Below are 72,089 nucleotides of genomic sequence, written 5' to 3'. Positions count from 1 at the left end.
ATAGCCTTCTCCAGCTTTGTGAGCGTCAACTATTTTCAGTTTCAGATTTCTAGACAACTGCTTAGAAGAACCCATGGTGCTGATTGTTGGGGCAAGGTCAGATGAGTCTGGGCATTTATAACCTTTGAGATGACATCACGTGGTCTTCCCAGATGATGATTGAGAACAATCCATGACACTGGCAGGTCTCAGCTTTGCAAAGGGGGCAGTGCATGCTATAAATTCTGCAGGGTGCCCAAACTTTTGCAGACACCATTTATTTGTTTTCTGTTATTTTGAAAGTGTAAATGATGGAAATAAAATCTAACTTTTGTTGACATATTATAAGAATGTCTAATCTGTATGTGATCTGAATGTGATGCCTTTTGGAGATTTTTCCATCTTTCCTTGGCTTCTTTATGCACATTAATACAAATTTTTACCTGGGGTGCCCAAACTTTTGATCCCAACTGTACATTCAAGACCGCCTCCAGGGAGACTCTTTGAACCTCTGGTGTCAAGTACCTAATTCACTAATACCTTAGCTGACAGAACAGAAGTATCTATAGCAACAGTTATTAGTGCCCTCGGCTTATTCAATTCCCCAGAGGCCCAACCCAACATGCATTCCTTGGAACAGGTAACAAGTACACACACTCACACGTCAACACATATACCCGGGCAACAGATAAACACTTTTTGTGACAGGTCCAGTAAGTAGACCTCGAGCAAAAACTATACCCGTCTTTTTGTGGCCTGTGAGGCAATCAGCTAAATCATAAGGCTACCAAGCGGGGGAGACAGCGTACTGGCTAGGTTACAAGAAAATTTTGTCCTACCGTACTGAGAAGGTGATAAATCTCTCATCTGCATCCGTACACGGTTGGTTGGTCCAATGCCTCGTATAGTGCGATTGCCTTCCAGAGTCAGAACTCGAGGTCCCTGTTCGGGCACCAACTGACGTAGAATGACTTCTTCAGGTATACAGTGCTTATCTATTCCCGGCCAAATTGAATATATGATGCATGCATCGTAGGAGAAATGAGACAGCTGACCCGCGGTTCAGATGACCAAATCTCTTCTGTTTATTAAAGCATTTTATAAGGGTTTATAAGGCCTCAAGATTAACATAAATAAACACCCATATTATCGATCATCATTCAATGACGTGTATGTGGTTTTGTCATGCGCTAAGCTTATAGTCCTGTTTTTCTCTGTAAGCGCTGAGTAATCATAATTTGTTCCTCTTTCCCCCAGAAGGTCAGCCTGACACCGACATTTTATTGATCGGTCATTATTAGACAAATATCATGCATTTGTTCAGGACATCCTATATATATATATTCTGGTACAGCATCACTATCTATTTGATCGAACAAAGTTTAATCTTGATAGTCAGACCACGCTGGAAGGAATCTGCCATCTGTTACATATAAGCTAATGTTTGCACAAGCTAAAAGCAGAGATGTGAAAGATATATTACTGAATTAAAGTGACATATAGTGTAATGAATTATTATATATGATTATGTTTAAATATATTTTCATTCTACCACACCGGCAAACTGTAATCCACTTTTATCACCGGAATGAACTTCATTCATGTGTTGTATAAATCTGGTGGCTCCTATACCGGTCCTGAGGGATCGAACATGTTCACGAATCCCAGGAAAGAGAGGACGTTTGGTTTTCCCAAAATAAAAGAAATTACATTTACAAATTAATGAATACTCCAAATGCAAGGATCTGCATGCAATAAATTGTCTCACGTTAATCTCTCTCCCTGCTAATCTTAGGTTTTTATCTTTCGTATTCAAAGGGCAAAAAGAACAAGAGCCGCAGGTGAAATTAACCTTAGGTCACTGTTCAGACAGCCAATTTGAATTACTTCGATTTTTTCTTTTCAAATAATCTCCAATTGTTTTACTCTTTCTATAAGTAATTATTGTTTTTTCAATAGTCGCTTCTGCGAAGTCTGCATCTTCTTGCAAGATATGTCAGTTATTAACAATTGCTATCTTGACAATATTAATTGGAGTATTTGAAAAAGAAAAAACAAAACTTTTTTTTATTTTTTATTCTCAGTTCTCAGTTCAGTGTTTCTCTCGGTATTCTATCAATTTTATTTCTTGCATTTAAAAATTTTTCGCGGATACCCTCTCTGTTCTAATCTTGCCTGTAATTCATCAGCTTGTTTCTGCAATGATTCTTTGTTACTATTAATTATGCTTTAACCTAACTAGCTGACTATATGGTATACTATCTTTTACTTGAGGAGGGTAGGAAGATTGAAAGTGCAATATGGAATTTTTAGCAATGGACTTCCCAAAACCTGACGTTTTGATTTCATCATTAACAATGTCACCTGTACATCCAGAAATTCTAGGTCTTGATCACCATATACATAGGTAAAAAACATGTTCACTCCGTTAAATTGATTTAAATACTCAACAGAGACAGAAAATTCTTCTTTTGACCCGTCCCAGATGACAAAAAGGTCATCCACGTACCTAAGAAAAAGTTTCATCTTTCCAATAAAGCGGCTTTGGGAGGTGAATACCCAATTGTCCTCCAGCATGGAGAGGAAAATATTTGCATAGACGCATGAGGTAGGAGACCCCATGGCCATGCCATGGGTCTGTTTATACCATTCCTTGCCATACTGGAAGACATTGTCGCTCAAAATTAATGTGAGGGCTTCAGTGACAAAATTCACAAAATCAATCAATCTCCTCAGGTAAAACATAGTATACCATATAGTCAGCTAGTTAGGTTAAAGCTTATTAATAGTAACCAAGAATCATTCCAGAAACAAGGTGATGAATTGAAGGCAAGATTAGAACAGAGAGGGTATCCGCAAAAAATGTATTTTAAATGCAAGAAACAAAATTGATAGAATACAGAGAGAAACACTGCTGAGAACTAAGAATAAAAAAAACAACAAACGTTTTGTTTTTTCTTTTTCAAATACTCCAATTAATAATATTGTCAAGAGAGCAATTGTTAATAACTGGTATATCTTGCAAGAAGATGCAGACTTCGCAGAAGCGACTATTGAAAAACCGATAATTACTTATAGAAAGAGTAAAACAATTAGAGATTATTTAAAAAGAAAAAAACTGAAGTAATTCAAATTGTCTGTCTGAACAGTGACCTAAGGTTAATTTCACCTGCGGCTCTTGTTCTTTTTGCCCTTTGAATATGAAAGATAAAAACCTAAGATTAGCAGGGAGAGAGATTAACGTGAGACAATTTATTACATGCAGATCCTTGCATTTGGAGTATTCATTAATTTGTAAATGTAATTTCTTTTATATTGGGAAGACCAAACGTCCTCTCTTTCCTGGGATTCGTGAACATGTTCGATCCCTCAGGACCGGTATAGGAGCCACCAGATTTATACAACACATGAATGAAGTTCATTCCGGTGATAAAAGTGGATTCCAGTTTGCCGGTCTTGAAAGGGTCGAACATGGCTATGATGGTAGAAGTAAAGACGAGATTCTTTTAAGGAAAAAACAGATGGATTCTTCGTTTAGAAGCAATGGGACCTCTGGGTCTAAATGAACTGAACTCAGTGCTTTGTTATAATATATATTTTGCATCGTATTGTTGGTTCTAACATATTTTAATTGCACTTACCTTTGTTTGGATGGTTTCCATGTCAATGGAGGGGAGGGATATTTAAATGTGTGTCCAACGTGATGACGTCGTGGGCCAGTTCAAGCATACACTGTGAAACGGCGCCGTAGCTCCGAACAACATCCCCCCAAGTCTATAGTCCACCCTGTGTCCTGCACTGTTTGTACCCTTCATGTTGTCTTGAATAAAGAAATGGCCAAGAATACGCAGTTGGTGAGTTGCCCTGGTTATTTTCTATTTTGCTGGATTTTGTACATTGGACTGTGTACTACACAGAGAGCACCACCAGGCAAGGGTCAGCTAACAGAGGTATACATTTGCTTATGCTTGATGAGAGGCAGCAGTGTCGAGTCTTTGCTATTCTCTTTGAGAGGACTTTTTTTTTGTTGCAGATTGATCTCTCTCCCACCGAACGATCGCTCCACCCATTGAAGCAGACAGGCTCCCTCTCATCAGCTGACTAGTGAGTCAGGTCTCGGTTGCATTGCAAGCTGGGAAAAATCTGTGGCAACAGTCATTTTATATGCTGATAAAAATAAAAATTGGAGTTAAAATCACAGAAGAATTGTGAGAAAACCGTTACACACAGGTACTGACAGTATATTATGAATTACACTAACTTTACAGCCCCTTTAGCATAGACAAATAAAAAAAATCCTGGAATACACCTTTAAGAAGTGGCGGGCTCACCTGAAGGTACACACGGCCATCTCTAAGATGTGGAAGCTTTCCCTGTTCCACGCTGGATAGGTCTGATTTAATAAGTATGTTCCATTGTATTGTACCCTATATAGAAGTTGTAAATGCCACAAGAAACTTGATAAGGTCTGCTTGCCCTGGTCTAGTTTAAATTAGCCCTGTTTTTTTTATCCATCATAAATATCCTAAGACCAGGGGATTTAATGGAGATGCTGGACTTGAATGCTGTCTACCTGCATATCCCTATATTTGAGGATTGTGATCCACCTCCAAAGGGTCTTACTTCATCTTCAATTCGCCTTCTTTGATACAGTATCTCTACAAAAGTGAGTAAAAGCCTTGCATTTCTATAAATATTTTATATTTTCATGGGACAACACTAAAGAAATTACGTTTTGCTACAATGTAAAGTATAGAGTGCGCGGCCTGTGTAACACGGTTTGATGTTGTCCCCTCAAAATAACTTGCCATTTATGTCTAAACCTTGGCAAGTGGAAATGCCTAAATTAGGCCCAAAGTGGGAGATTATCAAAACCTATGCAGAGCAAAAGTTGATCATAGCAACCAATCATATTGCTTCTTTAATTCTGCACAAGCGTTTTTAAAATTGAAAGAAGCGATCTGATTGGTTGCTATGGGAAACTGGGAAACTTTTATTCTGCACAGGTTTTGATAAATCTCCCCCAAAGTGTCTATAATAATTTGTGTAGCCACCATTTTTTTCCAGCACTGCCTTAAAGGGGTACTCCACTGCTCAGCATTTGGAGGGTGCATGACACCCTTCATGCCCCCTCCCATAGACTTGCATTGAGGGTTCAGGGTGTGGCATCATGAGGGGGCAGGGCTATGACGTCACGAGCTGCCGGCTCCAGCGTTTGGAACAGTTTCTTCCAAACACTGAGCAGCGGAGTACCCCCCCTTTAAGCTTCTTGGGCATGGAGCTCACCAGATCTTCATAGGTTCCACTGGAGTCCTGTTCCTCTCCTCCATGATGACATTACAGAAATGGTAGATGTTAGAAACCTTGTGCTCTCCCACCTACTGTTTTGAGGATGCTCCACAGATGCTCAATAGCGTTTAGGTTTGGAAATGTGCTTGGCCAGTCCATCACCTTTACCCTCCGCTTTTTTACATGTCAGTGGTGGTCTTGAAGGTGTTGTAGTTATCGTGTGAATATTGCCCTACGGCCCAGTCTCTGAATGGAGGGGATCCTGCTCTGCTTCAGTATGTAACAGAACATGTCGGCATTCATGGTTCCCTCAATGAAATGTAACTCCCCAGTAGCACTAATGCAGCCTCAGACCATGACACCTTCACCACCATTCTTACTGTAGTCAGGACAGTCTTTGTACTCCTCAACTTCTTGTCCCCGAACATACTTGTCTTTGTACTTCTCACCTGGTTGCTGCCATGCACGTTTGACACCATTTGAAGCAAATAAGTTTATCTTTGTATCATTGTTCCAGTAATCCATGTCCTTAGTCTTCTTGTCTTCAGCAAACTGCAGGCTTTTATTATGCATCATCTTTAGAAGAGGCTTCCTTCTGGGACAACAGCCATACTTACCAGTTTAATGCAGCGTATGGTCTGAGAACTGACAGGCTGACACATGACATTGTCACATGACAGGGAGGGGAAATTGGTTATTGGGCCCAATTTGGGCATTTCCACTTAGGATGTACTCCCTTTTGTTGCCAAGGTTTCGATATTAATCACTGTGTTGGGTTATTTTGAGGGGAAACAACATTAAACACTGTGATACAGGCCATGCACTCTATACTTTACATTGTAGCTCAGGGTCATTTCATCAGTATCGGTTTCTAGGATTCACTCTGGAATCTGTTCAAATGACTCTTCATCTCTCCCTGAAAAGAAGGGACCAAGTGATAGAAGTGGAAATATCACTCTGTTCTACGTCAACTTTCCTTTCAGACCTTGATGAAGAAGTTGGGTTTGATGTCAACAACAGCAGATTCAATTCCTTGGGCACTCTGCTACCTTCTTCCTCTTTAACCCCTTAAGGACTCAGGGTTTTTCAGTTTTTGCACTTTGGTTTTTTCCTCCTTACCTTTTAAAAATCATAACCCTTTCAATTTTCCACCTAAAATTCCATATTATGGCTTATTTTTTGCGTCGCCAATTCTACTTTGCAGTGACATTAGTAATTTTACCCAAAAATGCACGGCGAAACTGCAGTCGGCGCTTGACTGCTCCTGCCTGGATCTCAGGCACGGAGCAGTCATTCACCGATCGGACACCGGGGAGGCAGGTAAGGGCCCTCCCGGTGTCCTGTCAGCTGTTCGGGACGCCGCGATTTCACCGCGGCGGTCCCGAACAGCCCGACTGAGCAGCCGGGTCACTTTCACTTTAGAAGCGGCGGTCAGCTTTGACCGCCGCTTCTAAAGGGTTAATACCGCACATCGCCGCGATCGGCGATGTGTGGTATTAGCCGCGGGTCCCGGCCGTTGACGAGCGCCGGGACCGACGCGATATGATGCGGGATCGCGGCGCGATCCCGCTTTATATCGCGGGAGCCGGCGCAGGACGTAAATATACGTCCTGCGTCGTTAAGGGGTTAAGCAAGTCCTAGGCACAGGGCCGCCATCAGGGGGGTACAACCAGTACCCTAGTAAGGGGCCCGGACCCCCAGAGGGGCCCGCTGGCGGCAGGACTTGCCACTTGCCACTGGCTGTCACTGCAAACATACAGTTACTGACTGTTCTCTGTACAGTCAGTCATGCACAATACACCTCCCCAGGTTTACACTCCTTTGGGGCCATCGGGCGCTGCCACTATAACCTCTTAAGGACCAAGGACGTCCGGGGACGTCCTGGCACCCTGTGCCTTAAGGACCAAAGTCGTCCGCGGACGTCCGGGTGTTTCTCCGGTCTCTGCCGCCCGCCGGGCAGAGATCGGAATGGCATTCCTGCTGAAATCCTTCAGCAGGCATGCCGTGCAAATGCTCAGGGGGTCATCTGACCCCCCCATGTCGGCGATCGGCGCAAATCGCGAGTGAATTTACACTTTCGATTTGCGCCGATTTCGGGTCATACGGGTCTATGGTGACCCGGAATAGAAGGGGGATCACGGTTGTCCATGACACCCAGGATCCCCCAGTAGAGATAGGAGTGAGGTGGCAGGGGTGCCACCCCTCCTATCCCTGCTATTGGTGGTCTAGACGCGACCACCAATAGCAGATCGGGGGCGGGGGGCTTTACTTTCGGTTTCCCCGTTCTGCCCACCCACAATAGGTGGGGCAGGACGGGGAAACCGACAGGCACCGGGCGCCGAAGTCCACTCACCGTTCGGCAACGGCAGCGGGCGACGATCGGCAGCGGGCGACGATCGGTGAAAGAAGAGGACGGCGACGCAGCTCCCTGGATCCTAAGGAAGCCGGTGAGTTACTTAGCAACATCTGGAGGGCTACAGTCTGAGACCACTATAGTAACCGTAACTGTAATAACTGTAACCCTCCAAATGTTGCAAAACTACAACCCCAGCATACCCATAGAGCTTTTAAGGCATGCTGGGATTTGCAGTTTTGCAACAGCTGGGGGTCTACAGTTTGAGACCACTGCACAGTGATCTCTATATTGTGCACCTCCAGATCTTGCAAAACTACAACTGATAGCATGCCCACACAGCAGTTTGCTGTCCAGGCATGCTGGAATTTGTAGTTTTGCAACATCTGGAGGTCCACAGTTTTGAGACCACTGTACAGTGGTCTCTAAACTATAGCTCTCCAGATGTTGCAAAACTGCAAATCCCAGCATGCCCAAACAGCAAACAGCTGTCTCTGCATGCTGGGAGTTGTAGTTGCGTACCTTCAGCTGTTGCATAACTACATCTCCCAGCATGCCTTTCGGCGATCAGTACATGCTGTGAGTTGAAGTTATGCAACAGCTGGAGGCACACTGGTTGGAAAATACTGAGTTAGGTAACTGAAGGTTTTCCAACCAGTGTGCCTCCAGCTGTTGCAAAAGTACAACTCCCAGCATGCACGGTCTGTCAGTACATGCTGGGAGTTGTAGTTTTGAAACAGCTGGAGGTCCCCCCCCCCCCCCCCCCTTCATGTGAATGTACAGGGTACATTCACACAGGCAGTTTTGCAGTTTTCTGCTTCAAGTTTGGGCTGCGGCAAATTTGCCGCCGCAGCACAATCTCCTAGCGGTAAACTCACTGTAAACGCCCGCCAGTGTGAATGTACCCTAAAAACACTACACTACACTACACTACACTAACACATAATAAAGGGTAAAACACTACATATACACTACACTACACTAACACATAATAAAGGGTAAAACACTACATATACACTACACTACACTAACACATAATAAAGGGTAAAACACTACATATACACTACACTACACTAACACATAATAAAGGGTAAAACACTACATATACACTACACTACACTAACACATAATAATGGGTAAAACACTACATATACACTACACTACACTAACACATAATAAAGGGTAAAACACTACATATACACTACACTAACACATAATAAAGGGTAAAACACTACATATACACTACACTACACTAACACATAATAAAGGGTAAAACACTACATATACACTACACTACACTAACACATAATAAAGGGTAAAACACTACATATACACTACACTACACTAACACATAATAAAGGGTTAAACACTACATATACACTACACTACACTAACACATAATAAAGGATAAAACACTACATATACACTACACTACACTAACACATAATAAAGGGTAAAACACTACATATACACTACACTACACTAACACATAATAAAGGGTAAAACACTACATATACACTACACTACACTAACACATAATAAAGGGTAAAACACTACATATACACTACACTACACTAACACATAATAAAGGGTAAAACACTACATATACACTACACTACACTAACACATAATAAAGGGTAAAACACTACATCTACACTACACTAACACATAATAAAGGGTAAAACACTACATATACACTACACTACACTAACATATAATAAAGAGTAAAACACTACATATACACTACACTACACTAACACATAATAAAGGGTAAAACACTACATATACACTACACTACACTAACACATAATAAAGGGTAAAACACTACATATACACTACACTACACTAACACATAATAAAGGGTAAAACACTACATATACACTACACTACACTAACACATAATAAAGGGTAAAACACTACATATACACTACACTACACTAACATATAATAAAGAGTAAAACACTACATATACACTACACTACACTAACACATAATAAAGGATAAAACACTACATATACACTACACTACACTAACACATAATAAAGGATAAAACACTACATATACACTACACTACACTAACACATAATAAAGGGTAAAACACTACATATACACTACACTACACTAACACATAATAAAGGGTAAAACACTACATATACACTACACTAACACATAATAAAGGGTAAAACACTACATATACACTACACTACACTAACACATAATAAAGGGTAAAACATTACATATACACTACACTACACTAACACATAATAAAGGGTAAAACATTACATATACACTACACTACACTAACACATAATAAAGGGTAAAACACTACATATACACTACACTACACTAACACATAATAAAGGGTAAAACACTACATATACACCTACACTACACTAACACATAATAAAGGGTAAAACACTACATATACACTACACTACACTAACACATAATAAAGAGTAAAACTCTACATATACACTACACTACACTAACACATAATAAAGGATAAAACACTACATATACACTACACTACACTAACACATAATAAAGGGTAAAACACTACATATACACTACACTACACTAACACATAATAAAGGATAAAACACTACATATACACTACACTACACTAACACATAATAAAGGGTAAAACACTACATATACACTACACTACACTAACACATAATAAAGGGTAAAACACTACATATACACTACACTAACACATAATAAAGGGTAAAACACTACATATACACCTACACTACACTAACACATAATAAAGGATAAAACACTACATATACACTACACTACACTAACACATAATAAAGGGTAAAACACTACATATACACTACACTACACTAACACATAATAAAGGGTAAAACACTACATATACACTACACTACACTAACACATAATAAAGGATAAAACACTACATATACACTACACTACACTAACACATAATAAAGGGTAAAATACTACATATACACTACACTACACTAACACATAATAAAGGGTAAACCACTACATATACATTACACTACACTAACACATAATAAAGGGTAAAACACTACATATACATTACACTACACTAACACATAATAAAGGGTAAAACACTACATATACACTACACTACACTAACACATAATAAAGGGTAAAACACTACATATACACTACACTTCACTAACACATAATAAAGGGTAAAACACTACATATACACTACACTAACACATAATAAAGGGTAAAACACTACATATACACTACACTACACTAACACATAATAAAGGGTAAACACTACATATACACTACACTACACTAACACATAATAAAGGATAAAACACTACATATACACTACACTACACTAACACATAATAAAGGGTAAACACTACATATACACTACACTACACTAACACATAATAAAGGGTAAAACACTACATATACACTACACTACACTAACACATAATAAAGGGTAAAACACTACATATACACTACACTAACACATAATAAAGGGTAAACACTACATATACACTACACTACACTAACACATAATAAAGGGTAAACACTACATATACACTACACTACACTAACACATAATAAAGGGTAAAACACTACATATACACTACACTACACTAACACATAATAAAGGGTAAACACTACATATACACTACACTACACTAACACATAATAAAGGGTAAAACACTACATATACACTACACTAACACATAATAAAGGGTAAAACACTACATATACACTACACTACACTAACACATAATAAAGGGTAAAACACTACATATACACTACACTACACTAACACATAATAAAGGGTAAAACACTACATATACACTACACTACACTAACACATAATAAAGGGTAAAACACTACATATACACTACACTACACTAACACATAATAAAGGGTAAAACACTACATATACACTACACTAACACATAATAAAGGATAAAACACTACATATACACTACACTACACTAACACATAATAAAGGGTAAAACACTACATATACACTACACTACACTAACACATAATAAAGGGTAAAACACTACATATACACTACACTACACTAACACATAATAAAGGGTAAAACACTACATATACACTACACTACACTAACACATAATAAAGGGTAAACACTACATATACACTACACTACACTAACACATAATAAAGGGTAAAACACTACATATACACTACACTACACTAACACATAATAAAGGGTAAAACACTACATATACACTACACTACACTAACACATAATAAAGGGTAAAACACTACATATACACTACACTACACTAACACATAATAAAGGGTAAAACACTACATATACACTACACTACACTAACACATAATAAAGGGTAAAACACTACATATACACTACACTACACTAACACATAATAAAGAGTAAAACACTACATATACACTACACTACACTAACACATAATAAAGGGTAAAACACTACATATACACTACACTACACTAACACATAATAAAGGGTAAAACACTACATATACACTACACTACACTAACACATAATAAAGGGTAAAACACTACATATACACCTACACTACACTAACACATAATAAAGGGTAAAACACTACATATACACTACACTACACTAACACATAATAAAGGGTAAAACACTACATATACACTACACTACACTAACACATAATAAAGGGTAAAACACTACATATACACTACACTACACTAACACATAATAAAGGGTAAAACACTACATATACACTACACTACACTAACACATAATAAAGGGTAAAACACTACATATACATCTACACTACACTAACACATAATAAAGGGTAAAACACTACATATACGCCCCCTTACACTGTCCCCCCCAATAAAAATGAAAAACGTATCGTACGGCAGTGTTTCCAAAATGGTGCCTCCAGCTGTTGCAAAACAACAACTCCCAGCATTTCCGGACAGCCACTGACTGTCCAGGCATGCTGGGAGTTTAGCAACAGCTGGAGGAACCCTGTTTGTGAATCACTGGCGTAAAATCCCCCTATGTCCAACCCTATGCAATCACTATTCTAGTCCTCAAATGCGCATGGCGCTCTCTCATTTTGGAGCCCTGTCGTATTTCAAGGAAACAGTTTAGGGCCACATATGGGGTATTTCCGTACTCGGGAGAAATTGCACTACAAATTTGGGGGGCTTTTTATCCTTTTACCCTGTTATGAAAAGGAAAAGTTGGGGTCTATACCAGCCTGTTGGTATAATTTTTTTAACATTTTTTACTCTAACATGCTGGTGCTGCCCCATACTTTTTATTTTCACAAGCGGTAAAAGCAAAAAAAGACCCCCAAATTTGTAACGCAATTTCTCCTGAGTACAGAAATACCCCAGATGTGGGCGTAAAATGCTCTGCGGGCGCACAACAAGGCTCAGGAGTGAGAGCGCACTATGTACTGTGGTTTTTGAGGTCTAAATTGGTGATTTGCACAGGGGTGGATGATTTTACAGCGATTCTGACATAAACGCAAAAAAAACATACCTACATGGGACCCCATTGTGGAAACTACACCCCTCACGGAATGTAACAAGGGGTATAGTGAGCCTTAAAGGGGTACTCCGCCCCTAGACATCTTATCCCCTATACAAGGCGAACTTATGGGGTACCTCCATACTCAGAAGAGATGGGGTTACAAATTTTGGTGGGTATTTTCTGCTATTAACCCTTGCAAAAATGTGAAATTTGGGGGAAAACACACATTTTAGTTAAAAAAATTATTTTGTTTTACATATGCAAAAGTCGTGAAACACCTGTGGGGTATTAAGGCTCACTTAATTCCTTGTTACGTTCCTCAAGGGGTCTAGTTTCCAAAATGGTATGCCATGTGGGATTGCTGTTCTGGTACCATAGGGGCTTCCTAAATGCAACATGCCCCCCAAAAACTCTCCAAAATCCCCTTGTCGCTCCTTTGCTTCTGAGTCCTTTACTGCGCCCGCCGAACAATTTACATAGACATATGAGATATGTTCTTACTCGAGAGAAATTGGGCTACAAATATAAGTATAAATTTTCTCCTTTTACCCCTTGTAAAAATTCAAAAATTGGGTCTACAAGAACATGCGAGTGTAAAAAATGAAGATTGTGAATTTTCTCCTTCACTTTGCTGCTATTCCTGGGAAACACCTAAAGGGTTAAAATGCTGACTGAATTTTTAATACTTTGGGGGGTGCAGTTTTTATAATGGGGTCATTTGTGGGGTATTTCTAATATGAAGACCCTTCAAATCCACTTCAAACCTGAACTGGTCCCTGAAAAATAGTGAGTTTGAAAATTTTGTGAAAAATTGTAAAATTGCTGCTGAACTTTGAAGCCTCTGATGTCTCCAAAAGTAAAAACATCTCAATTTTATTATTCAAAGATAAAGTAGACATATTGTATATGTGAATAAAAAAATTTTTTTTTTGGGGGGGGGGGGGGGGGGGAATATCCATTTTCCTTACAAGCAGAGAGCTTCAAAGTTAGAAAAATGCAAAATTTTCAAATTTTTCATCAAATTTTGGGATTTTTCACCAAGAAAGGATGCAAGTTACCACAAAATGTTACCACTATGTTAAAGTAGAATATGTCACGAAAAAACAATCTCGGAATCAGAATGATAACTAAAAGCATCAGAGTTATTAATGTTTAAAGTGACAGTGGTCAGATGTGCTCTGGTCCTAAGGTATAAAATGGCCTGGTCCTTAAGGGGTTAAAACAGCAACAGCTGCATGGAGGTAATGTAAGAAATGTGCCGTGTGTGAAGGGCAAATCCACTGCACTATGGCCCTGACATCACTCACCTCATAGCAGAGAAGAGGAGAGCGGTGCTGGCTGGATGAACTTTCATTGCCTGGGAATATGCGGCGGGCTGCCAGTGCCTGGCCCCAGGTACTTAACACTTAATAATCTATGACTGGGGTCAGGGTCGAAGCACTATCATTTATAATTATACCTTCGGGAGTGTCCCACATTTTGCGGTGTGCCCTCTGACCCAGGAGTTCTGCCTCGGGCCTCACTTTGCTGCTCACACTGCTCCTCAGTTGAGGGGCTCTTCCCCTGCCTATGGCCTGCTCCGCACTAGGTGTCCGCCCCTGCTGTGCTCTAGATTACATAGCTCCGTACTCTGCTGCCTCAGATGATGGGTGAGAGGAGCAGCAGATCGCACGGGAGTCGTCATGTGTCGGAGCATAGATAGAGGGGTGAGCAGACACTGAAGAAGGGGAAACATCACCCTGTCTGTAGTCTGGGAGAAGCAGCAGACAGTGGATCTCCTGGATTCTCCTCAGATATGTGACTCCTGGATCTGGTAATAGTTTAGTGAAGTGCAGGAGAGCATCAGTAAAGGAAGAAATCGTCCTAGTTTTCTGTGTTTTTGGGCATACTGCCATCACAATTTCACCCTATAATACATGTATATGTCAGCAGACAGTCACAGTCGGGCAGATTTATCAAAACCCGTGCAGAGAAAGAATGGTGCAGTTGCCCATAGCAACCAATCAGATCCATTTTGTTTTAAAGTCCCTGATTGGTTGCTATGGGCAACTGCACCACTTTTCCTCTGCACGAGTTTTGATAAATCTCCTCCAATGTGATCATGGGGTATACATACTCGTACATGCGTATTGGCTTTCATTGCCCAAACATAATCAACTAGTCAGTACATTTGGGTCAGTTTCCACTATTCTGCGCTTTTCAGTTCTGAAAAAGACAAGTACACATGCAGGAAATAACCCAAATGTACTCACTAGTTAAGAATGTGTGGGCCATTTAGGTCAATAGGGACTGTGCCAGTACACGCATGTATACATGATGATCACATTTTTACCATCTGCCAACAAATACCTGTAGTGCATGAAAGAATTATGATGTAAGCCCTTAGGCCAATACCTCCCAACTGTCCCCAATTTTTGGGTGATGTCCCACTGTCCCTGGACTGCCCCTACTTGTCTTGCTTCTCATCCACAGTGCTAGCTGCACATTTATCTGTAACTGCACTGTCATTACTTATATGGCTTGTCATGGTAATAATAGCGGTTATTTAGCGGTTGTATTATTTAGGCATATAGGGGAATCACTGGATATAAATGCAATGTAATCATTTATATAGTCTGTTGTAGTATTGATTGTGGTTGCTGTCAGTTTGTCAGTGTAGAAGCATTCTCCTAATCTCAGGTGACAGGCTAGCAACATAATTCCTGTTAAGGCTGTGTGGTGTCCCGGTACCGTATTGCATACCGTACCTTGGTTAGGGGTCCCCAAAGTCAGAGTTCTTAGTAACTGTGGGGTTCCGCTTCTTTAGTCATCCCCTAGTCACCCCTCAAATAGTTAATATATTTCTAAAATAAATGTAAATACTGTATAGAAAGAGTATACTTACCTTACACAGCGTCGCAGGACCCGCGGGTCATGTGACTGTGGTTTAGTCTCTATAGTAAGTAAAAGGACCTTTGGAGGTTCTGGGTGATGTAATACCCACAAAGCCTTGTAAAGCTGATTGACAGATGGTGTGGACCAATCCTAAAACGGCCAGCCCCTGCCCATATAAGGGAGCTGCAGCCAATAGACGCTCTCTTGGGTTCCGGATCGTTGGAGAGTCAAGATCTGCGCAACTTACAATGACAAATACTAGGCCACAGCCTGCCGGCCTCGGCCTGAAGCTAAACAGTGAGTTCTTAAAACTTCTTCACTTATGCTAGCGAGACCTCTGGACCTAAACATAACCCTAAATCCAGCGGATCTGCGCATACTAAATCCTATTAATCTAAAGAACTTACAAAAGTCCCAACCATACGTCAATCTCAGCTGAGCTGTATATAGACTCTGTTATAAAGACTGTTCCTGTATTCGCATGTTACAGAAAATCTTCAGGAAAGTTTATGCAAGTTTTCAGCAAAGCTCTGGTTGTGGACAATACTTTATTCTGCATCTACCTATCGCTCTTGGGAAGGGTGGCGATAGGCCAAGCCATACAGCATTTAACCCTCACCCTGGTGTCACGACTGACAAGAGTTAATTATAACCGTGATATACCTCACAGCAACACCCCAACTGCCATACATCCCCCCCCCCCCCCCCAAGGCACCACAAAGCCTTTTTGGCATCTCACAAACAGGATAAGGGTGTGTGCCTGCTGCTGTTGCCACCAGTGAAAGTGTACTCCCCCCTATGTAAGAGTCTGTGTTTACGTGCTGCAAACCTCATTTTATGTACAAGAGCTGTGTGTGTGGTGTTCAATACAAAGGGGCCACACGAAAAGTAAGGGGGGAGGCAAAGAGTACAGCGGAGCAGCAATCCGCATTGAAAAGAGTTAAAACCGGCACGAGGCCTTCCCGCGCGCGGGATCCAGAAACTCCGCCCACTGAAGTCTGCGGTGCGGCGGCAGCCATCTTGCCGGAGCCCAAAGTAGGGGACATCTGAGTCCGAGTTTATTTAAAGGGCCAACACACTCAATAGAAGAATGTCAGATCTGCAACACCATCACTGCCACCTGGCCAGCAGGACAGCGGTACTCTTGGTACCCCACCAATGAGGTCCCCACCGCAAGTCAGAAGGATGCTGCCACCCACAACGATGCTGCCTGACCCTCAGAGACACGGTCTTCCTGCGACACCGACGGTAGGACCTTCACCCCGAGCAAGTCAGGATCCACCTAATTCCATCCCAGCTGCTCCCTACATTTTGGGAGCCCCTGTTGCTGCACCTGTCTTCCTGGGGAACCCCGTCCTTCCCACTTTCAACGGAGATCCCTTAACGTTGAGAGACTTTAAAGAAAAGATTTACAGCCTCTTAGGGTTTATGCACTCCCTCCTCATCAACAGGTACAGTTGCTTCTGGGACAGCTCCAGGGACCTGCCTTGGAGGAACTCCGCACCTGGCCAGTGGCTGACAAGGCCACAGTGGGACAGATCTTCGAGGGTCTCTCTCAAGTGTTTGAGTCCCATTCCCCCTCTGAGGTACGCCTCAGATTGTATGAGCGACGTCAGCAACCAGGTGAGACTCTCCGGGCATACGCAGTAGCCTTGCAGAATGCGTTAGAGGCGGTGCAGAAGTTGGACGGCCGATCAGGGCAATAGAGTCCTGATGGACTGGTTTATAGAGGGGGCACAGAATAAGTGGGATAAGGCTCAACTTAGGATGCTAGCTGTGCAAAATCCTGGTATGGACTTTCCAGCTTTCAAAAGATTGGCAGTCAAAGTTTTTGAGTCTGAATCCCAGGTAGAGGAAGCTAGCGTCCCTGTCTCAGAACCCCAGGTGGCCTCACCCCAATCCTCGGCCCCAACACAACCTGTCCTTGCTACACCCTCCCCTAGTCCATGGACTGTTGACTTGCAAGACATAAAACAGGACATTGAATAATTAGCTAAGGCTTTCAAAAAAAATGGCAGGCCGGTCAAACTCCCCCAGGCCTGCGCCTCTCCCACCTAAGGAACCTGTCCCTCGCCCTACCAATCCACCTGGCACCCCTCCTGTGAGGCCACCTGGCAGTCAGAGGCCTGTTTGCAGCCATTGTGGTAAAACTGGACAATGGAAAAGCCAATGCTGGGCTTTAAACGGGCGTCCCCTAGGGTCGAGGACCGCACCCCAGGAGTAACAGTGGAAGGTCTAGAATCAACTAACACCAAGAAGGGACTGTCTATGTATATTGCTCCTTGCCCTTATGTACAGGTGATAGTAGAGGGGGTCAAGCTGAAGGCTTTGATAGATACTGGTTCGCAGGTGTCCACAATTCCACAAGGGGTCTTCTACAGGTATTGGGGGCCGGAAAGGTTATGCGAGCCTGGGGAGACAGAATTTAGTGTGATTGCAGGGAACGGGAAACCAGTACCCAGGCATGGGTACTGGGAGCCCACAATACAGGTGGGGGAGCATATTTTAAAGGAGCAGGGTGTAATTGTCACCAGTGTTCATGACGAGGGTGCAGCAGAGTTCATATTGGGCATGAACATTATGAGGCATTGTTTTGATGACATTGTTAACTCCCTTCATGCATCTCTCCCTCACATGTCACCACCTGGCCCGCGAGCCGCGCAACATCACCTCCAGATACTTCAAGCTGAGCGAAAGTTCGTGAGTCATCAGGGAGAGATCTGTCATGTTAGAATCCAAGACATGAGAGCTGTTACCCTGCAACCACAGACAGAGACAGTCATCTGGTGTCACGCCCGACCTGGGGTGAAGAATCAGGATTATCAAGCACTCTTGGAGCCTACTCTGTTGGAAGACTACCACTGGTGCGAGCGGCTAGGAGCCTGGTGACAGTAAGAAATGGAAGAGTTCTGGTGAGACTTGTTAATCTCTCTGAAGTCGCTGCAAGGCTACCTAAGAATACCCCGGTGGCCCGGCTGAATCGCTTGGACTCCATGGATGTGGTCTCGAGGATGCAGGTTGCCCGACAAGGAAACGACAAGGGTCCCATGGAACCCTGGTGGGCACAATTACAAATTGGGGATGGAGATACTCCCGAGGAACAAGTGCAAGGGATCCTTCAAGTAGCCAAACAGTACCAGGAAGCCTTCAGCAAGTTTCCCACTGACTTTGGCCGGACCACGATGATCCAGCATCGGATCCTTACTGGCGACAGACCCCCCATCAAAGAGAGGCACCGTCCGGTGGCACCTGGAATGTACCAGACTATAAAGAAAATATTGGAAGAAATGAAGGAGGCTGATGTGATCCAGGAAAGCCAAAGTCCCTGGGCGGCTCCTTTGGTTCTTGTGAAGAAGAAGGATGGAACTATCCGTTTTTGTGTGGATTATAGGAAGTTAAACAATGTGACCTACAAGGATGCCTATCCTCTTCCCAGAATTGAAGAATCTCTGACTGCGTTGGGATCTGCAGCCTATTTCTCTACGCTAGACTTGACCAGTGGGTAAGTGCCAATGGCTGAGGAAGATAAGGAGAAGACGGCGTTTATGACACCGATGGGACTCTTCGAGTTCAAAAGCATGCCCTTCGGCTTTGTAATGCACCCGTCACTTTTCAACGCCTAATGGAATGATGTCTGGGGCACCTCAACTTTCAAAGTGTCCTCCTGTACTTGGATGATGTTATTGTTTATTCTCGAACATATCAGGAACATTTGGACCACCTTAAGGAAGTCTTCCAGGTCCTTATATGGCACGGATTGAAAGTCAAGCCTTCCAAGTGTCATCTGTTGAAACCCCAAGTGCATTATCTGGGACATGTCGTAAAATAAGTGCCGTGAGGGATTGGCCTACGCCCAAGACAGTGCGGGACGTCCGGAGTTTTCTAGGATTTGCCGTCTACTACCGACGTTTCATCCCACACTTTTCACAAATTGCCGGCCCCCTGACTGCACTATTGAGAGGTTCTGCCAAGGAGAATTATAACGGGAGGCTCCCGATACAGCGACTGAAGATCAAGAAACTGCCTTCCGAGCCTTGAAGTATCTTTTCACAGAACCCCCTATCTTGGCATACCCTGACTACGGTCAGCCGTTCCGCTTGTATACCGACGCCAGTTTCCAAGGTCTGGGAGCCGTCCTATCTCAGATACAAGATGGCAAAGAGAGAGTAATAGCCTATGCTAGCAGACATCTTCGAGGCGCGGAGAGGAACAACGCCAACTCCAGCTCTTTCAAATAAGAGCTCCTGGCCCTGGTCTGGGCTATTACTGAAAAATTCAAGGATTACCTGGCAGCCACTCCCTTCACAGTCTATACGGACAACAATCCCTTGGCCCACTTGAACACTGCTAAGTTGGGGGGTATTGAGCAACGCTGGGCCTCCCGGTTGGCCAATTACAACTTTAACATTAAGAACCGCAGTGGGAAATCCAACGTTGATGCAGATGCTCTCTCGCATATGGCCCCAGGTTAAGCACCCCCTGCGGAGTTTGAATGGGAAGATGTGGAGATGCCACCCTTCTACCAATGGTTCGTGAGCCAGAATGCTCTAACTGCCCAAGAAGGTGATGAACCTGGACCTCTCAAAGTCCCTGAAGATTTATACACCTGGAAGACTCTTCAAGATGAGAGTCGGGTCATGGGGTACCTCTTGGACTATTGCCTCCACAAGAAGATACCCACTTGACTCCACAAACAGCAAGGGGACTTTGAGTTGAAGCGGCTATGGCGACAGAGAAATCGCCTATTCCTCCACAAGGGACTGCTATACAGATACTCCCTGGACCCGGTGTCTGGAGAACGTTTGCACCAAATTTTAGTCCCAAGAAGAGATGCAGCCATGGTCCTTAATGCATATTATGACCAGTTGGGGTCCATAAGACAGAGGCCACTGTCCGGAGAAGATTTTATTGCATAGAAATGCGGGGAGATATTGAGAAGTGGTTTGTTGAATGCACTGTGTAATGTCATCCGGAATCCCTGTAAAGATGCAAGAGCACCCTTGCACGCCATCCACACTGAGAGGCCTAACCAAATGGTTGCTTTTGACCACATGAAACTGACTCCCACTCGATCTGGCTACTGCTATGCCCTGACCATGGTGGATCACTTTTCTAAGTGGGTGGTTGTTGTTCCCCTCAAGGATCTGACCGCCAAGATGGCGGCTCAACTCTTTTACAGTCACTGGATCCAGCCTTTGGGGTGTCCCGAATCAGTCCTTACGGACCGAGGAATAGCTTTCGAAGCTCAGTTGTTTCAAGAACTTTGCCAGCTGCATGATTGCAAGAAGCTCCGAACGACTGCTTACCATCCTCAAGGGAATGGGCTCTGTGAAAGAATCAACCAGGTGTTCATCCAGATGCTCAGAGCGGCCCCTGTCTCGAAACACGAAGAGTGGCCCCGATTACTGCCCAAGCTACTGGAAATCTACAACAACACTATCCATTGCTCTACAGGGTATACTCCCTTATTTCTGATGATGGGCCGACATGGTCAATTAACGAAGGACAGAACCTTTGGATTGCAGGCCCCTTTCAACAACTCCACTCAAGGCTCTCAGGACTGGGTCACTGAACATCGAAGGAGGATCGAAGAGGCCCGAGACATTGTGGAGAAGAAAATGGGTGAGGCCCAGGACCGACAACCAAGAGACTATAATCGGCACGCCTCAGCTCAGCCCTTGCAGCTCGGAGACAAGGTGTGACTCAGGAAGTTCCCCAGGACTCATAAGCTAGATTCTCTGTGGGAGAAAGAGCCCTATACTATTACTGCAATGCCCTATCCCGACACGGATGTGTATGAGATACAGAAAGAAGGGTTTGAGCCACAGGTTGTCCACAGAAACAGGATAAAGGCGTGCCTGAAAGAAGATTTGCCTGGGCCACCTCCTCCTAGTCATCCTCCGACCAGGCCCGTGAGAAAGTACGTGCCAGGAGAAGGAATTCATCCTACCATGGACGTTCCCTTGTTCTCCTCGCAACAGCCTGTCATGTATTGGGGTATGCCATGTCGAGTTGCAGTCCAGCCGCCCCTAGTTACTCCACCTAGCCAGCCACCACTAGTTGCTCCACCTAGCCAACCATCACTAGTTGCTCCATCCAGCCAGCCGCCACCAGTCGCTCCAGTTAGCACTAGAACCTCTCCCGTGGCCGCTCCCAGTCCTGCAGGACCTCCTCTACCTAGCTCCAGGCAATCTCCCAGTCCAACCGAAGATATTGCTTCTGTTTCCAGCCCTCAAGCTGGTCCCTCGGGAACTGAAGTTTCCACAGAACTGTCACTTGAACAGACTCCTGTCAGGCCAGAGGTGATGTTGCGATGGCCTCAAAGGTCAACTCAGGGTAAACTACCCTTAAGATACCTAGACTGATCTTCCAAATAGTATCTGTACACATAGTACATCGCATAAATCACTTAAAGAGTACTTATCTCATTCTAACTTAGTACATAAAAATAAAATATATCTCACATAAAAAAAAAACACTTTAGGAATTGTAGCCTAACTCATTATCCAATTCCTGCCACTGTTATGTACACTAATTTCTCTTTTCTCTCTACGTGTGTAAGATGCCCTGCCCGGCCAGCAGGTGCTCTTGCGAGCTAAAAATTGATGCACGTATTTATTAAAGGTAACCTAGGTAAGGTTATACTGTTGTGTTCTAGGGGTAAGAGCGTGTAGCCAATAAACCCTAGTAGCTAACTTATTGGTAGATAGCCTCAGGCAAGCCAATATGACTTTCGTGTACAAGCAGGTAACTTAAATGGCAAAAATATAAAAATGTTTAGTGAGATATAAATGTCTAGACAGCTTGAGAAGAAATGTTGAGAAAGCTGTATAAATATCTAGGAAGCTTGAGAAATGTTTTAGAGCGCTTTAGATAAAAAATGTATAGAAAGTTCTAAGTGTCTAGAGAGATAATGCTAGTCATAAGAATGTGTCAGGATGCATATAATGTATTATCTCTAGTAAAAGAAATTATCTCTAGTCAGAGAATGCAACGTTTTGTCAGGATGTATATAATGTATGATAATTTCAACCTTCATCCTAGTTTCTCTGCCTTAGGGGACAGGCGTCGGGGTCGACTTGTTTTAAGTAAGTGGGTTTGTGGTGTCCCGGTACCGTATTGCATACCGTACCTTGGTTAGGGGTCCCCAAAGTTAGAGTTCCTAGTAACTGTGGGGTTCCGCTTCTTTAGTCATCCCCTAGTCACCCCTCAAATAGTTAATATATTTCTAAAATAAATGTAAATACTGTATAGAAAGAGTATACTTACCTTACATAGCGTCGCAGGACCTGTGGGTCATGTGACTTTGGTTTAGTCTCTATGGTAGGTAAAAGGACCTTTGGAGGTTCTGGGTGATGTAATACCCACAAAGCCTTGTAAAGCTGATTGACAGATGGTGTGGACCAATCCTAAAACGGCCAGCCCCTGCCCATATAAGGGAGCTGCAGCCAATAGACGCTCTCTTGGGTTCCGGATCGTTGGAGAGTCAAGATCTGCGCAACTTACAATGACAAATACTAGGCCACAGCCTGCCGGCCTCGGCCTGAAGCTAAACAGTGAGTTCTTAAAACTTCCCCGCTTATGCTAGCGAGACCTCTGGACCTAAACATAACCCTAAATCCAGCGGATCTGCGCATACTAAATCCTATTAATCTAAAGAACTTACAAAAGTCCCAACCATACGTCAATCTCAGCTGAGCTGTATATAGACTCTGTTATAAAGACTGTTCCTGTATTCGCATGTTACAGAAAATCTTCAGGAAAGTTTATGCAAGTTTTCAGCAAAGCTCTGGTTGTGGACAATACTTTATTCTGCATCTACCTATCGCTCTTGGGAAGGGTGGCAATAGGCCAAGCCATACAGCATTTAACCCTCACCCTGGCATCACGACTGACAAGAGTTAATTATAACGGTGATATACCTTACAGCAACACCCCAACTGCCATACATCCCCCCCCCCCCCAAGGCACCACAGCTGTATTCACATGTAAAGCATCCTGCGCATGCTGTACAATTCAGCCTGTGTTTAGTCATTTAGTTTACACGGAAATCTGCAGCGTATAATTACTGGGACCCCACCAGTCATCAGAATGGAGGTAAAATGTCCCTCAAAATAAAGGGAGTGGACCAGCATTCCATTTATTCTCTATAGAGAGAGGTGCTGCCCTATAAACAATGAATGGAGTATTGCCCGCACTTGAGCAATGTGTTATAAACAGCAGTGGGAGAATATTGAATATGTGAAAAAGGAGGCTTGGTGCACTTGGGTATGGCTGAGTGTGGTTGTGGTTAGGGGCATGGCTGGGGTTCGTGGTGCAACGCCTTATCTGTCCCTCTTTGATTTCAGCAAAAGTTGTGAGGTATAATGATATAATAATGGCAGTGGCAGGCAGCTGGGACCTGCTGCCTGGGGCAATATCTGTTTGGGGGCTGCGGCTGTACATAGGTGTCCCTACAATGTTTCTATGTCTCGGAATGTTTGAGAAATCAAGCTTTATAAACATTCTCCGCTGTATGAAAATTCTCATCAAGTAGTCCCCTTGGTGGTGCAGCCTTTACAAGTAGTCACTGCACCCAGGGCCATGATCACACCTCTAATCACACCTGCATTTCTCCCCTGATCTCCTCTCTGAAGTCCAGAGGCTTCTGCTGCATTCAGTAAAGTGCTCTACACATGCCCCTATGCTTTTGGTCCAGCGCAACACATGGAAGAAAGCAGAAGATAATTCCACCATGCCTGGGCTGTCAATTACCTATGTAGACAGGATTAGGATTCCCCCCCCCCCCCGGTCCCCCCCACAACGCGATCCACTGCTGAGGTAGCCGGAGGGCTTACCTCATGACCTATGACAGCTGCTGCGCTGAGAATGATAAAGCCTGGCAGGACCAGGCTTTATCAATCGAGCGCAGAGCAGAAAGATCAATGTGGTTCTATGAAACCACATTAATCTGTATGAGGAATCAAATGACTCCTCTTAAAAGTCACTAAGTCCGATCAATACAAAATACGCTAAAAACTTCAGATCACAGCGCAAAAAATGATCCCTCATACTGCCCCATACACGGAAAACTAAAATAGTTATAGGGGTCAGAAGATGACAATTTAAAATGTATTAATTTTCCTGCATGTAGTTATGATTTTTTCCAGAAGTACGACAAAATCAAACCTATATAAGTAGGATAACATTTTAATCGAATGGACCTACATAATAAAGAGTAGGTGTCATTTTTACCGAAAAATGTACTTCGTAGAAACGGAAGCCCCCAAAAGTTTTAAAATGTTGTTTTTTTTCCTTCAATTTTGTCGCACAATGATTTTTTTTTGTTTCGCTGTAGATTTTTGGGTCAAAAGACTGATGTCATTACAAAGTAGAATTGGTGGCGCAAAAAATAAGCCATCATATGGATTTTTAGGTGCAAAATTTAAATGGTTATGATTTTTAAAAGGTAAGGAGGAAAAAACGAAAGTGGAAAAACGCTCGGTCCTTAAGAGGTTAAGCCTCTGGAAGAAAAATGGTGCTCTGGTTGATATGGACAACTGGTAAACTTTTCCTCTGCACAGGTTTTGATAGATCTCCCACAAACTTGTTAGATTACTTCATACCTAAGGTACCATTATACAGGAACTTAAACCAGGTGGTATCTCTACACGTACTCTGCAGAAAAAGAATCTCTTCGGACTTCGGAGGGTGTAAGGCGTCCAAACCAAGCCTAAGCTGTTTGAGTAAGAAGGCCATAAGGGTGCATTCACACCACATTGAAATTTCAAAACCGGCCGTTTCCGTATCCCACCCGGACCGGCGCCAAATTTCATCCATTTAAACTCACCGAGTCAGATAGTGACTCTAGTCGGCTTATTTTTGCCCTGTATCCAGTTTTGTGGCTGGACTGAAAACTGTGGAATACTACGGTTTTCAGTCTGGCTACAAAACTGGGTACTCTGGATACACCACAGCCAGGTCTCTGAAACGTGGTGTGAATGCACCCTAAGAAGTTCCTTCTCTTTTTAAGATCTGGAACTTCCACCCTGTGTAAGGGAAGAGTAATTTTGAACAATACTTTATTTTCCCTTAGTTCTACAGCAGCACACAAATATCCCCCTCCCCTATGTTTTTTTTTTTACACTTACACACCTTCTGTTGGGGAGGTCCCCAGGGAGTGGTTTATTGTTTAATCAATTGATTTTGTTTTTCGTTTTTCATTTAAAAATTCCAATTGCACTACTAGTTTTTAGGGGCAGAATGCCCCACTTCTTGATCATCCTGTGGCAGCATAATAACAAATTGGTTAAAGTCCCCCTGGTACAATCAGAGACACTTAAAGGAGAACTTCAGCCAAAACCAACTTATTTCCTACCACAGGATAGGAGATAAGTAGTAAAGAGGGGGTCCAACTGCTGGGACCCCCCCACTATCTCTGGAACAGGACCCGGGCTCTCAGTGAGGAGCGTGTGTGGTAAACAGCACGCACTCTATTCATTTCCATGGGAGTGACAAGTAGACCCCAGTACACCACACAGTACAGTTACTAACCCTAATGAACAGAACATTCCCTATAGTTCTTTATTTACATCAGTGAGATCATTTAGTCCCCTGCCATATGTTCCATTGCATTATTTCCATGTTTTTCTCTGTCCTTACCTTTCCTTATCGTACACGTCAATAGTGGAGCCAGAATATATCAATGCTCCAGAGGAAGCGGGAGACCAGAGTTGTTCCTGTTTCAGCTGATTTAGATTTTTCTGCTCTGTCGGTGTTTAAAATCTGGATCATTAAAAGTAAAATTTTTACAGGTGAGCGCCAAGACTTCTTTTTTGTGAGTTGGCCTTCCATTATTAAGATGTTTTTATTTCTATTAAAATCACTAGAAAGAACAGCAAATGTCATTGTCCCTAGCCTATTAAAGCTAGCCATAGGCTTCCAGAAAACTGCATCAGTCACACAATCAATGTGAACTTACACCTACCACTGCTTTTTCAGAGGGGCAAAAATAAGAATAACTAGTATAAAGCTGCTCAACGCAGGCCTCTACCAATCGTAGTACCTAGCCGCACCTAAATGTTGACCATGTGCCTTATAATTCTGTCTTGTTTACTTTGTGATATTTTGTTGATGCGACAATTATTACCACATATTTTTTTTCTTTTACAACTTTTTGTTTACAGACCTGTTAACATATTTAGCAGAATTTTTTTGATATTGTAGATCATATATGTAGCAGCGTCCTCCTTATTGATTGTAGATGCAAAGGGGCAGCAAATTAGTAATGCTTTACTCTTTCTTGGAGAGACACCTTCCTGTGAGGAAATATAAATATGTAATAACCTTTAATGTTGTGGAGAAATAAGAAAATGAAAAATACACATCTTGTAGACAGAAGAAAGTGGATGTCCAGCCGGAGAATAAGTGCAATAAAACTTCAAGTTTATTCTGACATCATATGCAGACACAGGTGCGGACAGGCAAAGTGACGCATTTCAACCTACATAGAGGCCTTACTCATACTGATTATAGACAAAGGGCTTCATGGGGGGGACAGTGCCTGCGGGGAAAAAGATATATCCCCGCATTGGGAAAAGAGTAAACTGTGAGCCGCAGCGCTGCACATTCTCCCCATGTCAGGAGATAAATTATTTATGAGCCGTGGGCGCAGGGCTTCTGTTCCCCGATTTCCATTCGGGGATCAGAGAACAGAAGCTGTCACCTCCCCCTGCAAGCGCTGCAGAGCTTCTGATCCCCATCCCCACTCTGGGATCGGAGAACAGAAGCTGTATGTTTCTCCCCCTGCAAGCGCTGAATGTGACTGGCACCCGTGGGCGCAGGGCTTCTGATCCCCGTCCCCGGGATCAGAAGTTCTGCAGCGCCCACGGCTCACTGGCTTTCAACGCTTGCAGGGGGAGGTGACAGCTTCTGTTCTCTGATCCCTGAATGGGGATCAGGGAACAGAAGCCCTGCGCCCTCAACTCACAAATCATTCATTCCCCGATGTGGGGAGAATTTGCAGTTCTGCGGCTCACAGTTAATCCACCTTACACAAGGTGATTACTAGCCAAACAGGTCAACATCACTCATCAAACGAACAAATATTTGTCTATCGTATATTTTGACTCGCTAATAAAATCATCGGCCATAGCTCTCCCTGTATAACCACAACAGCTGATTGATTCAAAGTGCCACATGAACGATCTGCCCCACACGATGCTTGAGCCCAACACGAATGATCTGCCCCACATGATGCTTGAGCCCAACACGAATTACCTGCCCCCCACGATGCTTGAGTCCCACACGAACGATCTGCCCCCCCCCACGATGCTTGAGCCCAACACGAATGATCTGCCCCACATGATGCTTGAGCCCAACATGAATGCTCTGCCCCCCCACGATGCTTGAGCCCAACACGAATGATCTGCCCCCCACGATGCTTGAGCCCAACACGAATGATCTGCCCCCCACGATGCTTGAGCCCAACACGAATGATCTGCCCCACACAATGCTTGAGCCCAACACGTATTATCTGCCCCCCACGATGCTTGAGTCCCACACGAATGATCTGCCCCCCACGATGCTTGAGCCCGACACGAATGATCTGCCCCACATGATGCTTGAGCCCAACACGGATTATCTGCCCCCCACGATGCTTGAGTCCCACACAAATTATCTGCCTCCCACGATGCTTGAGCCAAACACGAATGATCTGCCCCCACGATGCTTGAGCCCAACATGAGTGATCTGCCCCACACAATGCATGAGCCCAACACGAATGATCTGCCCCCCACGATGCTTGAGCCCCACACGAATGATCTTCCCCACATGATGCTTGAGCTCAACACAAATTATCTGCCCCACATGATGCTTGAGTCCCACACGAATGATCTGCACCCCACGATGCTTGAGCCCAACACGAATGATCTACCCCCCACAAAGCTTGAGCGCAACATGAATGATCTGCCCCACACGATGCTTCAGCCCAACACGTATTATCTGTCCCCCATGATGCTTGAGTCCCACACGATGTTACTACTTGTGCTCTGGCCGCGCATGGCGGCCCCGAGCACATGGTCTCTGCTCCCGACGGGGCCGGGATTCGCATCACGGGACGCGCCCGCATGCGAATCCTGGCCCGTCGCTTACCTCGCTCCCCTGCTGCCTCCTGCTCTGTGTCACAGCTGGTGCTCTGAGATTTAAAGGGCCAGTACGCCCATAATTGTATGCACCTGTACAGCACATTATAAAGTTGTTGCACCTCCCACACCCCCCTGCCAGATCTTCAGTGCCATTTGCCTGAGAGAAAGCGTACCCTATTGCCTGTTTGCCATACCCGTGTACCCAGACCTTTCCGCTACGTTTACTGACTACGAACCTTTGCCACCTGCCTTGACCTTCTGCTACGTTGACTACGCCTCTGTCTTATCCTCCTCTACCTCGTCTTGCCCGGTTACCTGTGTGGTCGAGCCGTATTGGGGGTAGTAACCTGGGTGTCGCCTGCTGCAGCAAATCCATCCCGCTTTGCGGCGGGCTCTGGTGAAGACCAGCGGCACCTTAGACTCCGCTCCCCGATACGGTCCAAGTCATCTGCCACACAGGTAGAGGATCCACATCTTGTTCCAGACCTCCCGCATCCAGGTGCGTGACACACAAATGATCTGCCCCCCCCACAATGCTTGAGCCCCACATGAGTGATCTGCCTCACATGATGCTTGAGCCCAACATGAGTTATCTGCCCCCTACGATGGTTGAGTCCCACAAAATGATCTGCCTCACACGATGCTTGAGCCCAACACCAATGATCTGCCCCCCACGCTGCTTGAGCCCAACACGATGCTTGATCCCCCCATGATGCTTGAGCTCAACACAAATTATCTGCCCCACACGATGCTTGAGTCCCACACGAATTATCTGCACCCCACGATGCTTGAGCCCAACACGAATGATCTACCCCCCACAAAGCTTGAGCCCAACATGAATGATCTGCCCCACACGATGCTTCAGCCCAACACGTATTATCTGTCCCCCATGATGCTTGAGTCCCACACGATGTTACTACTTGTGCTCCGGCCGCGCATGGCGGCCGCGAGCGCACGGTCTCTGCTCCCGACGGGGCCGGGATTCGCATCGCGGGACGTGCCCGCATGCGAATCCCGGCCCGTCGCTTACCTCGCTCCCCTGCTGCCTCCTGCTCTGTGTCACAGCTGGTGCTCTGAGATTTAAAGGGCCAGTACGCCCATAATTGTATGCACCTGTACAGCACATTATAAAGTTGTTGCACCTCCCACACCCCCCTGCCGGATCTTCAGTGCAATTTGCCTTAGAGAAAGCGTACCCTATTGCCTGTTTGCCATACCTGTGTACCCAGACCTTTCCGCTACGTTTACTGACTACGAACATTTGCCGCCTGCCTTGACCTTCTGCTACGTTGACTACGCCTCTGTCTTATCCTCCTCTACCTCGTCTTGCCCGGTTACCTGTGTGGTCGAGCTGTATTGGGGGTAGCAACCTGGGTGTCGCCTGCCGCAGCAAATCCATCCCGCTTTGCAGCGGGCTCTGGTGAAGACCAGCGGCACCTTAGACTCCGCTCCCCGATACGGTCCGAGTCATCTGCCACACAGGTAGAGGATCCACATCTTGTTCCAGACCTCCCGCATCCAGGTGCGGGACACACAAATGATCTGCCCCCCCACGATGCTTGAGCCCCACACGAGTGATCTGCCCCACATGATGCTTGAGCCCAACACGAGTTATCTGCCCCCTATGATGGTTGAGTCCCACAAAAATGATCTGCCTCACACGATGCTTGAGCCCAACACGAATGATCTGCCCCCCAGGATGCTTGAGCCCAACACGATGCTTGATCCCAACACGAATGATCTGCCCCACATGATGCTTGAGCCCCACACAAATTATCTGCCCCCACGATGCTTGAGCCCCACATGAATGATCTGTCCCACATGATGCTTGAGCCCAACACAAATTATCTGCCCCCCACGATGCTTGAGCCCAACACGAATGATCTGCCTACACGATGCTTGAGCCCAACACGAATGATCTGCCCCCCACGATGCTTGAGCCCAACACGAATGATCTGCCCCACACAATGCTTGAGCCCAACACGAATGATCTGCCCCCCACGATGCTTGAGCCCCACAAGAATGATCTGCCCCACATGATGCATGAGCCCAACACAAATTATCTGCCCTCCATGATGCTTGAGTCCCACACAAATTATCTGCCCCCACTATGCTTTAGCCCAACACGGATGATCTGCCCCCACACAATGCTTGAGCCCCACATGAATGATCTGCCCCACACGATGCTTGAGCCCAACACGAATAATCTTCCCCCCAGGATGCTTGAGTCCCACACGAATGATCTGCCCCACACGATGCTTGAGCCTGACACGAATGATCTGCCCCATACGATGCTTGAGCCCAACACGAATTATCTGGCCCACAAGATGCTTAAGCCTTGCAATAGACTCTGTAAATGCCGGAAGTTAAAGCTGCAGTAATAGAAGAACCAGAAACTGGACAACAAGCACAACTCTGCCTGAATTCTCTGTAAGTATAAAGCCTAGATATAAGGTGGTCACCCTTAAAGGACTAACCAGAATTATACCTGCTTAGCTACTGGAGTTTAATGGAAGTTGTGTATTCCTCTCACTATCAGTGTGGTGTTGTCTCAGCATATCCCTGTCATGCATATGTGTGTATATAAATATATATAGTTGGAGCAGTGTACGTATGGTTTTTTGTCAGTGCAGTGGATGTATGTGTGCAGTGTATGAATGGTTTGTTGGCAGTGTATGTATGGTTTGTTGGCAGTGCAGTGGATGTATGTGTGCAGTGTATGAATGGTTTGTTGGCAGTGTATGTATGGTTTGTTGGCAGTGCAGTGGATGTATGTGTGCAGTGTATGTATGGTTTGTTGTCAGTGCAGTGCATGTATGGTTTGTTGGCAGTGCAGTGCATGTATGGTTTGTTGGCAGTGCAGTGTATGTATGGTTTGTTGGCAGTGCAGTGTATGTATGGTTTGTTGGCAGTGCAGTGCATGTATGGTTTGTTGGCAGTGCAGTGTATGTATGGTTTGTTGGCAGTGCAGTGTATGAATGGTTTGTTGGCAGTGCAGTGGATGTATGGTTTGTTGGCAGTGCAGTGTATGTATGTGTGCAGTGTATGTATGGTTTGTTGGCAGTGCAGTGGATGTATGTGTGCAGTGGATGTATGTGTGCAGTGGATGTATGTGTGCAGTGGATGTATGTGTGCAGTGGGTGTATGGTTTGTTGGCAGTGAAGTGGATGGATGTGTGCAGTGGATGTATGTGTGCATGTATGTGTATGTATGGTTTGTTGGCAGTGCAGTGTATGTATGGTTTGTTGGCAGTGCAGTGTATGTATGGTTTGTTGGCAGTGCAGTGGATGTATGGTTTGTTGGCAGTGCAGTGGATGTATGTGTGCAGTGTATGAATGGTTTGTTGGCAGTGCAGTGGATGTATGGTTTGTTGGCAGTGCAGTAGATGTATGTGTGCAGTGGATGTATGATTTGTTGGCAGTGCAGTGGACGTATGGTTTGTTGGCAGTGCAGTGTATGTATGGTTTGTTGGCAGTGCAGTGTATGTTTGCTTTGTTGGCAGTGCAGTGTATGTATGGTTTGTGTGCAGTGCAGTGGATGTATGGTTTGTTGGCAGTGCAGTGGATGTATGTGTGCAGTGTATGAATGGTTTGTTGGCAGTGCAGTGGATGTATGGTTTGTTGGCAGTGCAGTGGATGTATGGTTTGTTGGCAGTGCAGTGGACGTATGGTTTGTTGGCAGTGCAGTGTATGTATGGTTTGTTGGCAGTGCAGTGTATGTTTGGTTTGTTGGCAGTGCAGTGTATGTATGGTTTGTTGGCAGTGCAGTGTATGTTTGGTTTGTTGGCAGTGCAGTGTATGTATGGTTTGTTGGCAGTGCAGTGTATGTATGGTTTGTTGGCAGTGCAGTGGACGTATGGTTTGTTGGCAGTGCAGTGTATGTATGGTTTGTTGGCAGTGCAGTGGACGTATGGTTTGTTGGCAGTGCAGTGGATGTATGGTTTGTTGGCAGTGCAGTGTATGTATGGTTTGTTGGCAGTGCAGTGGATGTATGGTTTGTTGGCAGTGCAGTGTATGTATGGTTTGTTGGCAGTGCAGTGTATGTATGGTTTGGTGGCAGTGCAGTGGATGTATGGTTTGTTAGCAGTGCAGTGGATGTATGGTTTGTTGGCAGTGCAGTGGACGTATGGTTTGTTGGCAGTGCAGTGTATGTATGGTTTGTTGGCAGTGCAGTGGACGTATGGTTTGTTGGCAGTGCAGTGGATGTATGGTTTGTTGGCAGTGCAGTGGACGTATGGTTTGTTGGCAGTGCAGTGTATGTATGGTTTGTTGGCAGTGCAGTGGACGTATGGTTTGTTGGCAGTGCAGTGCATGTATGGTTTGTTGCCAGTGCAGTGGACGTATGGTTTGTTGGCAGTGCAGTGTATGTATGGTTTGTTGGCAGTGCAGTGTATGTATGGTTTGTTGGCAGTGCAGTGTATGTATGGTTTGTTGGCAGTGCAGTGTATGTATGGTTTGTTGGCAGTGCAGTGTATGTATGGTTTGTTGGCAGTGCAGTGTATGTATGGTTTGTTGGCAGTGCAGTGGACGTATGGTTTGTTGGCAGTGCAGTGTATGTATGGTTTGTTGGCAGTGCAGTGTATGTATGGTTTGTTGGCAGTGCAGTGTATGTATGGTTTGTTGGCAGTGCAGTGTATGTATGGTTTGTTGGAAGTGCAGTGTATGTATGGTTTGTTGGCAGTGCAGTGGATGTATGGTTTGTTAGCAGTGCAGTGGATGTATGGTTTGTTGGCAGTGCAGTGGACGTATGGTTTGTTGGCAGTGCAGTGTATGTATGGTTTGTTGGCAGTGCAGTGGACGTATGGTTTGTTGGCAGTGCAGTGTATGTATGGTTTGTTGGCAGTGCAGTGTATGTATGGTTTGTTGGCAGTGAAGTATATGTATGGTTTGTTGGCAGTGCAGTGTATGTATGGTTTGTTGGCAGTGCAGTGGACGTATGGTTTGTTGGCAGTGCAGTGTATGTATGGTTTGTTGGCAGTGCAGTGTATGTATGGTTTGTTGGCAGTGCAGTGTATGTATGGTTTGTTGGCAGTGCAGTGTATGTATGGTTTGTTGGCAGTGCAGTGGATGTATGGTTTGTTAGCAGTGCAGTGGATGTATGGTTTGTTGGCAGTGCAGTGGACGTATGGTTTGTTGGCAGTGCAGTGTATGTATGGTTTGTTGGCAGTGCAGTGGACGTATGGTTTGTTGGCAGTGCAGTGTATGTATGGTTTGTTGGCAGTGCAGTGGACGTATGGTTTGTTGGCAGTGCAGTGTATGTATGGTTTGTTGGCAGTGCAGTGTATGTATGGTTTGTTGGCAGTGAAGTGTATGTATGGTTTGTTGGCAGTGCAGTGTATGTATGGTTTGTTGGCAGTGCAGTGGACGTATGGTTTGTTGGCAGTGCAGTGTATGTATGGTTTGTTGGCAGTGAAGTGTATGTATGGTTTGTTGGCAGTGCAGTGTATGTATGGTTTGTTGGCAGTGAAGTGTATGTATGGTTTGTTGGCAGTGCAGTGGACGTATGGTTTGTTGGCAGTGCAGTGTATGTATGGTTTGTTGGCAGTGCAGTGTATGTATGGTTTGTTGGCAGTGCAGTGTATGTATGGTTTGTTGGCAGTGAAGTGTATGTATGGTTTGTTGCCAGTGCAGTGGACGTATGGTTTGTTGGCAGTGCAGTGTATGTATGGTTTGTTGGCAGTGCAGTGTATGTATGGTTTGTTGGCAGTGCAGTATATGTATGGTTTGTTGGCAGTGCAGTGTATGTATGGTTTGTTGGCAGTGCAGTGTATGTATGGTTTGTTGGCAGTGCAGTGTATGTAGGGTTTGTTGGCAGTGCAGTGGACGTATGGTTTGTTGGCAGTGCAGTGTATGTATGGTTTGTTGGCAGTGAAGTATATGTATGGTTTGTTGCCAGTGCAGTGGACGTATGGTTTGTTGGCAGTGCAGTGTATGTACGGTTTGTTGGCAGTGCAGTGTATGTATGGTTTGTTGGCAGTGCAGTGGATGTACGGTTTGTTGGCAGTGCAATGTATTTATGGTTTGTTGGCAGTGCAGTGTATGTATGGTTTGTTGTCAGTGCAGTGCATGTATGGTTTGTTGGCAGTGCAGTGTATGTATGGTTTGTTGGCAGTGCAGTGTATGTATGGTTTGTTGGCAGTGCAGTGGATGTATGGTTTGTTGGCAGTGCAGTGGATGTATGGTTTGTTGGCAGTGCAGTGTATGTATGGTTTGTTGGCAGTGCAGTGGATGTATGGTTTGTTGGCAGTGCAGTGTATGTATGGTTTGTTGGCAGTGCAGTGGATGTATGGTTTGTTGGCAGTGCAGTGGATGTATGGTTTGTTGGCAGTGCAGTGGATGTATGGTTTGTTGGCAGTACATACACAGTGTTCCTTATGTTTGTGTTGAGCAGGATGTATCAGAATACTGTACACAAGTTATTACAAGAAGAGTTGAGCACTCGGACAGAGTCAGGATGTGACATCACCGGAGGAGCGCAGCGTGTGCGTCTTCCCTGTCTACATATTTCTCGAAGCTGCCGAGTGACTGGAGTCTAAAGGATTGTGGAGCTTCAGGAGCCATCACTTCGTCCACACGGGAAGAACTTCTGCAAACAAGGTAACAAGAGTGTGGGGGAATCCTCCCAAGAGACTGCTGTGTAATATCTGGGGGTGACAGTCACACAAGAGAGTAACTATGTCTGAAGAGACCCCCATGATGCCTCCTTGCCTGTCTACAGAGACTGCTGTGTAATATCTGGGGGTGACAGTCACACAAGAGGGTAACTATGTCTGAAGAGACCCCCATGATGCCTCCTTGCCTGTCTACAGAGACTGCTGTGTAATATCTGGGGGTGACAGTCACACAAGAGAGTAACTATGTCTGAAGAGACCCCCATGATGTCTCCTGTCCCATCTACAGAGACTGCTGTGTAATATCTGGGGGTGACAGTCACACAAGAGGGTAACTATGTCTGAAGAGACCCCCATGATGTCTCCTGTCCCATCTACAGAGACTGCTGTGTAATATCTGGGGGTGACAGTCACACAAGAGGGTAACTATGTCTGAAGAGACCCCCATGATGTCTCCTGTCCCATCTACAGAGACTGCTGTGTAATATCTGGGGGTGACAGTCACACAAGAGTGTAACTATGTCTGACGAGACCCCCATGATGTCTCCATTCCCATCTACAGAGACTGCTGTGTAATATCTGGGGGTGACAGTCACACAAAAGGGTAACTATGTCTGAAGAGACCCCCATGATGTCTCCTGTCCCATCTACAGAGACTGCTGCGTAATATCTGGGGGTGACAGTCACACAAGAGGGTAACTATGTCTGAAGAGACCCCCATGATGTCTCCTGTCCCATCTACAGAGACTGCTGTGTAATATCTGGGGGTGACAGTCACACAAGAGGGTAACTATGTCTGAAGAGACCCCCATGATGTCTCCTGTCCCATCTACAGAGACTGCTGTGTAATATCTAGGGGTGACAGTCACACAAGAGGGTAACTATGTCTGAAGAGACCCCCATGATGTCTCCTGTCCCATCTACAGAGACTGCTGTGTAATATCTGGGGGTGACAGTCACACAAGAGGGTAACTATGTCTGAAGAGACCCCCATGGTGTCTCCTGTCCCGTCTACAGAGACTGCTGTGTAATATCTGGGGGTGACAGTCACACAAGAGGGTAACTATGTCTGAAGAGACCCCCATGATGCCTCCTGTCCCATCTACAGAGACTGCTGTGTAATATCTGGGGGTGACAGTCACACAAGAGAGTAACTATGTCTGAAGAGACCCCCATGCTGTCTCCTGTCCCGTCTACAGAGACTGCTGTGTAATATCTGGGGGTGACAGTCACACAAGAGAGTAACTATGTCTGAAGAGACCCCCATGATGTCTCCTGTCCCGTCTACAGAGACTGCTGTGTAATATCTGGGGGTGACAGTCACACAAGAGGGTAACTATGTCTGAAGAGACCCCCATGATGTCTCCTGTCCCATCTACAGAGACTGCTGTGTAATATCTGGGGGTGACAGTCACACAAGAGGGTAACTATGTCTGAAGAGACCCCCATGATGTCTCCTGTCCCATCTACAGAGACTGCTGTGTAATATCTGGGGGTGACAGTCACACAAGAGGGTAACTATGTCTGAAGAGACCCCCATGATGTCTCCTGTCCCATCTACAGAGACTGCTGTGTAATATCTGGGGGTGACAGTCACACAAAAGAGTAACTATGTCTGAAGAGACCCCCATGCTGTCTCCTGTCCCGTCTACAGAGACTGCTGTGTAATATCTGGGGGTGACAGTCACACAAGAGAGTAACTATGTCTGAAGAGACCCCCATGATGTCTCCTGTCCCGTCTACAGAGACTGCTGTGTAATATCTGGGGGTGACAGTCACACAAGAGGGTAACTATGTCTGAAGAGACCCCCATGATGTCTCCTGTCCCATCTACAGAGACTGCTGTGTAATATCTGGGGGTGACAGTCACACAAGAGGGTAACTATGTCTGAAGAGACCCCCATGATGTCTCCTGTCCCGTCTACAGAGACTGCTGTGTAATATCTGGGGGTGACAGTCACACAAGAGGGTAACTATGTCTGAAGAGACCCCCATGATGTCTCCTGTCCCGTCTACAGAGACTGCTGTGTAATATCTGGGGGTGACAGTCACACAAGAGGGTAACTATGTCTGAAGAGACCCCCATGATGTCTCCTGTCCCATCTACAGAGACTGCTGTGTAATATCTGGGGGTGACAGTCACACAAGAGGGTAACTATGTCTGAAGAGACCCCCATGATGTCTCCTGTCCCATCTACAGAGACTGCTGTGTAATATCTGGGGGTGACAGTCACACAAGAGGGTAACTATGTCTGACGAGACCCCCATGGTGTCTCCTGTCCCATCTACAGAGACTGCTGTGTAATATCTGGGTCTGACAGTCACACAAGAGGGTAACTATGTCTGAAGAGACCCCCATGATGCCTCCTTGCCTGTCTACAGAGACTGCTGTGTAATATCTGGGGGTGACAGTCACACAAGAGGGTAACTATGTCTGAAGAGACCCCCATGATGTCTCCTGTCTTATCTACAGAGACTGCTGTGTAATATCTGGGGGTGACAGTCACACAAGAGGGTAACTATGTCTGAAGAGATCCCCATGATGTCTCCTGTCCCATCTACAGAGACTGCTGTGTAATATCTGGGGGTGACAGTCACACAAGAGGGTAACTATGTCTGAAGAGACCCCCATGATGTCTCCTGTCCCATCTACAGAGACTGCTGTGTAATATCTGGGGGTGACAGTCACACAAGAGGGTAACTATGTCTGAAGAGACCCCCATGATGTCTCCTGTCCCATCTACAGAGACTGCTGTGTAATATCTGGGGGTGACAGTCACACAAGAGGGTAACTATGTCTGAAGAGACCCCCATGATGTCTCCTGTCTTATCTACAGAGACTGCTGTGTAATATCTGGGGGTGACAGTCACACAAGAGGGTAACTATGTCTGAAGAGACCCCCATGATGTCTCCTGTCCATCTACAGAGACTGCTGTGTAATATCTGGGGGTGACAGTCACACAAGAGGGTAACTAAGTCTGAAGAGACCCCCATGATGTCTCCTGTCCCGTCTACAGAGACTGCTGTGTAATATCTGGGGGTGACAGTCACACAAGAGGGTAACTATGTCTGAAGAGACCCCCATGATGTCTCCTGTCCCATCTACAGAGACTGCTGTGTAATATCTGGGGGTGACAGTCACACAAGAGGGTAACTATGTCTGAAGAGACCCCCATGATGTCTCCTGTCCCATCTACAGAGACTGCTGTGTAATATCTGGGGGTGACAGTCACACAAGAGGGTAACTATGTCTGAAGAGACCCCCATGATGTCTCCTGTCCCATCTACCGAGACTGCTGTGTAATATCTGGGGGTGACAGTCACACAAGAGGGTAACTATGTCTGAAGAGACCCCCATGATGCCTCCTGTCCCATCTACAGAGACTGCTGTGTAATATCTGGGGGTGACAGTCACACAAGAGGGTAACTATGTCTGAAGAGACCCCCATGATGTCTCCTGTCCCGTCTACAGAGACTGCTGTGTAATATCTGGGTCTGACAGTCACACAAGAGGGTAACTATGTCTGAAGAGACCCCCATGGTGTCTCCTGTCCCATCTACAGAGACTGCTGTGTAATATCTGGGGGGTGACAGTCACACAAGAGGGTAACTATGTCTGAAGAGACCCCCATGATGTCTCCTGTCCCATCTACAGAGACTGCTGTGTAATATCTGGGGGTGACAGTCACACAAGAGGGTTACTATGTCTGAAGAGACCCCCATGATGTCTCCTGTCCCGTCTACAGAGACTGCTGTGTAATATCTGGGTCTGACAGTCACACAAGAGGGTAACTATGTCTGACGAGACCCCCATGATGTCTCCTGTCCCATCTACAGAGACTGCTGTGTAATATCTGGGGGTGACAGTCACACAAGAGGGTAACTATGTCTGAAGAGACCCCCATGATGTCTCCTGTCCCATCTACAGAGACTGCTGTGTAATATCTGGGGGTGACAGTCACACAAGAGGGTAACTATGTCTGAAGAGACCCCCATGATGTCTCCTGTCCCATTTACAGAGACTGCTGTGTAATATCTGGGGGTGACAGTCACACAAGAGGGTAACTATGTCTGAAGAGACCCCCATGGTGTCTCCTGTCCCGTCTACAGAGACTGCTGTGTAATATCTGGGGGTGACAGTCACACAAGAGGGTAACTATGTCTGAAGAGACCCCCATGATGTCTCCTGTCCCATCTACAGAGACTGCTGTGTAATATCTGGGGGTGACAGTCACACAAGAGGGTAACTATGTCTGAAGAGACCCCCATGATGTCTCCTGTCCCATCTACAGAGACTGCTGTGTAATATCTGGGGGGTGACAGTCACACAAGAGGGTAACTATGTCTGAAGAGACCCCCATGATGTCTCCTGTCCCATCTACAGAGACTGCTGTGTAATATCTGGGGGTGACAGTCACACAAGAGGGTAACTATGTCTGAAGAGACCCCCATGATGTCTCCTGTCCCATCTACAGAGACTGCTGTGTAATATCTGGGGGTGACAGTCACACAAGAGGGTAACTATGTCTGAAGAGACCCCCATGGTGTCTCCTGTCCCGTCTACAGAGACTGCTGTGTAATATCTGGGGGTGACAGTCACACAAGAGGGTAACTATGTCTGAAGAGACCCCCATGATGTCTTCTGTCCCATCTACAGAGACTGCTGTGTAATATCTGGGGGTGACAGTCACACAAGAGGGTAACTATGTCTGAAGAGACCCCCATGATGTCTCCTGTCCCATCTACAGAGACTGCTGTGTAATATCTGGGGGTGACAGTCACACAAGAGGGTAACTATGTCTGACGAGACCCCCATGATGTCTCCTGTCCCATCTACAGAGACTGCTGTGTAATATCTGGGGGTGACAGTCACACAAGAGGGTAACTATGTCTGAAGAGACCCCCATGATGTCTCCTGTCCCGTCTACAGAGACTGCTGTGTAATATCTGGGTCTGACAGTCACACAAGAGGGTAACTATGTCTGAAGAGACCCCCATGATGTCTCCTGTCCCATCTACAGAGACTGCTGCGTAATATCTGGGGGTGACAGTCACACAAGAGGGTAACTATGTCTGAAGAGACCCCATGATGTCTCCTGTCCCATCTACAGAGACTGCTGTGTAATATCTGGGGGTGACAGTCACACAAAAGGGTAACTATGTCTGAAGAGACCCCCATGATGTCTCCTGTCCCATCTACAGAGACTGCTGTGTAATATCTGGGGGTGACAGTCACACAAGAGGGTAACTATGTCTGAAGAGACCCCCATGATGTCTCCTGTCCCATCTACAGAGACTGCTGTGTAATATCTGGGTCTGACAGTCACACAAAAGGGTAACTATGTCTGAAGAGACCCCCATGATGTCTCCTGTCCCATCTACAGAGACTGCTGTGTAATATCTGGGGGTGACAGTCACACAAGAGGGTAACTATGTCTGAAGAGACCCCCATGATGTCTCCTGTCCCATCTACAGAGACTGCTGTGTAATATCTGGGGGTGACAGTCACACAAGAGGGTAACTATGTCTGAAGAGACCCCCATGATGTCTCCTGTCCCGTCTACAGAGACTGCTGTGTAATATCTGGGGGTGACAGTCACACAAGAGGGTAACTATGTCTGAAGAGACCCCCATGATGTCTCCTGTCCCATCTACAGAGACTGCTGTGTAATATCTGGGGGTGACAGTCACACAAGAGGGTAACTATGTCTGACGAGACCCCCATGATGTCTCCTTGCCCATCTACAGAGACTGCTGTGTAATATCTGGGGGTGACAGTCACACAAGAGGGTAACTATGTCTGAAGAGACCCCCATGATGTCTCCTGTCCCATCTACAGAGACTGCTGTGTAATTTCTGGGGGTGACAGTCACACAAGAGGGTAACTATGTCTGAAGAGACCCCCATGATGTCTCCTGTCCCGTCTACAGAGACTGCTGTGTAATATCTGGGGTTGACAGTCACACAAGAGGGTAACTATGTCTGAAGAGACCCTCATGATGTCTCCTGTCCCATCTACAGAGACTGCTGTGTAATATCTGGGGGTGACAGTCACACAAGAGGGTAACTATGTCTGAAGAGACCCCCATGATGTCTCCTGTCCCGTCTACAGAGACTGCTGTGTAATATCTGGGGGTGACAGTCACACAAGAGGGTAACTATGTCTGAAGAGACCCCCATGATGTCTCCTGTCCCATCTACAGAGACTGCTGTGTAATATCTGGGGGTGACAGTCACACAAGAGGGTAACTATGTCTGAAGAGACCCCCATGATGTCTCCTGTCCCATCTACAGAGACTGCTGCGTAATATCTGGGGGTGACAGTCACACAAGAGGGTAACTATGTCTGAAGAGACCCCCATGATGTCTCCTGTCCCGTCTACAGAGACTGCTGTGTAATATCTGGGGTTGACAGTCACACAAGAGGGTAACTATGTCTGAAGAGACCCCCATGATGTCTCCTGTCCCATCTACAGAGACTGCTGTGTAATATCTGGGGGTGACAGTCACACAAGAGGGTAACTATGTCTGAAGAGACCCCCATGATGTCTCCTGTCCCATCTACAGAGACTGCTGTGTAATATCTGGGGGTGACAGTCACACAAGAGGGTAACTATGTCTGAAGAGACCCCCATGATGTCTCCTGTCCCATCTACAGAGACTGCTGTGTAATATCTGGGGGTGACAGTCACACAAGAGGGTAACTATGTCTGAAGAGACCCCCATGATGTCTCCTGTCCCATCTACAGAGACTGCTGTGTAATATCTGGGGGTGACAGTCACACAAGAGGGTTACTATGTCTGAAGAGACCCCCATGATGTCTCCTGTCCCATCTACAGAGACTGCTGTGTAATATCTGGGGGTGACAGTCACACAAGAGGGTAACTATGTCTGAAGAGACCCCCATGATGTCTCCTGTCCCATCTACAGAGACTGCTGTTTAATATCTGGGGGAGACAGTCACACAAGAGGGTAACTATGTCTGAAGAGACCCCCATGATGCCTCCTTGCCCATCTACAGAGACTGCTGTGTAATATCTGGGGGTGACAGTCACACAAGAGGGTAACTATGTCTGAAGAGACCCCCATGATGTCTCCTGTCCCATCTACAGAGACTGCTGTGTAATATCTGGGGGTGACAGTCACACAAGAGGGTAACTATGTCTGAAGAGACCCCCATGATGTCTCCTGTCCCGTCTACAGAGACTGCTGTGTAATATCTGGGGGTGACAGTCACACAAGAGGGTAACTATGTCTGACGAGACCCCCATGATGTCTCCATTCCCATCTACAGAGACTGCTGTGTAATATCTGGGGGTGACAGTCACACAAGAGAGTAACTATGTCTGAAGAGACCCCCATGATGTCTCCTGTCCCATCTACAGAGACTGCTGTGTAATATCTGGGGGTGACAGTCACACAAGAGGGTAACTATGTCTGAAGAGACCCCCATGATGTCTCCTGTCCCATCTACAGAGACTGCTGTGTAATATCTGGGGGTGACAGTCACACAAGAGGGTAACTATGTCTGAAGAGACCCCCATGATGTCTCCTGTCCCATCTACAGAGACTGCTGTGTAATATCTGGGGGTGACAGTCACACAAGAGGGTAACTATGTCTGAAGAGACCCCCATGGTGTCTCCTGTCCCGTCTACAGAGACTGCTGTGTAATATCTGGGGTTGACAGTCACACAAGAGGGTAACTATGTCTGACGAGACCCCCATGATGTCTCCATTCCCATCTACAGAGACTGCTGTGTAATATCTGGGGGTGACAGTCACACAAGAGGGTAACTATGTCTGAAGAGACCCCCATGATGTCTCCTGTCCCATCTACAGAGACTGCTGTGTAATATCTGGGGGTGACAGTCACACAAGAGGGTAACTATGTCTGAAGAGACCCCCATGATGTCTCCATTCCCATCTACAGAGACTGCTGTGTAATATCTGGGGGTGACAGTCACACAAGAGGGTAACTATGTCTGAAGAGACCCCCATGATGTCTCCTGTCCCATCTACAGAGACTGCTGTGTAATATCTGGGGGTGACAGTCACACAAGAGGGTAACTATGTCTGAAGAGACCCCATGATGTCTCCTGTCCCAACTACGGAGACTGCTGTGTAATATCTGGGGGTGACAGTCACACAAGAGGGTAACTATGTCTGAAGAGACCCCCATGATGTCTCCTGTCCCATCTACAGAGACTGCTGTGTAATATCTGGGGGTGACAGTCACACAAGAGGGTAACTATGTCTGAAGAGACCCCCATGGTGTCTCCTGTCCCATCTACAGAGACTGCTGTGTAATATCTGAAGGTGACAGTCACACAAGAGAGTAACTATGTCTGAAGAGACCCCCATGATGTCTCCTGTCCCATCTACAGAGACTGCTGTGTAATATCTGGGGGTGACAGTCACACAAGAGGGTAACTATGTCTGAAGAGACCCCCACGATGTCTCCTGTCCCATCTACAGAGACTGCTGTGTAATATCTGGGGGTGACAGTCACACAAGAGGGTAACTTTGTCTAAAGAGACCCCCATGATGTCTCCTGTCCCATCTACAGAGACTGCTGTGTAATATCTGGGGGTGACAGTCACACAAGAGGGTAACTATGTCTGAAGAGACCCCCATGATGCCTCCTTGCCTGTCTACAGAGACTGCTGTGTAATATCTGGGGGTGACAGTCACACAAGAGGGTAACTATGTCTGAAGAGACCCCCATGATGTCTCCTGTCCCATCTACAGAGACTGCTGTGTAATATCTGGGGGTGACAGTCACACAAGAGAGTAACTATGTCTGAAGAGACCCCCATGATGTCTCCTGTCCCATCTACAGAGACTGCTGTGTAATATCTGGGGGTGACAGTCACACAAGAGGGTAACTATGTCTGAAGAGACCCCCATGATGTCTCCTGTCCCATCTACAGAGACTGCTGTGTAATATCTGGGGGTGACAGTCACACAAGAGGGTAACTATGTCTGAAGAGACCCCAATGATGTCTCCTGTCCCATCTACAGAGACTGCTGTGTAATATCTGGGGGTGACAGTCACACAAAAGAGTAACTATGTCTGAAGAGACCCCCATGATGTCTCCTGTCCCATCTACAGAGACTGCTGTGTAATATCTGGGGGTGACAGTCACACAAGAGGGTAACTATGTCTGAAGAGACCCCCATGGTGTCTCCTGTCCCATCTACAGAGACTGCTGTGTAATATCTGAAGGTGACAGTCACACAAGAGAGTAACTATGTCTGAAGAGACCCCCATGATGTCTCCTGTCCCATCTACAGAGACTGCTGTGTAATATCTGGGGGTGACAGTCACACAAGAGGGTAACTATGTCTGACAGGGACCAATACATACCACACCTTGGTCTAGGGAGGCGTCTCATACCATGGATCCTGCATAAGCTGCCCCCAACCCCAAATGGTTTTCTGTCTCTGTAGTTGGGTTCTTCTACACAGAACAAAATTTCAGGTTTTTCCCCATCGTGATAAGAATAAATGAGAAGTCTGGAAAGGTTTTGTTTATACTTTGCACATGGTGACGGTATGTGGAGTGAGCACTCAATAGTCCGGGGGATATCACACATGTAGGCGGGAGCAGCTTCTACCTGGTGACTGCTCCGCCAGGACCACACATGGGGCCAACTACTGACTAACACCTGATGAGATCCGGACAGAACTGCAGTCAGAGTCCAGCATACAAGAGCTCCCAGACTACTACCCCCACCGTGCAGTCAGTATAAGGATCCCCACTCTGAGATCTAAGGGTATACAGCTAATGTACAGTGGGAATCAAAAGTTTGGGCACCCCAGGTAAAATTTTGTATCAATGTGTACAAAGAAGCCAAGGAAAGATGGAAAAAAGGCATCAAATTACAGATTAGACATTCTTATAATATGTCACCAAAAGTTACATTTTATTTCCATCATTTACACTTTCAAAATAACAGAAAACAAAAAAATGGCGTCTGCAAAAGTTTGTGCACCCTGCAGAATTTATAGCATGCACTGCCCCCTTTACAGAGCTGAGACCTGCCAGTGTCATGGATTGTTCTCAATCATCATCTGGGAAGACCGGGTGATGTCAATCTCAAAGGTTATAAATGCCCAGACTCATCTGACCTTGCCCCAACAATCAGCACCACGGGTTCTTCTAAGCAGTTGTCTAGAAATCTGAAACTGAAAATAGTTGACGCTCACAAAGCTGGAGAAGGCTATAAGAAGATAGCAAAACGTTTTCAGATGTCAATATCCTCTGTTCGGAATGTAATTAAGAAATGGCAGTCATCAGGAACAGTGGAAGTTAAAGCAAGATCTGGAAGACCAAGAAAAATATCAGACAGAACAGCTCGCAGGATTGTGAGAAAAATAATTTGTAACCCACATTTGACTGCACAATCCCTCCAGAAAGATCTGGCAGACACTGGAGTTGTGGTACACTATTCCATTATAAACAGAAACTTGTACAAATATGGTCTTCATGGAAGAGTCATCAGAAGAAAACCTCTTCTACGTCCTCACCACAAAAATCAGCAGTTGAACTTTGCAAATGAACAAATAGACAAGCCTGATGCATTTTGGAAACAAGTTCTGTGGACCGATGAGGTTAAAATTTAACTTTTTGGCCAGAATGAGCAAAGGTACGTTTGGAGAAGAAGGGGAACAGAATGTAATGAAAAGAACCTCTGTCCAACTGTTAAGCATGGGGGTGGATCAATCATGTTTTGGGGTTGTATTGCAGCCAGTGGCACAGGGAACATCTCACGAGTAGAAGGAAAAATGGATTCAATAAAATTTCAGCAAATTTTGGATTCTAACTTGATGCCATCTGTGAAAAGCTGAAGTTAAAGAGAGGATGGCTTCTACAAATGGATAATGATTCTAAACAGACTTCAAAATCCACGGGGGATTACATCAAGAGGCGTAAACTGAAGGTTTTGCCATGGCCTTCACAATCTCCTGACCTTAACATAATTGAAAATCTACGGATAGACCTTAAAAGAGCAGTGCGTGACAGACAGCCCAGAAATCTCAAAGAACTGGAAGACTTTTGTTAGGAAGAATGGACAAAGATACCTCAAACAAGAACTGAAAGACTCTTGGCTGCTACAAAAAGCGTTTACAAGCTGTGATACTTGCCAAAGGGGGCAGTACAAGATATTAACTCTGCAGGGGGCACAAACTTTTGCAGACGCCATTTTTTTTCCTGTTATTATGAAAGTGTAAATGATGGAAATAAAATGTAACTTTTGGTGACATATTATAAGAAGGTCTAATCTGTAATTTGATGCCTTTTGGAGATTTTTCCATCTTTCCTTGGCTTCTTTATGCACATTAATACTAATTTTTACCTGGGGGGCCCAAACTTTTGATCCCCACTGTATAGATCGGTATTGGTGCGAGGAGTTGAATAGCGTTTCTGAACATCACCCTACATGACAATAACAGAAATGATGTTCACTATTGTTCACTATATCTACTTTCCTCTTCTACTTATAGAAGCTCTATGTGACCTTGTTGTTTATTGTATGTGTTAGGCCTCATAAAGGGATCCTCAGCTGCTCTTCTTGCATTTGTTATCTTTCGTATAGTATATTTCCTATACTGACCCCCAAGATATAAATATAAATCTGCTCTCCAGGCCTTGTATTAATACTAACAGGACCATGATGGCATTGGCAGGATTGTCAGGTAACAGCACAAGCTTAAATGGGTACCCCACTGGAAAATATATATATATATTTTTAAATCAACTGGTGCCAGAATTTGATTTGTAAATTACTTCTATTTAAAAATCTTAATCCTTCCAGTACTGATCAGTTGCTATATGATCCACAGGAAGTTATTTTCTTTTTGAATTTCCTTTCTGCCTGACCACAGTGCTCTCTGCTGACACCTCTGTTCATTTTAGGAACTGTTGAGAGTAGGAGCAAACACCCATAGCAAACCTATCCTGCTCCTGACATGGACAGAGGTGTCAGCAGAGAGCACTGTGGTCAGGCAGAAAGGAAATAACTTCCTGTGGATCATATAGCAGCTGATAAATACTGGAAGGATTAAGATTCGTTAATAGAAGTAATTTACAAATCTGATTAACTTTCTGGCACCAGTTGATTTAAAAACATGTTTTTCAGTGGAGTACCCCTTTAACATCTACTCTTGGCTGCTTCCCTTGAATGGTTTTAAGGGGTTAATAAGGGGGTGACAAGTGCATTACTGATTCCCATCCCCTGGGGTCACTTGATGTATTATATTGGAATTATGATGGTCAACTAAAGTCTGGGCCAGAATATAACACTGTTCCTTATTTGTTTTGTAGCGTGTTTCCTACCCTTCAGCCTTACATCGTAGTGTGGACTGGACACCATGGCGGTGTGCCTTACTCAAGTATTTAATAAAGACAGAACGTTCCGTCCAAGGAAGAGGTTTGAGCCTGGAACCCAACGCTTTGAGCTTTACAAAAAGGCTCAGGCCTCCCTGAAATCCGGTCTAGATCTGAAGACTGTGGTGCAGCTTCCCCCAGGGGAGAACATCAATGACTGGATCGCTGTGCATGTCGTCGACTTCTTTAACAGAATTAATCTAATTTATGGGACAATGTCTGAGTTCTGCACAGGAAGGAGTTGTCCCATCATGTCTGGTGGCCTTCGGTATGAATACAGGTGGCAGGATGAGCTGAAGTACAAGAAGCCCACAAAGGTGTCCGCTCCACTCTACATGAACCTACTAATGGATTGGATAGAAACACTAATAAACAATGAAGACATATTCCCAACAAGAACAGGTGAGTCAGGTCCATGCAGGGTCCCCGACCCCAGATAGATGGTTCAAAGTGTGGAAGAAGCAGATCCAGGGCCCTATGTAACATACAGTGGCCCTAAAATCCAATCAGAAAAGAACTATGAAAATTAAAACTTTGTTATCTCCACCTGCACATGTCTCCGCTCCCCCCCTATGTAACATGAGAAATATCATGTCAGTCTGGAGAAGAACGCTCCATCAAGGTGGGGCCATGGGACATGTGGACTCTTGTGACAGGAGGAATTCTGCAGATAATTGCAGGCGTCTCCCATTATCTCCTCAGGATTGTACTGTGGGAATCGATGATGGGGACCACAGAATTTCAGCTTCTTGAGAGGTTTGTTTTCTGGAAGTGACTGATGTGTTGGGTGCAGAGCAGGAAATCCTGTCAGGCAGCAGCTTCCTTCACCGGACGCTCATGTTAGTGTTTGCCGCCATCATGTCCAGCTGTAGACCCTCTGGCCAGAGGAGGAGCTGCAGGTCACTGGCCATGATGGCTGCTGGATAGAATACATCGATAGGCAGGAACATCAGACGGGTGCTATATTTGGGGTCACCAAACAGATATTACAGTCTCTTCTCCGCATTGAAGTACATATTATTTCTCTACATTGTGGCTCATATATCGAAATGGAACATGTTCTCTTCAATATCACAATAGTCATGGCTGATTCTCTTCTACAGAAGGGTTGATAACACTTACTACTATGTATTTGGCTATTGGGAAGGAAGGCGATGGAGAGGTTAATCCCCTGGATAGTGGTCACACATTGTTCAGCCTTCACCCATGTGTCACCTTCTGAATTGTGGCCCAGATGACATTAGGTTCATTATACAATACTAACAGACAGAAAATAAAAAGTGACCCATATCCCAATATGTGATCATAAGCTGCCGTTCTGTATATGTGATCATAAGCTGCTGTTCTTTATATATGATCATAAGCTGCTGTTCTGTATATGTGATCATAAGCTGCTGTTCTTTATATATGATCATAAGCTGCTGTTCTGTATATATGATCATAAGCTGCCGTTCTCTATATGTGATCATAAGCTGCTGTTCTCTATATGTGATCATAAGCTGCTGTTCTGTATATATGATCATAAGCTGCTGTTCTCTATATATGATCATAAGCTGCTGTTCTCTATATATGATCATAAGCTGCTGTTCTGTATATATGATCATAAGCTGCTGTTCTCTATATGTGATCATAAGCTGCTGTTCTGTATATATGATCATAAGCGTCTGTTCTGTATATGTGATCATAAGCTGCCGTTCTCTATATATGATCATAAGCTGCCGTTCTCTATATGTGATCATAAGCTGCTGTTCTGTATATGTGATCATAAGCTGCTGTTCTGTATATGTGATCATAAGCTGCTGTTCTCCATATATGATCATAAGCTGCTGTTCTGTATATATGACCATAAGCTGCTGTTCTGTATATATGATCATAAGCTGCCGTTCTATATATGTGATCATAAGCTGCTGTTCTCTATATGTGATCATAAGCTGCTGTTCTCTATATATGATCATAAGCTGCTATTCTGTATATATGACCATAAGCTGCTGTTCTCTATATATGATCATAAGCTGCTGTTCTGTATATATGATCATAAGCTGCTGTTCTCTATATATGACCATAAGCTGCTGTTCTGTATATATGATCATAAGCTGCTGTTCTGTATATATGATCATAAGCTGCTGTTCTGTATATATGATCATAAGCTGCCGTTCTATATATGTGATCATAAGCTGCTGTTCTCTATATGTGATCATAAGCTGCTGTTCTGTATATATGATCATAAGCTGCTGTTCTGTATATATGATCATAAGCTGCTGTTCTGTATATATGATCATAAGCTGCTGTTCTGTATATATGATCATAAGCTGCTGTTCTCTATATATGATCATAAGCTGCTGTTCTCTATATGTGATCATAAGCTGCTGTTCTGTATATATGATCATAAGCTGCTGTTCTCTATATATGATCATAAGCTGCTGTTCTGTATATGTGATCATAAGCTGCTGTTCTCTATATGTGATCATAAGCTGCTGTTCTGTATATGTGACCATAAGCTGCTGTTCTCTATATGTGACCATAAGCTGCTGTTCTCTATATGTGATCATAAGCTGCTGTTCTGTATATGTGATCATAAGCTGCTGTTCTCTATATGTGATCATAAGCTGCTGTTCTCTATATGTGACCATAAGCTGCTATTCTCTATATGTGACCATAAGCTGCTGTTCTGTATATATGATCATAAGCTGCTGTTCTCTATATGTGATCATAAGCTGCTGTTCTCTATATGTGATCATAAGCTGCTGTTCTGTATATGTGATCATAAGCTGCTGTTCTGTATATGTGATCATAAGCTGCTGTTCTGTATATATGATCATAAGCTGCTGTTCTCTATATATGATCATAAGCTGCTGTTCTGTATATGTGATCATAAGCTGCTGTTCTGTATATATGATCATAAGCTGCTGTTCTGTATATGTGATCATAAGCTGCTGTTCTGTATATATGATCATAAGCTGCTGTTCTGTATATGTGATCATAAGCTGCTGTTCTGTATATATGATCATAAGCTGCTGTTCTGTATATATGATCATAAGCTGCTGTTTTGTATATGTGACCATAAGCTGCTGTTCTGTATATGTGATCATAAGATGCTGTTCTCTATATATGATCATAAGCTGCTGTTCTGTATATATGATCATAAGCTGCTGTTCTGTATATATGATCATAAGCTGCTGTTCTCTATATGTGATCATAAGCTGCCGTTCTGTATATATGATCATAGGCTGCTGTTCTCTATATATGATCATAAGCTGCTGTTCTGTATATATGATCATAAGCTGCTGTTCTGTATATGTGACCATAAGCTGCTGTTCTCTATATGTGATCATAAGCTGCTGTTCTGTATATATGATCATAACCTGCTGTTCTCTATATATGATCATAAGCTGCTGTTCTGTATATGTGATCATTAGCTGCTGTTCTGTATATATGATCATAAGCTGCTGTTCTCTATATATGATCATAAGCTGCTGTTCTCTATATGTGATCATAAGCTGCTGTTCTGTATATATGATCATAAGCTGCTGTTCTCTATATATGATCATAAGCTGCTGTTCTGTATATGTGATCATTAGCTGCTGTTCTGTATATATGATCATAAGCTGCTGTTCTCTATATATGATCATAAGCTGCTGTTCTCTATATGTGATCATAAGCTGCTGTTCTGTATATATGATCATAAGCTGCTGTTCTGTATATGTGATCATAAGCTGCTGTTCTGTATATATGATCATAAGCTGCTGTTCTCTATATATGATCATAAGCTGCTGTTCTGTATATGTGATCATTAGCTGCTGTTCTGTATATATGATCATAAGCTGCTGTTCTCTATATATGATCATAAGCTGCTGTTCTGTATATATGATCATAAGCTGCTGTTCTCTATATATGATCATAAGCTGCTGTTCTCTATATGTGATCATAAGCTGCTGTTCTCTATATGTGATCATAAGCTGCCGTTCTGTATATGTGATCATAAGCTGCTGTTCTGTATATGTGATCATAAGCTGCTGTTCTCTATATGTGACCATAAGCTGCTGTTCTGTATATATGATCATAAGCTGCTGTTCTCTATATGTGATCATAAGCTGCTGTTCTGTATATATGATCATAAGCTGCTGTTCTGTATATATGATCATAAGCTGCTGTTCTGTATATATGATCATAAGCTGCTGTTCTCTATATGTGATCATAAGCTGCTGTTCTCTATATGTGATCATAAGCTGCTGTTCTCTATATGTGATCATAAGCTGCTGTTCTCTATATGTGATCATAAGCTGCTGTTCTGTATATATGACCATAAGCTGCTGTTCTGTATATGTGATCATAAGCTGCTGTTCTGTATATATGATCATAAGCTGCTGTTCTGTATATGTGATCATAAGCTGCTGTTCTGTATATGTGATCATAAGCTGCTGTTCTCTATATATGATCATAAGCTGCTGTTCTCTATATATGATCATAAGCTGCTGTTCTCTATATGTGATCATAAGCTGCTGTTCTCTATATATGATCATAAGCTGCTGTTCTGTATATATGATCATAAGCTGCTGTTCTCTATATGTGATCATAAGCTGCCATTCTCTATATGTGATCATAAGCTGCTGTTCTCTATATGTGATCATAAGCTGCTGTTCTCTATATATAATCATAAGCTGCTGTTCTGTATATATGATCATAAGCTGCTGTTCTGTATATATGATCATAAGCTGCTGTTCTCTATATATGACCATAAGCTGCTGTTCTGTATATATGATCATAAGCTGCTGTTCTGTATATATGATCATAAGCTGCTGTTCTGTATATGTGATCATAAGCTGCTGTTCTCTATATGTGATCATAAGCTGCTGTTCTGTATATATGATCATAAGCTGCTGTTCTCTATATGTGATCATAAGCTGCTGTTCTCTATATGTGATCATAAGCTGCTGTTCTGTATATATGATCATAAGCTGCTGTTCTGTATATATGATCATAAGCTGCTGTTCTCTATATGTGATCATAAGCTGCTGTTCTCTATATATGATCATAAGCTGCTGTTCTGTATATATGACCATAAGCTGCTGTTCTCTATATGTGATCATAAGCTGCTGTTCTCTATATGTGATCATAAGCTGCTGTTCTGTATATATGATCATAAGCTACTCTTCTCTATATGTGATCATAAGCTGCTGTTCTGTATATATGATCATAAGCTGCTGTTCTCTATATGTGATCATAAGCTGCTGTTCTGTATATATGATCATAAGCTGCTGTTCTCTATATGTGATCATAAGCTGCTGTTCTGTATATATGATCATAAGCTACTCTTCTCTATATGTGATCATAAGCTGCTGTTCTGTATATATGATCATAAGCTGCTGTTCTGTATATGTGATCATAAGCTGCTGTTCTATATATGTGATCATAAGCTGCTGTTCTCTATATGTAATCATAAGCTGCTGTTCTCTATATGTAATCATAAGCTGCTGTTCTGTATATATGATTATAAGCTGCTGTTCTGTATATGTGATCATAAGCTGCTGTTCTGTATATATGATCATAAGCGTCTGTTCTGTATATATGATCATAAGCTGCTGTTCTGTATATATGATCATAAGCTGCTGTTCTGTATATATGATCATAAGCGTCTGTTCTGTATATATGATCATAAGCGTCTGTTCTGTATATATGATCATAAGCTGCTGTTCTGTATATATGATCATAAGCTGCTGTTCTGTATATATGATCATAAGCTGCTGTTCTCTATATGTGATCATAAGCTGCTGTTCTGTATATATGATCATAAGCTGCTGTTCTGTATATATGATCATAAGCTGCTGTTCTGTATATATGATCATAAGCTGCTGTTCTCTATATGTGATCATAAGCTGCTGTTCTGTATATATGATCATAAGCTGCTGTTCTGTATATATGATCATAAGCTGCTGTTCTGTATATATGATCATAAGCTGCTGTTCTGTATATATGATCATAAGCGTCTGTTCTGTATATATGATCATAAGCGTCTGTTCTGTATATATGATCATAAGCGTCTGTTCTGTATATATGATCATAAGCTGCTGTTCTGTATATATGATCATAAGCTGCTGTTCTGTATATATGATCATAAGCTGCTGTTCTCTATATGTGATCATAAGCTGCTGTTCTGTATATATGATCATAAGCTGCTGTTCTGTATATATGATCATAAGCTGCTGTTCTGTATATATGATCATAAGCTGCTGTTCTCTATATGTGATCATAAGCTGCTGTTCTGTATATATGATCATAAGCTGCTGTTCTGTATATATGATCATAAGCTGCTGTTCTGTATATATGATCATAAGCTGCTGTTCTGTATATATGATCATAAGCTGCTGTTCTGTATATATGATCATAAGCTGCTGTTCTGTATATGTGATCTTAAGCTGCTGTTCTGTATATATGACCATAAGCTGCTGTTCTGTATATATGATCATAAGCTGCTGTTCTGTATATATGATCATAAGCTGCTGTTCTCTATATGTGATCATAAGCTGCTGTTCTGTATATGTGATCATAAGCTGCTGTTCTGTATATATGATCATAAGCTGCTGTTCTGTATATATGACCATAAGCTGCTGTTCTGTATATATGATCATAAGCTGCTGTTCTGTATATGTGATCATTAGCTGCTGTTCTGTATATGTGATCATAAGCTGCTGTTCTCTATATATGATCATAAGCTGCTGTTCTGTATATATGACCATAAGCTGCTGTTCTGTATATATGATCATAAGCTGCTGTTCTCTATATGTGATCATAAGCTGCTGTTCTGTATATATGATCATAAGCTGCTGTTCTCTATATGTGATCATAAGCTGCCGTTCTCTATATGTGATCATAAGCTGCTGTTCTCTATATGTGATCATAAGCTGCTGTTCTGTATATATGACCATAAGCTGCTGTTCTGTATATATGATCATAAGCTGCTGTTCTCTATATGTGATCATAAGCTGCTGTTCTGTATATGTGATCATAAGCTGCTGTTCTCTATATGTGATCATAAGCTGCTGTTCTGTATATATGATCATAAGCTGCTGTTCTCTATATGTGATCATAAGCTGCTGTTCTGTATATATGATCATAAGCTGCTGTTCTCTATATGTGATCATAAGCTGCTGTTCTGTATATATGATCATAAGCTGCTGTTCTCTATATGTGATCATAAGCTGCTGTTCTCTATATGTGATCATAAGCTGCTGTTCTCTATATATGATCATAAGCTGCTGTTCTGTATATATGATCATAAGCTGCTGTTCTGTATATATGATCATAAGCTGCTGTTCTCTATATGTGATCTTAAGCTGCCGTTCTCTATATGTGACCATAAGAAGCACCATTTATCATATTAGTCCAGACCTCTAGTATAACATGTCCGGGGTCTCTGTGTGTCTAAATTATATAAGGTTTGTGTTGTCGTTGTGCATCGGTCTTTTGGTTGGACACTATAGACTACTAGAGGTAGGTGCATTTGCGGAGCACACTACTCACCTCTGTCACTTTGGTAATATTGGTATTTTTCATATATATTTGCTGGGTTACTGTATCTGTTTACAATAAAGTTTTAATGGGGATTCACAAAGTGGGGTATCCGGGATCCTGGGTTAGGGATTTTGTTGGTTTGTAATTTACCCTCATCTCCACCTTTGTTGCTATTTTACACAGATTTAGCTTGAACAGGTTTTGGCCATAATTTGCATATCTTTTTTTCGGTTGACGGAGCTGGGCGAGGTTTTGTGATATGAGCTGTATGATTTTATTGGTATTATTGGGTACATATGACTTTTTTGGGAGGCTAAATGAAAATACATCTGTGTTTTTTAATGGTGTTTACTGTGTGTTATATATAATATGTTATGTTCGAGTCAGTACAATTATGGCGATAACCAACTTTAGTATTTTTATTTTTTTATATATTTTCGGCTGACATTGTTGTGTGTGGGCCTATTTTTTGGCAGGACAAGCTGTAGTTTTATCTGTACCCTATGAATGACATTATAGTTTTATAGCACAAGTCTTTATGAACACTTTGATACCTGTTATGGATGTTTTCTTTTATTTTTTTGGAGCATTGGTTGAGATGAAGACATTACAAGTTCTACTCAATCCTTCTCTCCAGATATGAGTGATCTTCTCCTGCTCATCGTAATAGAATATACAGCGTTTTCATGGTGACAAGTTCTCTGCCTCTTCTTGTCTCTGCTTATATCCAATGGTCACTGGTGGATTTCTCATCTCCTCGTATATTCTTCATCACATTTATATTGAATGTACATAATATATCTCCCCTGGGATCTATACATGAAACGGATCCTACCAACCAGGTCTCTAATCTACATGGACACAGAGTTTTGCTTCAGAATTAACTCACTGTTCAACTTGACTCATGGTCACTCATGTGGTCTTGAGGCCCACTCACACTCAGAGTAATCACACTCACCTACTCAATCTTGCACATATCTCTCACCTTCAGAGGTTTCTGACCAGGGTCTCTCTCTGTAGGAATCGTGTAGCATCTCACAGCTCAGCTCATTGCTTCTCTTTCTTATCGTAAGGAAACACCTATAATGGTCCATATGTTCACACTAAGCCCAGCTCAGGAAAACGATTTTCATATGCAAGCACAGGGTCTCAGCAGCTAGCCCCATCTAGGCCTCAACAGCTAGTCCCATCATGGTCTCAGCATCTAGCCCCATCTTGGTCTCAAAAACTAGTACCATCATGGACCCAGCAGCTATTCCGATAATGGCCTCAGCAGCCAGCCTCATCATGGGCTCAGAAGCAAGCCCCCTCTTGACCTCAACAGCAAGTCCCATCATGGCCTCAGCATCTAGCCCCCTCTTGACCTCAACAGCAAGTCCCATCATGGCCTCAGCATCTAGCCCCCTCTTGACCTCAACAGCAAGTCCCATCATGGCCTCAGCATCTAGCCCCATGTTGGCCTCAACAGCAAGTCCCATCATGGCCTCAGCATCTAGCCCCATCTAGGCCACTGGCCACAAGGCTTCCAATCACAGAGGTAGCACCATTCGTTTTCTTAGAAATAGAGAGCAGATTTCTGTTGCTGCAATCGCAGAATGATATGATCATGAAATAGACATTACTGATCTACCAGAGAGAATAATATTGACAAATAATAGGGCACATAGGCCTTAGTACTGTAAATGGGTGGGAGCTGAGGGTCACTTTAACCTCCTGAGCCTTCTAGTGTTCGTTTTTTTTCTCTTACCGCATTGTGTTCCCATTCCAGGAATACCTTTCCCAAAAAATTTCCAGCAAGTCTGCACCAAGATACTGACACGGTTATTTCGGGTCTTTGTCCATACCTACATCCATCATTTTGATATGATCATCAGTGTGGGAGCAGAGGCGCATGTCAACACCTGCTACAAGCACTTCTACTACTTCATTATAGAGTTCAGCCTGGTGGATCATCGAGAGCTTCAACCATTGGTAAGAGACAATGGCGGGGATACTGGGGGGTAGCCTACGATACCAAGAAGACAAAACAACGTAGTCTCAAGGTGATAACAGGTGCTCAACCCCAAGTGCAATTGTGCACACATACAATGGGGTAGAGGACCCGCACCTATGGACAAGAGTGGGGTTTCAATCCTGTGGTAAATATATACAATGACATTAGCTAATCCTCAAAACTGATGTAAAAATGAGACATTAGCCAGTATTTCCTTATATGAAGGACGTACCTGAGCCCGCACACCACGCCAAGGTTTCCTACAATACCACCATACATCCAATGCATGGACCTACATCTTCAGTTATGACAATGGCGGGGATACTGGGGGGTACAATCTGGGGAGCTCTAGGTACCACCATACATCCAATGCATGGGTCCTACATCTCCAGTTATGACAATAGTGGGGATACTGGGGGGTACAGTCTGCGGAGCCTACGATACCACCATACATCCAATGCATGGGACCTACATCTCCAGTTATGACAATAGTGGGGATACTGGGGGTACAGTCTGCGGAGCCTACGATACCACCATACATCCAATGCATGGGACCTACATCTCCAGTTATGACAATGGGGGGATACTGGGGGTACAGTCTGCGGAGCCTACGATACCACCATACATCCAATGCATGGGACCTACATCTCCAGTTATGACAATGGGGGGATACTGGGGGTACAGTCTGCGGAGCCTACGATACCACCATACATCCAATGCATGGGACCTACATCTCCAGTTATGACAATGGCTATTAGGGTGTAGCCTGGCAGATCCACGACTGTACGTGGGTCCAAAGGGGATCCCTTATTTATCATATGCAGATGGACTCCCCGTCCACATCATCTGGATTAAAATTTCACTAGAAAGTAAACACTGAAGTATTGGCCAACGTGAGCAGCTGCATACATCACACGCGTGTCCAGGCATCTGCTACATAAATAACGCCATGTCAGAATAAGACATCCGGGACACAAGTCAGCTGCAGACTAACAGTGATATTGCCTTAACTCTGTCTGTCACTTCCTGGTCTCTGGGGAGGAGTCATACGCCATTACTTCCTGGTCTCTGGGGGAGGGGTCAAACGCCATCACCTCCTGGTCTCTGGGGAGGGGTCATACGCCATTACTTCCTGGTCTCTGGGGGAGGGGTCAAACGCCATCACCTCCTGGTCTCTGGGGAGGGGTCATACGCCATTACTTCCTGGTCTCTGGGGGAGGGGTCAAACGCCATCACCTCCTGGTCTCTGGGGAGGGGTCATACGCCATTACTTCCTGGTCTCTGGGGAGGGGTCATACGCCATTACTTCCTGGTCTCTGAGGAGAGGTCATACGCCATTATTTCCTGGTCTCTGGGGAGGGGTCATACGCCATAACTTCCTGGTCTCTGGGGAGGGGTCATACGCCATTACTTCCTGGTCTCTGGGGGAGGGGTCAAACGCCATCACCTCCTGGTCTCTGGGGAGGGGTCATACGCCATTACTTCCTGGTCTCTGGGGAGGGGTCATACGCCATTACTTCCTGGTCTCTGAGGAGAGGTCATACGCCATTACTTCCTGGTCTCTGGGGAGGGGTCATACGCCATAACTTCCTGGTCTCTGGGGAGGGGTCATACGCCATTACTTCCTGGTCTCTGGGGGAGGGGTCAAACGCCATCACCTCCTGGTCTCTGGGGAGGGGTCATACGCCATTACTTCCTGGTCTTTGGGCAGGGGTCATACGCCATTACTTCCTGGTCTCTGGGGAGAGGTCATACGCCATTACTTCCTGGTCTCTGGGGAGGGGTCATACGCCATTACTTCCTGGTCTCTGGGGAGGGGTCATACGCCATTACTTCCTGGTCTCTGGGGGAGGGGTCATACGCCATTACTTCCTGGTCTCTGGGGAGGGGTCATACGCCATTACTTCCTGGTCTCTGGGGAGAGGTCATACGCCATTACTTCCTGGTCTCTGGGGAGGGGTCATACGCCATTACTTCCTGGTCTCTGGGGAGGGGTCATACGCCATTACTTCCTGGTCTCTGGGGAGGGGTCATACGCCATGACTTCCTGGTCTCTGTGGAGGGGTCATACGCCATGACTTCCTGGTCTCTGTGGAGGGGTCATACGCCATTACTTCCTGGTCTCTGGGGAGGGGTCATACGCCATTACTTCCTGGTCTCTGGGGAGTGGTCATACGCCATTACTTCCTGGTCTCTGGGGAGGGGTCATACGCCATTACTTCCTGGTCTCTGGGGAGGGGTCATACGCCATTACTTCCTGGTCTCTGGGGAGGGGTCATACGCCATTACTTCCTGGTCTCTGGGGAGAGGTCATACGCCATTACTTCCTGGTCTCTGGGGAGGAGTCATACGCCATTACTTCCTGGTCTCTGGGGAGGGGTCATACGCCATTACTTCCTGGTCTCTGGGGAGGGGTCATACGCCATTACTTCCTGGTCTCTGGGGAGAGGTCATACGCCATTACTTCCAGGTCTCTGGAGTAGGGGGTCATACGCCATTACTTCCTGGTCTCTGGGGTAGGGGGTCATACGCCATTACTTCCTGGTCTCTGGGGAGGGGTCATCCGCCATTACTTCCTGGTCTCTGGGGAGAGGTCATACGCCATTACTTCCTGGTCTCTGGGGAGGGGTCATCTGCCATTACTTCCTGGTCTCTGGGGAGGGGTCATACGCCATCACCTCTTGGTCTCTGGGGAGGGGTCATATACTATCACCTCCTGGTCTCTGGGGAGAGGTCATGCGCCATCACCTCCTGGTCTCTGGGGGGGGGGGGTCATACGCCATCACCTCCTTGTCTCTGGGGAGGGGTCATACGCCATCACCTCCTGGTCTCTGGGGAGGGGTCATATACTATCACCTCCTGGTCTCTGGGGAGAGGTCATGCGCCATCATCTCCTGGTCTCTGGGGAGGGGTCATACGCCATCACCTACTGGTCTCTGGGGGAGGGGGTTATACACCATTACTTCCTGTTCTCTGGGGAGGGGTCATACACCATTACTTCCTGGTCTCTGGGGAGGGGTCAAACACCATTACTTCCTGGTCTCTGGGTGAGGGGTCATACGCCATCACCTCCTGGTCTCTGGGGAGGGGTCATACGCCATAACCTCCTGTTCTCTGGGGGAGGGGTCATACGCCATTACTTCCTGGTCTCTGGGGAGGGGTCATACGCCATAACCTCCTGGTCTCTGAGGAGGGGTCATATGCCATAACCTCCTGGTCTCTGGGGAGGGGTCATACGCCATCACTTCCTGGTCTCTGGAAGAGGGGTCATATGCCATCACCTCCTGATCTCTGGGGTAGGGGTCATACGCCATCACCTCCTGGTCTTTGGGGGAGGGGTCATACGCCATCACTTCCTGGTCTCTGGGGGGGGTCATACGCCATCACCTCCTGGTCTTTGGGGAGGGGTCAAACACCATCATTTCCTGGTCTCTGGGGAGGGTCATACGCCATCACCACCTGGTCTCTGGGGAGGGGTCGTGCTCCATTACTTCCTGGTCTCTGGGGGAGGGGTCATACGCCATCACCTCCTGGTCTCTGGGGAGGGGTCATACGCCATCACCTCCTGTTCTCTGGGGGAGGGGTCAAACACCATTACTTCCTGGTCTCTGGGGAGGGATCATATGCTATAACCTCCTGATCTCTGGGGAGGGGTCATACGCCATCACCTCCTGGTCTCTGGGGGGGGGGGGGGCATACGCCATCACCTCCTGGTCTCTGGGGAGGGGTCATATACTATCACCTCCTGGTCTCTGGGGAGAGGTCATGCGCCATCATCTCCTGGTCTCTGGGGAGGGGTCATACACCATCACCTCCTGGTCTCTGGGGGAGGGGGTCATACACCATTACTTCCTGTTCTCTGGGGAGGGGTCATACACCATTACTTCCTGGTCTCTGGGGAGGGGTCATACACCAGTACTTACTGGTCTCTGGGTGAGGGGTCATACGCCATCACCTCCTGGTCTCTGGGGAGGGGTCATACGCCATAACCTCCTGTTCTCTGGGGGAGGGGTCATACGCCATTACTTCCTGGTCTCTGGGGAGGGGTCATACGCCATAACCTCCTGGTCTCTGAGGAGGGGTCATATGCCATAACCTCCTGGTCTCTGGGGAGGGGTCATACGCCATCACTTCCTGGTCTCTGGAAGAGGGGTCATATGCCATCACCTCCTGATCTCTGGGGGAGGGGTCATACGCCATCACCTTCTGGTCTTTGGGGGAGGGGTCATACGCCATCACTTCCTGGTCTCTGGGGGGGGTCATACGCCATCAGCTCCTGGTCTTTGGGGAGGGGTCGTGCTCCATCATTTCCTGGTCTCTGGGGAGAGGTCATACGCCATCACCACCTGGTCTCTGGGGAGGGGTCGTGCTCCATTACTTCCTGGTCTCTGGGGGAGGGGTCATACGCCATCACCTCCTGGTCTCTGGGGAGGGGTCATACGCCATCACCTCCTGTTCTCTGGGGAGGGGTCAAACACCATTACTTCCTGGTCTCTGGGGAGGGATCATATGCTATAACCTCCTGATCTCTGGGGAGGGGTCATACGCCATCACCTCCTGGTCTCTGGGGGGGGGGGGGGGGGGGGGATCATACGCCATCACCTTCTGGTCTCTGGGGAGGGGTCATACGCTCTCATCTCCTGGTCTCTGGGGAGGGGTCATACACCATTACTTCCTGGTCTCTGGTGGAGGGGTCATACGCCATCACTTCCTGTTCTCTGAGGGAGGGGTCAAACGCCATCATCTCCTGGTCTCTGGGGAGGGGTCATACGCCATTACTTGCTGGTCTCTGGGGATGGGTATATACGCCATCACATCCTGTTCTCTGGGGGAGGGGTCATACGCCATCACCTCCTGGTGTTTGGGGGAGGGGTCATACGCCATCACCTCCTGGTCTCTGGGGAGAGGTCATACGCTATCACCTCCTGGTCTCTAAGGAGGGGTCGTGCTCCATTATTTCCTGGTCTCTGGGGGAGGGGTCATACGCCATCACCTCCTGGTCTCTGGGGAGGGGTCATACGCCATCACCTCCTTTTCTCTGGGGGAGGGGTCATACACCATTACTTCCTGGTCTCAGGGAAGGGGTCATACGCCATAACCTCCGGGTCTCTGGGGAGGGATCATATGCTATAGCCTCCTGGTCTCTGGGGAGGGGTCATACGCCATCACTTCCTGTTCTCTGGGGGAGGGGTCAAACGCCATCACCTCCTGGTCTCTAGAGGGGGGGGGGGGGGTCATACACCATAACCTTCTGGTCTCTGGGGAGGGGTCATACGCCATCATCTCCTGGTCTCTGGGGAGGGGTCATACGCCATTACTTCCTGGTCTCTGGTGGAGGGGTCATACGCCATTACTTCCTGGTCTCTGGTGGAAGGGTCATACGCCATCACCTTCTGGTCTCTGGGGAGGGGTCATACGCCATCATCTCCTGGTCTCTGGGGGAGGGGTCATACGCCATTACTTCCTGGTCTCTGGGGAGGGTTCATACGCCATAACCTCCTGGTCTCTGAGATGGGGTCATGTGCCATCACCTCCTGATCTCTGGGGAGGGGTCATACACCATTACTTCCTGGTCTCTGGGGGAGGGGTCATACGCCATTACTTCCTGGTCTCTGGGGGAGGGGTCACATGCCGTCGCCTCCTGGTCTCTGGGGAGAGGTCATACGCCATCACCTCCTTGTCTCTTGGGAGGGGACATACGCCATCACCTCCTGGTCTCTGGGGAGGGGTCTTGCGCCATTACTTCCTGGTCTCTGGGGGAGGGGTCAGACGCCATCACCTCCTGGTCTCTGGGGAGAGGTCATACGCCATCACCTCCTGGTCTCTGGGGGGGGGGGGGGTCATACGCCATCACCTCCTGGTCTCTGGGGAGAGGTCATACGCCATCACCACCTGGTCTCTGGGTAAGGGTCATACGCCATCATCTCCTGGTCTCTGGGGAGGGTTCATACGCCATCACTTCCTGTTCTCTGGGGGAGGGGTCAAACGCCATCACCTCCTGGTCTCTGGGGGAGGGGTCATACCCGATCACCTTCTGGTCTCTGGGGAGGGGTCATAGGCCATTACTTCCTGGTCTCTGGGGAGGGGTCATACGCAATAACCTCCTGGTCTCTGAGGAGGGGTCATATGCCATAACCTCCTGGTCTCTGGGGAGGGGTCATATGCCATAACCTCCTGGTCTCTGGGGAGGGGTCATACGCCATCACTTCCTGGTCTCTGGAAGAGGGGTCATATGCCATCACCTCCTGATCTCTGGGGGAGGGGTCATACGCCATCACCTCCTGGTCTCTGGGGAGGGGTCATACGCCATCACCTCCTGTTCTTTGGGGGAGGGGTCATACACCATTACTTCCTGGTCTCTAGGGAGGGGTCATACGCCATGACCTCCGGGTCTCTGGGGAGGGATCATATGCTATAACCTCCTGGTCTCTGGGGAGGGGTCATACACCATCACCTCCTGGTCTCTGGGGGGGGGTCATACGCCATCATCTCCTGATCTCTGGGGAGGGGTCATACGCCATTACTTCCTGGTCTCTGGTGGAGGGGTCATACGCCATCACCTCCTGTTCTCTGGGGGAGGGGCCAAACGCTATCACCTCCTGGTCTCTGGGGGAGGGGTCATACGCCATCACCTTCTGGTCTCTGTAAAGGGATCATACGCCATCATCTCCTGGTCTCTGGGGAGGGGTCATACGCCATTACTTCCTGGTCTCTGGGGAGGGGTCATACGCCATAACCTCCTGGTCTCTGGGGAAGGGTTAATCGCCATTACTTCCTGGTCTCTGGGAGAGGGGTCATACGCCATCACTTCCTGGTCTCTGGCAGAGGGGTCATATGCCATTACCTCCTGATCTCTGGGGAGGGGTCAAACGCCATTACTTCCTGGTCTCTGGGGGAGGGGTCATACGCCATTACTTCCTGGTCTCTGGGGGAGGGGTCATACACCATCACCTCCTGGTCTTTGGGGAGGGGTCATACACCATCACCTCCTGGTCTCTTGGGAGGGGACATACGCCATCACCTCCTGGTCTCTGGGGAGGGGTCATGCGCCATTACTTCCTGGTCTCTGGGGGAGGGGTCATACGCCATCACCTCCTGGTCTCTGGGGAGAGGTCATAACTTCCTGGTCTCAGGGGAGGGGTCATATGCCATCACCTCCTGGTCTCTGGGGAGGGGTCATGTGCCATTACTTCCTGGTCTCTGGGGGAGGGGTCATACGCCATCATCTCCTAGTCTCTGGAGAGGGGTCATACGCCATTACTTCCTGGTCTCTGGGGGAGGGGTCATACGCCATTATTTCCTGGTCTCTGGGGGAGGGGTCGGGGGGGGGTCATGCGCCATTACTTCCTGATCTCTGGGGGATGGGTCATACGCCATTACTTCCTGGTCTCTGGGGGAGGGGGTCACACGCCATCACCTCCTGGTCTCTGGGGAGAGGTCATACGCCATCACCACCTGGTCTCTGGGGAGGGGTCGTGCTCCATTACTTCCTGGTCTCTGGGGGAGGGGTCATACGCCATCACTTCCTGTTCTCTGGGGGAAGGCTCAAACGCCATCACCTCCTGGTCTCTGGGGAGAGGTCATACGCCATCACCACCTGGTCTCTGGGAAGGGGTCGTGCTCCATTACTTCCTGGTCTCTAGGGGAGGGGTCATACGCCATTACTTCCTGGTCTCTGGAGAGGGGTCATATGCCATAACCTCCTGGTCTCTGAGGAATGGTTAATCTCCATTACTTCCTGGTCTCTGGGAGATGGGTCATACGCCATCACTTCCTGGTCTCTGGCAGAGGGGTCATACGTCATTACTTCCTGATCTCTGGGGGAGGGGTCATACGCCATTACTTCCTGGTCTCTGGGGGAGGGGTCATACGCCATCACCTCCTGGTCTCTGGGGAGGGGTCATACGCCATCACCTCCTGGTCTCTTCGGAGGGGACATACGCCATCACCTCCTGGTCTCTGGGGAGGGGTCATGCGCCATTACTTCCTGGTCTCTGGGGGAGGGGTCATACACCATTACTTCCTGGTCTCTAGGGAGGGGTCATACGCCATCACCTCCTGGTCTCTGGGGAGGGGTCATAACTTCCTGATCTCTGGGGGAGGGGTCAAACGCCATCACCTTTTGGTCTCTGGGGAGGGGTCATATGCCATCACCTCCTGGTCTTTGGGGAGGGGTCGTGCTCCATCATTTACTGGTGTCTGGGGAGAGGTCATACGCCATCACCACCTGGTCTCTGGGGAGGGGTCGTGCTCCATTACTTCCTGGTCTCTGGGGGAGGGGTCATACGCCATCACCTCCTGGTCTCTGGGGAGGGGTCATACGCCATCACCTCCTGTTCTTTGGGGGAGGGGTCATACACCATTACTTCCTGGTCTCTGGGGAGGGGTCATACGCCATAACCTCCGGGTCTCTGGGGAGGGATCATATGCTATAACCTCCTTGTCTCTGGGGAGGGGTCATACGCCATCACCTCCTGGTCTTTGGGGGGGGGTCATACGCCATAGCCTTCTGGTCTCTGGGGAAGGGTCATACGCCATCATCTCCTGGTCTCTGGGGAGGGGTCGTGCTCCATTACTTCCTGGTCTCTGGTGGAGGGGTCATACGCCATTACTTCCTGTTCTCTGGGGGAGGGGTCAAACGCCATCACCTCCTGGTCTCTGGGGGAGGGGTCATACGCCATCACCTTCTGGTCTCTGGAAAGGGGTCATACGCCATCATCTCCTCGTCTCTGGGGAGGGGTCATACGCCATTACTTCCTGGTCTCTGGGGAGGGGTCATATGCCATAACCTCCTGGTCTCTGAGGAGGGGTCATATGCCATAACCTCCTGGTCTCTGGGGAGGGGTCATACGCCATCACTTCCTGGTCTCTGGAAGAGGGGTCATATGCCATCACCTCCTGATCTCTGGGGGAGGGGTCATACGCCATCACCTCCTGGTCTCTGGGGAGAGGTCATACGCTATCACCTCCTGGTCTCTGGGGAGGGGTCGTGCTCCATTATTTCCTGGTCTCTGGGGGAGGGGTCATACGCCATCACCTCCTGTTCTCTGGGGGAGGGGTCATACACCATTACTTCCTGGTCTCTGGTGGAGGGGTCATATGCCATTACTTCCTGGTCTCTGGGGGAAGGGTCATACGCCATCACCTTCTGGTCTCTGGGGAGGGGTCATACGCCATTACTTCCTGGTCTCTGGGGAGGGTTCATACGCCATAACCTCCTGGTCTCTGAGATGGGGTCATGTGCCATGACCTCCTGGTCTCTGGGGAGGGGTCATACGCCATTACTTCCTGGTCTCTGGGAGAGGGATCATACGCCATCACTTCCTGGTCTCTGGCAGAGGGGTCATATGCCATAACCTCCTGGTCTCTGAGTAGTGGTCATATGCCATAACCCCCTGGTCTCTGGGGAAGGGTTAATCGCCATTACTTCCTGGTCTCTGGGAGAGGGGTCATATGCCATCACTTCCTGGTCTCTGGCAGAGGGGTCATATGCCATCACCTCCTGATCTCTGGGGAGGGGTCATACGCCATTACTTCCTGGTCTCTGGGGGAGGGGTCATACGTCATTAATTCCTGGTCTCTGGGGGAGGGGTCATACGCCATCACCTCCTGGTCTCTGGGGAGGGGTCATACGCCATCACCTCCTGGTCTCTTGGGAGGGGACATACGCCATCACCTCCTGATCTCTGGGGAGGGGTCATGCGCCATTACTTCCTGGTCTCTGGGGGAGGGGTCATACACCATTACTTCCTGGTCTCTGGGGAGGGGTCATACGCCATCACCTCCTGGTCTCTGGGGAGAGGTCATAACTTCCTGGTCTCTGGGGGAGGAGGTCATACGCCATCATCTCCTGGTCTCTGGGGTGGGGTCATACGCCATTACTTCCTGGTCTCTAGGGACGGGTCATACGCCACCACCTCCTAGTGTCTGGGGAGGGGTCATATGCCATCACCTCCTGGTCTCTGGGGAGGGGTCATACACCATCACTTCCTGGTCTCTGGGGAGGGGTCATGTGCCATTACTTCCTGGTCTCTGGGGAGGGGTCATGTGCCATTACTTCCTGGTCTCTGGGGGAGGGGTCATACGCCATCATGTCCTGGTCTCTGGGGAGGGGTCATACGCCATTTCTTCCTGGTCTCTGGTGGAGGGGTCATACGCCATTACTTCCTGGTCTCTGGGGGAGGGGTCATACGCCATCACCTTCTGGTCTCTGGGGAGGGGTCATACGCCATTACTTGCTGGTCTCTGGGGATGGGTTCATACGCCATCACCTCCTGTTCTCTGGGGGAGGGGTCATACGCCATCACCTCCTGGTGTTTGGGGGAGGGGTCATACGCCATCACCTCCTGGTCTCTGGGGAGAGGTCATACGCTATCACCTCCTGGTCTCTGGGGAGGGGTCGTGCTCCATTATTTTCTGGTCTCTGGGGGAGGGGTCATACGCCATCACCTCCTGGTCTCTGGGGAGGGGTCATACGCCATCACCTCCTGTTCTCTGGGGGAGGGGTCATACACCATTACTTCCTGGTCTCAGGGGAGGGGTCATACGCCATAACCTCCGGGTCTCTGGGGAGGGATCATATGCTATAGCCTCCTGGTCTCTGGGGAGGGGTCATACGCCATCACTTCCTGTTCTCTGGGGGAGGGGTCAAACGCCATCACCTCCTGGTCTCTGGAGGGGGGGGGTCATACACCATCACCTTCTGGTCTCTGGGGAGGGGTCATACGCCATCATCTCCTGGTCTCTGGGGAGGGGTCATACGCCATTACTTCCTGGTCTCTGGTGGAGGGGTCATACGCCATTACTTCCTGGTCTCTGGGGAAAGGGTCATACGCCATCACCTTCTGGTCTCTGGGGAGGGGTCATACGGCATTACTTCCTGGTCTCTGGGGAGGGTTCATACGCCATAACCTCCTGGTCTCTGAGATGGGGTCATGTGCCATGACCTCCTGGTCTCTGGGGAGGGGTCATGCGCCATTACTTCCTGGTCTCTGGGAGAGGGATCATACGCCATCACTTCCTGGTCTCTGGCAGAGGGGTCATACGCCATCACCTCCTGATCTCTGGGGAGGGGTCATACGCCATTACTTCCTGGTCTCTGGGGGAGGGGTCATACGCCATTACTTCCTGGTCTCTGGGGGAGGGGTCACATGCCGTCGCCTCCTGGTCTCTGGGGAGAGGTCATACGCCATCACCTCCTTGTTTCTTGGGAGGGGACATACGCCATCACCTCCTGGTCTCTCGGGAGGGGTCTTGCGCCATTACTTCCTGGTCTCTGGGGGAGGGGTCAGACGCCATCACCTCCTGGTCTCTGGGGAGGGGTCATACGCCATCACCTCCTGGTCTCTGGGGGGGGGGGTCATACGCCATCACCTCCTGGTCTCTGGGGAGAGGTCATACGCCATCACCACCTGGTCTCTGGGGAGGGGTCGTGCTCCATTACTTCCTGGTCTCTGGGGGAGGGGTCAAACGCCATCACTTCCTGGTCTCTGGGGGAGGGCTCAAACGCCATCACCTCCAGGTCTCTGAGGGGGGGGGGGGGTCATACGCCATCACCTTCTGGTCTCTGGGGAGGGGTCATACGCCATTACTTCCTGGTCTCTGGTGGAGGGGTCATACGCCATCACTTCCTGTTCTCTGGGGGAGGGGTCAAACACCATCACCTCCTGGTCTCTGGGGGAGGGGTCATACCCCATCACCTTCTGGTCTCTGGGGAGGGGTCATACGCCATTACTTCCTTGTCTCTGGGGAGGGATCATACGCAATAACCTCATGGTCTCTGAGGAGGGGTCATATGCCATAACCTCCTGGTCTCTGGGGAGGGGTCATATGCCATAACCTCCTGGTCTCTGGGGAGGGGTCATACGCCATCACTTCCTGGTCTCTGGAAGAGGGGTCATATGCCATCACCTCCTGATCTCTGGGGGAGGGGTCATACGCCATCACCTCCTGGTCTCTGGGGAGGGGTCATACGCCATCACCTCCTGTTCTTTGGGGGAGGGGTCATACACCATTACTTCCTGGTCTCTAGGGAGGGGTCATACGCCATAACCTCCGGGTCTCTGGGGAGGGATCATATGCTATAACCTCCTGGTCTCTGGGGAGGGGTCATACACCATCACCTCCTGGTCTCTGGGGGGGGGGGGTCATACGCCATCATCTCCTGATCTCTGGGGAGGGGTCATACGCCATTACTTCCTGGTCTCTGGTGGAGGGGTCATACGCCATCACTTCCTGTTCTCTGGGGGAGGGGCCAAACGCTATCACCTCCTGGTCTCTGGGGGAGGGGTCATACGCCATCACCTTCTGGTCTCTGGAAAGGGGTCATACGCCATCATCTCCTGGTCTCTGGGGAGGGGTCATACGCCATTACTTCCTGGTCTCTGGGGAGGGGTCATACGCCATAACCTCCTGGTCTCTGAGGAGTGGTCATATGCCATAACCTCCTGGTCTCTGGGGAAGGGTTAATCGCCATTACTTCCTGGTCTCTGGGAGAGGGGTCATACGCCATCACTTCCTGGTCTCTGGCAGAGGGGTCATATGCCATTACCTCCTGATCTCTGGGGAGGGGTCATACGCCATTACTTCCTGGTCTCTGGGGGAGGGGTCATACGCCATTACTTCCTGGTCTCTGGGGGAGGGGTCATACAACATCACCTCCTGGTCTTTGGGGAGGGGTCATACACCATCACCTCCTGGTCTCTTGGGAGGGGACATACGCCATCACCTCCTGGTCTCTGGGGAGGGGTCATGCGCCATTACTTCCTGGTCTCTGGGGGAGGGGTCATACACCATTACTTCCTTGTCTCTGGGGAGGGGTCATACGCCATCACCTCCTGGTCTCTGGGGAGAGGTCATAACTTCCTGGTCTCTGGGGGAGGGGTCATACGCCATCACCTTTTGGTCTCTGGGGAGGGGTCATATGCCATTACTTCCTAGTCTCTAGGGAGGGGTCATACGCCACCACCTCCTAGTGTCTGGGGAGGGGTCATACACCTTCACCTCCAAATCTCTGGGGAGGGGTCATACACCATCACCTCCTGGTCTCTGGGGAGGGGTCATATGCCATCACCTCCTGGTCTCTGGAGAGGGGTCATACGCCATTACTTCCTGGTCTCTGGGGGAGGGGTCATACGCCATTACTTCCTGGTCTCTGGGGGAGGGGTCACACGCCATCACCTCCTGGTCTCTGGGGAGAGGTCATATGCCATCACCTCCTGGTCTCTGGGGAGGGGGGGGGGGGGGTCATGCGCCATCACCTCGTGGTCTCTAGGGAGAGGTCATACGCCATCACCACCTGGTCTCTGGGGAGGGGTCGTGCTCCATTACTTCCTGGTCTCTGGGGGAGGGGTCATACGCCATCACTTCCTGTTCTCTGGGGGAAGGCCCAAACGCCATCACCTCCTGGTCTCTGGGGAGAGGTCATACGCCATCACCACCTGGTCTCTGGGGAGGGGTCGTGCTCCATTACTTCCTGGTCTCTAGAGGAGGGGTCATACGCCATTACTTCCTGGTCTCTGGAGAGGGGTCATACGCCATAACCTCCTGGTCTCTGAGGAATGGTTAATCTCCATTACTTCCTGGTCTCTGGGAGATGGGTCATATGCCATCACCTCCTGATCTCTGGGGAGGGGTCATACGTCATTACTTCCTGATCTCTGGGGGAGGGGTCATACGCCATTACTTCCTGGTCTCTGGGGGAGGGGTCATACGCCATCACCTCCTGGTCTCTGGGGAGGGGTCATACGCCATCACCTCCTGGTCTCTTCGGAGGGGACATACGCCATCACCTCCTGGTCTCTGGGGAGGGGTCATGCGCCATTACTTCCTGGTCTCTGGGGGAGGGGTCATACACCATTACTTCCTGGTCTCTAGGGAGGGGTCATACGCCATCACCTCCTGGTCTCTGGGGAGGGGTCATAACTTCCTGATCTCTGGGGGAGGGGTCAAACGCCATCACCTTTTGGTCTCTGGGGAGGGGTCATATGCCATCACCACCTGGTCTCTGGGGAGGGGTCGTGCTCCATTACTTCCTGGTCTCTGGGGGAGGGGTCATACGCCATCACCTCCTGGTCTCTGGGGAGGGGTCATACGCCATCACCTCCTGTTCTTTGGGGGAGGGGTCATACACCATTACTTCCTGGTCTCTGGGGAGGGGTCATACGCCATAACCTCCGGGTCTCTGGGGAGGGATCATATGCTATAACCTCCTTGTCTCTGGGGAGGGGTCATACGCCATCACCTCCTGGTCTTTGGGGGGGGTCATACGCCATAGCCTTCTGGTCTCTGGGGAGGGGTCATACGCCATCATCTCCTGGTCTTTGGGGAGGGGTCGTGCTCCATTACTTCCTGGTCTCTGGTGGAGGGGTCATACGCCATTACTTCCTGTTCTCTGGGGGAGGGGTCAAACGCCATCACCTCCTGGTCTCTGGGGGAGGGGTCATACGCCATC

The 72,089-nt window shown here is 46.7% G+C and overlaps 1 protein-coding gene across 1 annotated transcript; it reads left to right on the top strand.

The window, feature by feature from the left end:
- Nucleotides 1-35,590: 35,590 nt before the first annotated feature.
- On the top strand, nucleotides 35,591-57,615 carry MOB3C (MOB kinase activator 3C; the record flags this gene model as incomplete). Its single annotated transcript, XM_056551552.1, has 3 exons — nucleotides 35,591-35,727; nucleotides 48,073-48,537; nucleotides 57,413-57,615. Coding segments are annotated over exons 2-3 (621 nt in total), but the record flags the coding sequence as incomplete, so codon positions are not given.
- Nucleotides 57,616-72,089: the final 14,474 nt, after the last annotated feature.

The sequence above is a fragment of the Hyla sarda genome, unplaced genomic scaffold (genome assembly GCF_029499605.1).
Source record: "Hyla sarda isolate aHylSar1 unplaced genomic scaffold, aHylSar1.hap1 scaffold_1087, whole genome shotgun sequence".
In the NCBI taxonomy this organism is placed as follows: Eukaryota; Metazoa; Chordata; class Amphibia; order Anura; family Hylidae; genus Hyla; species Hyla sarda.
This window is presented reverse-complemented; position numbering and strand designations above follow the sequence as displayed.